The sequence below is a fragment of the Eleutherodactylus coqui genome, chromosome 2 (assembly GCF_035609145.1).
Source record: "Eleutherodactylus coqui strain aEleCoq1 chromosome 2, aEleCoq1.hap1, whole genome shotgun sequence".
Classification (NCBI taxonomy): Eukaryota; Metazoa; Chordata; class Amphibia; order Anura; family Eleutherodactylidae; genus Eleutherodactylus; species Eleutherodactylus coqui.
Window position 1 is genome coordinate 938,420 of NC_089838.1, and position 72,089 is coordinate 1,010,508.

Genomic DNA, 72,089 nt, shown 5'->3' on the forward strand with positions numbered 1-72,089 from the left:
TATAATACAGGATAAGTAATGTATGTACACAGTGACTCCACCAGCAGAATAGTGAGTGCAGCTCTGGAGTATAATACAGGATGTAACTCAGGATCAGTACAGGATAAGTAATGTATGTACACAGTGACTCCACCAGCAGAATAGTGAGTGCAGCTCTGGAGTATAATACAGGATGTAACTCAGGAGCAGTACAGGATAAGTAATGTATGTACACAGTGACTCCACCAGCAGAATAGTGAGTGCAGCTCTGGGGTATAATACAGGATGTAACTCAGGATCAGTACAGGATAAGTAATGTATGTACACAGTGACTCCACCAGCAGAATAGTGAGTGCAGCTCTGGGGTATAATACAGGATAAGTAATGTATGTACACAGTGACTCCACCAGCAGAATAGTGAGTGCAGCTCTGGGGTATAATACAGGATGTAACTCAGGGTCAGTACAGGATAAGGAATGTATGTACACAGTGACTCCACCAGCAGAATAGTGAGTGCAGCTCTGGGGTATAATACAGGATAAGTAATGTATGTACACAGTGACTCCACAAGCAGAATAGTGAGTGCAGCTCTGCAGTATAATACAGGATGTAACTCAGGAGCAGTACAGGATAAGTAATGTATGTACACAGTGACTCTACCAGCAGAATAGTGAGTGCAGCTCTGGGGTATAATACAGGATGTAACTCAGGATCAGTACAGGATAAGTAATGTATGTACACAGTGACCCCACCAGCAGAATAGTGAGTGCAGCTCTGGGGTATAATACAGGATGTAACTCAGGATCAGTACAGGATAAGTAATGTATGTACACAGTGACCCCACCAGCAGAATAGTGAGTGCAGCTCTGGAGTATAATACAGGATGTAACTCAGGAGCAGTACAGGATAAGTAATGTATGTACACAGTGACTCCACCAGCAGAATAGTGAGTGCAGCTCTGGAGTATAATACAGGATGTAACTCAGGATCAGTACAGGATAAGTAATGTATGTATACAGTGACTCCACCAGCAGAATAGTGAGTGCAGCTCTGGAGTATAATACAGGATGTAACTTAGGATCAGTACAGGATAAGGAATGTATGTACACAGTGACTCCACCAGCAGAATAGTGAGTGCAGCTCTGGGGTATAATACAGGATGTAACTCAGGGTCAGTACAGGATAAGTAATGTATGCACACAGTGACTCCACAAGCAGAATAGTGAGTGCAGCTCTGGGGTATAATACAGGATATGTAATGTATGTACACAGTGACTCCACAAGCAGAATAGTGAGTGCAGCTCTGCAGTATAATACAGGATGTAACTCAGGAGCAGTACAGGATAAGTAATGTATAAACACAGTGACTCCACAGCAGAATAGTGAGTGCAGCTCTGGGGTATAATACATCATGTAACTCAGGAGCAGTACAGGATAAGTAATGTATGTACACAGTGACTCCACCAGCAGAATAGTGAGTGCAGCTCTGCACTATAATACAGGATGTAACTCAGGGTCAGTACAGGATAAGGAATGTATGCACACAGTGACTCCACAAGCAGAATAGTAAGTGCAGCTCTGGAGTATAATACAGGATGTAACTTAGGAGCAGTACAGGATAAGTAATGTATGTACACAGTGACTCCACCAGCAGAATAGTGAGTGCAACTCTGGGGTATAATACAGGATAAGTAATGTATGTACACAGTGACTCCACCAGCAGAATAGTGAGTGCAGCTCTGGGGTATAATACAGGATAAGTAATGTATGTACACAGTGACTCCACCAGCAGAATAGTGAGTGCAGCTCTGGGGTATAATACAGGATGTAACTCAGGAGCAGTACAGGATAAGTAATGTATGTACACAGTGACTCCACCAGCAGAATAGTGAGTGCAGCTCTGGGGTATAATACAGGATGTAACTCAGGATCAGTATAGGATAAGTAATGTATGTATACAGTGACTACCAGCAGAATAGTGAGTGCAGCTCTGGAGTATAATACTGGATGTAACTCAGGATCAGTACAGGATAAGTAATGTATGTACACAGTGACTCCACCAGCAGAATAGTGAGTGCAGCTCTGGGGTATAATACAGAATGTAACTCAGGAGCAGTACAGGATAAGTAATGTATGTACACAGTGACTCTACCAGCAGAATAGTGAGTGCAGCTCTGCAGTATAATACAGGATGGAACTCAGGATCAGTACAGGCTAAGTAATGTATGTACAAAGTGACTCCACCAGCAGAATAGTGAGTGCAGCTCTGGAGTATAATACAGGATGTAACTCAGGGTCAGTACAGGATAAGTAATGTATGTACACAGTGACTCCACCAGCAGAATAGTGAGTGCAGCTCTGGGGTATAATACAGGATGTAACTCAGGATCAGTACAGGATAAGTCATGTATGTACACAGTGACTCCACCAGCAGAATAGTGAGTGCAGCTCTGGAGTATAATACAGGATAAGTAATGTATGTACACAGTGACTCCAATAGCAGAATAGTGAGTGCAGCTCTGGAGTATAATACAGGATAAGTAATGTATGTACACAGTGACTCCACCAGCAGAATAGTGAGTGCAGCTCTGGAGTATAATACAGGATAAGTAATGTATGTAGACAGTGACTCCACCAGCAGAATAGTGAGTGCAGCTCTGGAGTATAATACAGGATAAGTAATGTATGTACACAGTGACTCCACCAGCAGAATAGTGAGTACAGCTTCATGTTGTGACTTTGGCAACCTTGTGTTTTATAATATAAACGTTCTCGCCGTCGCCATAATTTCCTTTTCCTGGAAATGTTTATAACACGACAAATCCAGATCAAAAGCAGTTGAATTAAACCTTCAGCCGGTGGAGCCCTTCCGCCTGCATCCTTCAAGGTCAGCCAAAGTGGCTCTGATTGCATCTCATGTACAGAACGGGCAAATTGGAAGGTAGATAGTTGGCTCAACCCATAAATATCGGCGGCGTCCTGGTAGCGTTGCACCTGTCTGATCGCACAACCAGGAATGTCAGACGGATTCCTTGTAACAAACTTTGAGATGAGGGAAGAGATTTGTGCTTTTGATGTATTTCCTCATTGAGGATTGTCCGGACTGGATACATTTGTAACAAACCCTCAGCTGTACAAAGTGGTAGGGCTACATAGGTTTTCAGCCTTAATGCTTTATTGACTGTACTCATGGTAGGCCTTAACTATGTGTGACCCATGCCAGGGCTTGTAGTGGGCTCCAAACCAATGTAGGTTGTTGGCAGTCACCCCCTTTGCTCAACCTGGCTAGTTGATCTTCTTCTTCCATGCCGCAGCGCATTGTGGAGCTACATGATGCCCATCAGCACCTGCAACACTATCACCTAATTCTGCTAATGTATGTACTGAGCTTGAATCTGGTATCGTATCTATGTACTGAGGTTGGTTTTGGTGTTTATGTATGTTTTTTAGCTTGGTTCTCTTGCCGTATTTATGTTATGAGTTTGGCTATAGTGCTGTATTTATAGTTTGAGCTTTTAGCACAGTATTGAATCACTGAGATATTTCTTTGCTGTACTGTATTTATGTATTGAGCTTGGTTCTGGTGCTGTATTTGTGTTATTGAGCTTGGTTCTGGTGCTGTATTTGTGTATTGAGCTTGGTTCTGGTGCTGTATTTGTGTATTGAGCTTGGTTCTGGTGCTGTATTTGTGTTATTAGTTTGATTCATGTGCTATATTAAAGCTATGAGATCGGTTCTGGTACAGTATTTATTCACTGAGCAGTTCTGACTGTACTGTTCAGTGACAGGAAGCAGGGATATTGACAAAATAGGCAGCGTTTTGGTCAGACTGGAGACACTTTTAAAAAATGTTGTGCTTTTTCTTTTCGTACTTGACCGCTGTCGGGGTCGGACTGTGTTGGCAGCAGATTTAACGCTCAGTGCCGTGCTGCTGCCACATGGAACATTTCACTATCAGATATTGCTAGTGGACGCGATGTACACAGCGATGGCGGTGAAACCCTCGATGGAAGATGCAGGATAACAATGACAGATTTCTCCTTTAGGTTTCCCTCCAGGAATTCGTAGCGTTTGGAGGCGGAGCTCTCTGGGTATTGTTTAGCTCTGAACCATCAGATACATCCGTGAATCCGCCCAAAACACGGATTATTGTCTGCCGCATCTCTACCCTTTATTTCTCATGCCGATCAAACGTGGAAATGTTTGACATTTTAATCATGGCTTCCAGGTTGGCATTGCGTCTCGTAGACATTGCGGTAATCTGATTGCGTAGATGTTTTTTCATCCGCCATGAAAGCGAAGATATAAAAACGTCAAGGTCAGTGTGATGGAGACTTGAGGGGAGCGAGAAGTCCAATGTCAAGCCTTAAGACTTGACCAGCTGGCATCATTGGTGGCCACTAACAATGCCAGCTGGGTAAATAGTAAGACTTGTAGTGAGTGACACCCTCAGGACCAATGCTGCACCATAGGTCTCCAGAGGGGTGGAGCTTATCCAGACACGCATAAAAGGGGTGTATCTAGGTAGTGTTGGGGGTCCGTACAGGTGGCAGTCAATACCTACCAACTTTAAAAGCAGAACAATACCTGCGGTGCATGAACTTACCTACCATAGGCCAACCCTCTAACCCTAACTCCTATATCCCATCCCCCCCAGACAGCCCTGAAACCCATTTGCATCCTTGGTGCCCTCTTTGTGTGTTCCTTCACACTAATGATGCCTTACACAATATGATGGCCCCGAGTGCCCCGAATGATGTGCCTTATTACCCCCAAACACTACAAACCGCACCTCTAACCAATGCCAATTCCTCCCAGACAGCCATATTACTCAATTGGCGCCCATTGATTTACGTTCTAGAATCATGATGATCAGAATCTCATGAAGAGGTTCAAAAACACTAATTAAACTGCAAGGTCGGCCCAAGTCCCATTGTGAACTGTAAGCTGCCCCGCCACTTCTGGTCTCTGCTTCCACAGCATTGGGTCCTGATGCCATCACTTTGTATAACACACGCTATGCGCTATTTGATTTCAGAACCGAGTGCGGCTGTGGAAGACAGGGAGAAGATGAGTCTGACGTGACAATAGGACATACGCCACCCTTCTTGGGACAACGCCTGAATTCGGGGACTATCCCACGGGATCTGTTGGCTGCTGAAGATGGTGAAGTTGGCAGTGTTGACGCACAAGATCTCATGTTAGGTATGATACCTGGGGGAGCATCAGGGATTTGCCCATGTTCACTAGGCGCAGCCAAAATATATATGTATAGAAGTGTGAATATGTGTATCAAATGGGTGAAATCATCAGAAAACCTGGGACCACAGCGCTCCTGCTCCAGCTTCTCACGCAGGTATAAAGTAAAGGTCACACTGGAAGTTACCTGACTTGTAAACAAAACGGAAATGTTTTCAAGGTGTAGTGAATGACCACGTCGGGCCCTTCAGACAGCTAGGAGTGTTCTGCAAAGTGGAAAAACAGTTAAAAAGAAGATAACCCCCCCCCCCCCCCCCCCCCAACCTTCACACACGAGAAAGTGGATCAAAGGTGTTCAGCCAGAAATTATTGGCCTTGATAACGGTATTTGATAATCTCTAGACCCTTCACCCTGGTATGACACATTCTCCAGCCAAGCCGCACGTGATTGAGGATTATGTCCGGACACCTACAGATCTGCTACATCAGGATTAACCCCACAGAAACTGCAGCCATAACAGAGCTGAAAATTCAAAGGGAAGCCAGATGTTTTTCATGTCCCCATATAGAAGAAAATACCTTAATACCTTACCCTATGTACAAGAATATACCTACTATAATACTGCCCCCTATATACAAGAATATAACTACAATAATACTGCCACCTATGTACTAGAATATAACTACTATAATACTGCCCCCTATGTACAAGAATATAACTACTATAATACTGCATCCTATGTACAAGAATATAACTACTATAATACTGCCCCCTATGTACAAGAATATAACTACTATAATACTGCATCCTATGTACAAGAATATAACTACTATAATACTGCCCCCTATGTACAAGAATATAACTACTATAATACTGCCCCCTATGTACAAGAATATACCTACTATAATACTGTCCCCTATGTACAAGAATATACCTACTATAATACTGCCCCCTATGTACAAGAATATAACTACTATAATACTGCCCCCTATGTACAAGAATATAACTACTATAATACTGCCCCCTATGTACAAGAATATAACTACTATAATACTGCCCCCTATGTACAAGAATATAACTACTATAATACTGCCCCCTATGTACAAGAATATAACTACTATAATACTGCTCCTATGTACAAGAATATAACTACTATAATACTGCCCCCTGTGTACAAGAATATAACTACTATAATACTGCCCCCTATGTACAAGAATATAACTACTATAATACTGCCCCCTATGTACAAGAATATAACTACTATAATACTGCTCCTATGTACAAGAATATAACTACTATAATACTGCCCCCTATGTACAAGAATATAACTACTATAATACTGCCCCCTATGTACAAGAATATAACTACTATAATACTGCCCCCTATGTACAAGAATATAACTACTATAATACTGCCCCCTATGTACAAGAATATACCTACTATAATACTGCCCCCTATGTACAAGAATATAACTGCTATAATACTGCTCCTATGTACAAGAATATAACTACTATATTACTGCTCCCTATGTACAAGAATATAACTACTATAATACTGTTCCTATGTACAAGAATATAACTACTATAATACTGCCCCCTATGTACAAGAATATACCTACTATAATACTGCCCCCTATGTACAAGAATATAACTACTATAATACTGCCCCCTATGTACAAGAATATAACTACTATAATACTGTTCCTATGTACAAGAATATAACTACTATAATACTGCCCCCTGTGTACAAGAATATAACTACTATAATACTGCCCCCTATGTACACGAATATAACTACTATAATACTGCTCCCTATGTACAAGAATATAACTACTATAATACTGCCCCCTATGTACAAGAATATACCTACTATAATACTGCCCCTATGTACAAGAATATAACTACTATAATACTGCCCCCTATGTACAAGAATATAACTACTATAATACTGCCCCCTATGTACAAGAATATAACTACTATAATAGTGCCCCCTGTGTACAAGAATATAACTACTATAATAGTGCCCCCTATGTACAAGAATATAACTACTATAATAGTGCCCCCTATGTACAAGAATATAACTACTATAATACTGCCCCCTATGTACAAGAATATAACTACTATAATACTGCCCCCTATGTACAAGAATATAACTACTATAATACTGCCCCCTATGTACAAGAATATAACTACTATAATCCGGATCCCTATGTACAAGAATATAACTACTATAATACTGCCCCCTATGTACAAGAATATAACTACTATAATACTGCCTCCTATGTACAAGAATATAACTACTATAATACTGCCCCCTATGTACAAGAATATAACTACTATAATACTGCCCCCTATGTACAAGAATATAACTACTATAATACTGCCTCCTATGTACAAGAATATAACTACTATAATACTGCCCCCTATGTACAAGAATATAACTACTATAATACTGCCCCTATGTACAAGAATATAACTACTATAATACTGTCCTCTATGTACAAGATTATAACTAGTATAATACTGCCCCCTATGTACAAGAATATAACTACTATAATACTGCCCCCTATGTACAAGAATATAACTACTATAATACTGCCCCCTATGTACAAGAATATAACTACTATAATACTGCCTCCTATGTACAAGAATATAACTACTATAATACTGCCCCCTGTGTACAAGAATATAACTACTATAATACTGTCCTCTATGTACAAGATTATAACTAGTATAATACTGCCCCCTATGTACAAGAATATAACTACTATAATACTGCTCCCTATGTACAAGAATATAACTACTATAATACTGCCCCCTATGTACAAGAATATAACTACTATAATACTGCCTCCTATGTACAAGAATATAACTACTATAATACTGCCCCCTGTGTACAAGAATATAACTACTATAATAGTGCCCCCTATGTACAAGAATATAACTACTATAATACTGCCCCCTGTGTACAAGAATATAACTACTATAATAGTGCCCCCTATGTACAAGAATATAACTACTATAATACTGCCCCCTATGTACAAGAATATAACTACTATAATACTGCCTCCTATGTACAAGAATATAACTACTATAATACTGCCCCCTATGTACAAGAATATAACTACTATAATACTGCCCCCTATGTACAAGAATATAACTACTATAATACTGCTCCCTATGTACAAGATTATAACTAGTATAATACTGCCCCCTATGTACAAGAATATAACTACTATAATACTGCTCCCTGTGGACAAGAACATATACAGGACGTTGGATATAAGAATCACAGTAGATGATATATAATATATACTCTGTTATTGGTTTGTCTCCCAGGTATATAATGTATAGATTAGAACTTCTGGACTTTTTGTCTCTTCTTCCTCTATAATATATGAAGCCCCGTGTATGCGGGGCCCGCGCCCCGGGCGGCCTTGGCTATGACATCTTGAACATATGCAGATATAGTGTTACGGGCGCAGAGTCAGATTAAAGTCCCAGCTCTCGGTCTTTGCATATAGTCCTATTCTTGCTCTCACTCCTCTGTGCTGCTGTGGGGTTTTCGATGCTTGATTCCATCTCTTCCCGTTGCTGTCCTGGCACTGTCCAGTGCTGGCACTCGTGTCTCTTTAGTATGATTGTAAGTGAGGCCTGAGGTTCCCATCACTTCCAGTTGCCCAGTAGTCGAGAACGCTCGATATTTGGTTTTAGCCTTTGCAATTTTCTGATGTTTTTGTACTGATTTCTGCTGTTCTCCATTCACATCCAAAGCTGCACTCGGCACTCTTTTGGCTGCTACCAGAATTCTATATATGCTTAATGGAAATGATAAAACTGCCACTAAGTAGCTCATCAGAGTGCGCTCTGTACAGGCACTTGGACCAGCAAGGGGCAACAATGCTGGGAAATAGCAGATTTTTGAATGCAGCTTTGGTTGTGATTAGAGTATTAGACATAACACAATAGAAAAAGTAGAATCAGGCTGTACCATTTCTGGTCTGCTAATATTCCCTGTATAGAGCAGGCAGAATCCTTAATATATGGTTTTAAAATATATTCTCTTCTTATTAAAGGGGTTGTCCACTTTTGACAGTCAATTTGCTTAGAAGGTTCCTGCAAAATTAGGTAATTACAAGGTGTTACTCTACTGGCAGTGATCGCCTGTAAGCTCGGTAGCAAGTGTTCAATTTCTCTGCAGCGCCTCTGCAGGTGACATGAGGCATTACATCATTCCCATAGAAATCAATCGGCTGCCTTTGTAATGTCTGTACAATTTAGGTGCTGTTTATAGTCCTGGCTTATAGTGGCAGCTTCCATACGAGGGACCCCCTATAGTCACTCAAGAAGTCTTAAGAGAGTTTTTGGAAAAAAAACATGTCTAACAAGATAACTTCTTGAACTCCAAGCCCCGCCCTCTGCTGCCTGACAACTTCAGTCATCCTCTCCGGTTAGACTGAACATCACAATTCCTTTACTGGGGCGAGGTGGGTGACAGCCAATGTCTTCGTCACCCAGCTTTCCTGCAGTCATATTTGTAGATTAGGGCTGACAACCTGGAGGCGGTTATAACGGGGGCCATATTGGTTATCACTCAACTTTCTTAGGGCCACATATAGTGAAGAAATGGGAGAATTAACATATTTTTGACTACATTGTCAAAATGTTTTTGTTACTTTAGGGTTAAATGTCCAAAAACAAACTTTTTGTTGTAGGGAATAAGGACTACATTCATGACATCAGTATGCTGGACAGACCACTAGAGTGGAGTAAGGCATTTGGGGGTCCCGATGCAAATCTTGGGCCTAGAATGTGGGGTACAGTCAGGAACCCAGAGTACATCGGGGCCCCCCAGTGTATTGGGATCTACTCAGCATTGTGGTAAGTTCCACTTGGCCAGGTGACATCAGCTCCGTTCTCTCCACTAGACTTTCTGTTGGGGGGTCCCGTGGGCCGACGACCCTTGAAGCCACATGCCCACGTAGAAGACCTGGTAGCGGTGATTCCACATGACGAAGCAGGCCACCAGGCAGACCAGGGCGAGCAGGAGGTTCAGACTCATCTGCAGAAGCACAAACAGCTTGATGGTGGTGGTGACCGTGTCGCAGTCCGCTACGTGCTGGTAGAGGAAAGTGCGGCTCAGCGGGTCTGACGGATCCAGGGTGCATTGGCACGACTCGGCCTCCATCTTGCAGGTGTATTTGGTGATCTGGTTATAATGGTGAGCCGCGAAAGCTACGGCCAGGACACAGATGATCAAGCTGAGGGCGCTGAGCAGGAAATACAGCAGCTGAAAAAGACACAACACGCGGGTCATACAGGGGAGAGGGGCCCCACAGCGTCAATACCGATGGGGCCCCTTCCTGGTGTCACTACATCTTAATGATAGGACCTAAAACTGTAAGCTCCACCCCTTTCTCTCGCAGACACTGGACTTAAAGGGTTATTCCGGGACTTTCTAAACTTGATCGCACGCTTCCCAACTCGCCCAGATTCTGAGTGACAGTCCTGGATTTGGAATGTTGTCCTGCGGTCCAAGGCGGCAAGAGGCATATCCCTACTTCCCCCCAACAAGCATTTAACTCTTTTGTAGTTGAGGTCCGGTGGCAGCGGCCTCCACTGCTGTAATGAGTGCGACCCATGACCTTCTCCCTCAGTCTGCGGTCTGCACATAGGCACCCGGCGGAGGGGTCCAAGTTAAATACTTGTCAGGTGGCTGGAAGTCCACTGCGGGGGTTACTATTAAGACTCGGGCTACTGTATGGGCACTATTACCATTGGGGTTACTGTGAGGGCACTATTACAACTGGGGCCACAAATTGGGTAAATAGAACTACTAGGGCTATTATAGGGGCACAAAAACTACTGGGGTTCCTGTGGGGGTCACTATTACTACTGGGATCACTGAGGGAGTTACTATTACTACTGGGACCACTGATGGGGTCACTACTACTACTGAGGCTACTTTCAGTTTCAATAAAACTACTGAGGCCACTGATGGAGTCACTATTACTACTGGGACCACTGATGGAGTCACTATTACTACTGGGACCACTGATGGAGTCACTATTACTACTGGGACCACTGATGGAGTCACTATTACTACTGGGACCACTGATGGAGTCACTATTATTACTGGGACCACTGATGGAGTCACTATTATTACTGGGACCACTGATGGGGTCACGATTACTACTGGGACCACTGATGGGGTCACTATTACTACTGGGACAACTGATGGGGTCACTATTACTACTGGGACCACTGATGGAGTCACTATTACTACTGGGACCACTGATGGAGTCACTATTACTACTGGGACCACTGATGGAGTCACTATTACTACTGGGACCACTGATGGAGTCACTATTACTACTGGGACCACTGATGGAGTCACTATTATTACTGGGACCACTGATGGAGTCACTATTATTACTGGGACCACTGATGGGGTCACGATTACTACTGGGACCACTGATGGGGTCACTATTACTACTGGGACAACTTATGGGGTCACTATTACTACTGGGACCACTGATGGGGTCACTATTACTACTGGCACCACTGATGGAGTTAGTATTACTACTGGGACCACTGATGGAGTTAGTATTACTACTGGGACCACTGATGGAGTTAGTATTACTACTGGGACCACTGATGGAGTTAGTATTACTACTGGGACCACTGATGGAGTTACTATTACTACTGGCACCACTGATGGAGTTAGTATTACTACTGGGACCACTGATGAGTTAGTATTACTACTGGGACCACTGATGGAGTCACTATTACTACTGGCACCACTGATGGAGTCACTATTACTACTGGGACCACTGATGGAGTCACTATTACTACTGGGACCACTGATGGAGTCACTATTACTACTGGGACCACTGATGGAGTCACTATTATTACTGGGACCACAGATGGGGTCACTATTACTACTGAGGCTACTTTCAGGCTCAATAAAACTACTGGGACCACTGATGGAGTCACTATTACTACTGGGACCACTGATGGAGTCACTATTACTACTGGGACCACTGATGGAGTCCCTATTACTACTGAGGCCACTGATGGAGTTACTATTACTACTGAGGCCACTGATGGAGTTACTTTTACTACTGAGGCCACTGATGGAGTTACTATTACTACTGAGGCCACTATGGGGGTCACTATTACTACTGGGACCACTGATGGGGTCACGATTACTACTGGGAACACTGATGGGGTCACTATTACTACTGGGACCACTGATGGAGTCACTATTACTACTGAGGCCACTGATGGAGTCACTATTACTACTGAGGCCACTGATGGAGTTACTATTACTACTGAGGCCACTGATGGAGTTACTATTACTACTGAGGCCACTATGGGGGTCACTATTACTACTGGGACCACTGATGGAATCATATTACTACTGGGACCACTGATGGAGTCACTATTATTACTGGGACCACTGATGGGGTCACTATTACTACTGGGATCACTGAGGGAGTTACTATTACTACTGGGACCACTGATGGGGTCACTATTACTACTGAGGCTACTTTCAGTTTCAATAAAACTACTGAGGCCACTGATGGAGTTACTATTACTACTGAGGCCACTGATGGAGTTACTATTACTACTGAGGCCACTGATGGAGTTACTTTTACTACTGAGGCCACTGATGGAGTTACTATTACTACTGAGGCCACTATGGGGGTCACTATTACTACTGGGACCACTGATGGGGTCACGATTACTACTGGGAACACTGATGGGGGTCACTATTACTACTGGGACCACTGATGGAGTCACTATTACTACTGAGGCCACTGATGGAGTCACTATTACTACTGAGGCCACTGATGGAGTCACTATTACTACTGAGGCCACTGATGGAGTCACTATTACTACTGAGGCCACTGATGGAGTTACTATTACTACTGAGGCCACTGATGGAGTTACTATTACTACTGAGGCCACTATGGGGGTCACTATTACTACTGGGACCACTGATGGAATCATATTACTACTGGGACCACTGATGGAGTCACTATTATTACTGGGACCACTGATGGGGTCACTATTACTACTGGGATCACTGAGGGAGTTACTATTACTACTGGGACCACTGATGGGGTCACTATTACTACTGAGGCTACTTTCAGTTTCAATAAAACTACTGAGGCCACTGATGGAGTTACTATTACTACTGAGGCCACTGATGGAGTTACTATTACTACTGAGGCCACTGATGGAGTTACTTTTACTACTGGGACCACTGATGGAGTCACTATTATTACTGGGACCACTGATGGAGTCACTATTATTACTGGGACCACTGATGGAGTCACTATTACTACTGGGACCACTGATGGGGTCACTATTACTACTGGGACCACTGATGGGGTCACGATTACTACTGGGACCACTGATGGGGTCACGATTACTACTGGGACCACTGATGGGGTCACTATTACTACTGGGACCACTGATGGGGTCACGATTACTACTGGGACCACTGATGGGGTCACGATTACTACTGGGACCACTGATGGGGTCACTATTACTACTGGGACCACTGATGGGGTCACTATTACTACTGGGACCACTGATGGGGTCACTATTACTACTGGGACCACTGATGGGGTCACTATTACTACTGGGACCACTGATGGGGTCACGATTACTACTGGGACCACTGATGGGGTCACGATTACTACTGGGACCACTGATGGGGTCACTATTATTACTGGGACCACTGATGGAGTCACTATTACTACTGGGACCACTGATGGGGTCACTATTACTACTGGGACCACTGATGGGGTCACTATTACTACTGGGACCACTGATGGAGTTAGTATTTCTACTGGGACCACTGATGGAGTTAGTATTACTACTGGGACCACTGATGGAGTCACTATTACTACTGGGACCACTGATGGAGTCACTATTGCTACTGGGACCACTGATGGAGTCACTATTGCTACTGGGACCACTGATGGAGTCACTATTACTACTGGGACCACTGATGGAGTTACTATTATTACTGGGACCACTGATGGAGTTAGTATTACTACTGGGACCACTGATGGAGTTAGTATTACTACTGGGACCACTGATGGAGTTACTATTACTACTGGGACCACTGATGGGGTCACGATTACTACTGGGACCACTGATGGGGTCACGATTACTACTGGGACCACTGATGGGGTCACGATTACTACCTGGACCACTGATGGAGTTACTATTACTACTTGGACCACTGATGGAGTTACTATTACTACTGGGACCACTAATGGAGTTACTATTACTACTGGGACCAGTGATGGAGTCACTATTACTACTGGGACCAGTGATGGAGTCACTATTACTACTGGGACCAGTGATGGAGTCACTATTACTACTGGGACCAGTGATGGAGTCACTATTACTACTGGGACCAGTGATGGAGTCACTATTACTACTGGGACCACTGATGGAGTTAGTATTACTACTGAGGCCACTATGGGGGTCACTATTGCTACTGGGACCACTGATGGAGTCACTATTACTACTGGGACCACTGATGGGGTCACGATTACTACTGGGACCACTGATGGGGTCACGATTACTATTGGGACCACTGATGGGGTCACGATTACTACTGGGACCACTGATGGGGTCACTATTACTACTGGGACCACTGATGGGGTCACTATTACTACTGGGACCACTGATGGGGTCACTATTACTACTGGGACCACTGATGGGGTCACTATTACTACTGGGACCACTGATGGGGTCACTATTACTACTGGGACCACTGATGGAGTTAGTATTACTACTGGGACCACTGATGGAGTCACTATTACTACTGGGACCACTGATGGAGTCACTATTACTACTGGGACCACTGATGGAGTCACTATTACTACTGGGACCACTGATGGAGTCACTATTACTACTGGGACCACTGATGGAGTCACTATTACTACTGGGACCACTGATGGAGTCACTATTATTACTGGGACCACTATGTGCGTCACTATTACTACTGAGGACACTGATGAAGTTACTATTATTACTGGGACCACTGATGGGGTCACGATTACTACTGGGACCACTGATGGGGTCACGATTACTACTGGGACCACTGATGGGGTCACTATTACTACTGGGACCACTGATGGGGTCACTATTACTACTGGGACCACTGATGGGGTCACTATTACTACTGGGACCACTGATGGGGTCACTATTACTACTGGGACCACTGATGGAGTTAGTATTACTACTGGGACCACTGATGGAGTCACTATTACTACTGGGACCACTGATGGAGTCACTATTACTACTGGGACCACTGATGGAGTCACTATTACTACTGGGACCACTGATGGAGTCATTATTGCTACTGGGACCACTGATGGAGTCATTATTGCTACTGGGACCACTGATGGAGTCACTATTGCTACTGGGACCACTGATGGAGGCACTATTGCTACTGGGACCACTGATGGAGTCACTATTACTACTGGGACCACTGATGGAGTTACTATTACTACTGGGACCACTGATGGAGTCACTATTATTACTGGGACCACTATGTGCGTCACTATTACTACTGAGGACACTGATGAAGTTACTATTATTACTGGGACCACTGATGGGGTCACGATTACTACTGGGACCACTGATGGGGTCACGATTACTACTGGGACCACTGATGGGGTCACGATTACTACTGGGACCACTGATGGGGTCACGATTACTACTGGGACCACTGATGGGGTCACGATTACTACTGGGACCACTGATGGGGTCACGATTACTACTGGGACCACTGATGGAGTCACTATTACTACTGGGACCACTGATGGAGTCACTATTACTACTGGGACCACTGATGGAGTCACTATTACTACTGGGACCACTGATGGAGTTACTATTACTACTGGGACCACTGATGGAGTCACTATTACTACTGGGACCACTGATGGAGTCAGTATTACTACTGGGACCACTGATGGAGTCAGTATTACTACTGGGACCACTGATGGAGTCAGTATTACTACTGGGACCACTGATGGAGTCACTATTACTACTGGGACCACTGATGGAGTCACTATTACTACTGGGACCACTGATGGAGTCACTATTACTACTGGGACCACTGATGGAGTCACTATTACTACTGGGACCACTGATGGAGTCACTATTACTACTGGGACCACTGATGGAGTCACTATTACTACTGGGACCACTGATGGAGTCACTATTACTACTGGGACCACTGATGGAGTCACTATTACTACTGGGACCACTGATGGAGTCACTATTACTACTGGGACCACTGATGGAGTCACTATTACTACTGGGACCACTGATGGAGTCACTATTACTACTGGGACCACTGATGGAGTCACTATTACTACTGGGACCACTGATGGAGTCACTATTACTACTGGGACCACTGATGGAGTCAGTATTACTACTGGGACCACTGATGGAGTCAGTATTACTACTGGGACCACTGATGGAGTCAGTATTACTACTGGGACCATTGATGGAGTCAGTATTACTACTGGGACCACTGATGGAGTCAGTATTACTACTGGGACCACTGATGGAGTCAGTATTACTACTGGGACCACTGATGGAGTCACTATTACTACTGGGACCACTGATGGAGTCACTATTACTACTGGGACCACTGATGGAGTCACTATTACTACTGGGACCACTGATGGAGTCACTATTACTACTGGGACCACTGATGGAGTCACTATTATTACTGGGACCACTGATGGAGTCACTATTATTACTGGGACCACTGATGGGGTCACTATTATTACTGGGACCACTGATGGAGTCACTATTATTACTGGGACCACTGATGGAGTTACTATTACTACTGAGGCCACTGGGGGGGTCACTATTACTACTGGGGCCATTATTACTTTGAGTGCATCACTGGAGGGTACTAATATGGGATACGGAGGGCATGACATTTTTTGTGTGGCCTATCCTAAAAGTTCACCACAACCTGCTACAAACACCGCTAGCACCACTGCTTTTCATTGCACAAAAGTTGTGAGGTATGTGATCTACTCGGACCCGCCATTCGGATCCCCGCGATCAGCTGATTCTTCTTGTGGCTATCGTCAGTGAAGGAAGCAGAAATCACTGACCGTAATGCAGCGCCAACCTCGGGTTGGTATTACACTACAGTGCCTGTTGAAATACCAACCCAGGCCGCTGCGCTGTGGTCAGCGGGTTCAGCTCTCTGCGCTTACAATGGTACTGAGAATCAGCTGATAAGTGAGGATCATCTATTGACGACCTGTTGATCATAGCTAGTAAAAGTTAACAAAGTCCTGGAATACCCCTTTAGCTACATCTTAAGGGGGTGTTTATACTTTTGCAGTCCCTTAGTTTTATGGCTGTTATGCTCCAAAAATAAAGAAAATGAGCCACTTTGCATATAGTCTTAATTAAAAATTTACCGTTTTGCATCTACAGCTCCTAGGCACATCGATGTGTCTCCATGATAACAGACTACAATCAAAGCTTATGTAGTCTGATCCTGCAGTCATTCTTCCTCCCTTACGTTCTTGCTTATTTACATCAGTAAGTAGTAAGAGAAGACTAAGTGTGACGGGAGCGAGGCTGTGCGGGCAAGAGAGTCTGGCATCGTTTGCCTGACAGTCATCCCGTCTAAAAGGGCCATTCGTGCAGTTTTAGACTCTATAGATCTTCAAAAACAGTTCGTTGCAAAAGTCTGCACACCCTTCACAAAGGGAGCTTAGGTACGTTGCGTGACAAACACTGCGAAAGCTGTTATGGCAGCCATGTTGGTGGTCACTCAGCTTTTCAATTTTGCTGTGAATGTACCTTTTAACCCTGAATCTGCCACAGGCCACTTTAGACACAACGATGATCACTCCTCTTCCATCTTTAAGTGATAATGGTTGTGTGCATTCACAGGGCAAGGTGATCGCTCAAAATTCACTCAAACGGCGGCCTGAGTGACTGTTCTGAGCGTTGACTTTGGATAAGTGTTTAAATGAAGGCCCACACTGTATGCAGAAGACAAGCAGGACCGCCATCATCTGCTTACAGCTGCTGTCTTCTCGGAGCACTCAGCTGTTATACAGCTGAGCTCTCCGAGCGGGGTATGCAGAACACAGCTGGAGCGCAGTCTTCTGCATACTCTGGCTGTGTTCCCCGAGCGGGATACCAGCTGAAACAATAGTATCAGTATCCCGCTGTGAACTCAGCATGCGGCACTGATAAGGCTCATCGTTCTTTTTCAGCTTGCTGATAGAGAACGATGAACGACTCGTTAACAAAAACTGCACAATGTCCGTGTATTTAGACCCAACGATGCTCGCTAAAAGACGTCTTTGAGTGATTTACGAGCGAGAATCGTTGGGGATAAATGGGCCTTAACATGAAAAAAGCTGGTGATGCAAAAAATCAGATATAAGCACACCTCCCATGACGGAGCTCGGGGCGAGAACACACTGGGGGATATTCTCAGGTGCAAATTCCTTGTCAGCTTCAGGTCTCATGACTGATCAATAAAGAAGGGCAAGTGAGGACGGAGGAGAGATGAGCCCTAGATAGACACCGTCATATAACGCACCACGAGATTGTCGCCTGCACCCAGGGACGTAACTATAGCGGATGCAGGGGATGCGGTTGAACCCGGGCCCAGGTGCCTTAGGGGGCCCATAAGGCCTCTACTCTCCATATAGGGAGCCCAGTAGTATGGATAAAGCATTATAGTTGGGGGCCCTGTTACAGGTTTTGCATCGGAGCCCAGGAGCTTCAAGTTATGCCTCTGCCTGCACCTCTATATAGCATACAGGTGGCGGTGATAGGAGCAACCAAGAAATCAACTCACCTTCAAGGCAAACTGTCCAGATGTCTTCTCATAAGGCTGATAAGGGAGACAGAGCAAGATCAAGCCCAAGATAGCGACCACACTGACCTGGAAATACAAGGGACACCTAATGAAGACACCTCAGTCATATATAGGCGGCAGTATTATAGTAGTTATATTCTTGTACATAGGGGGCGGTATTATAGTAGTTATATTCTTGTACATAGGGGGCAGTATTATAGTAGTTATATTCTTGTACATAGGGGGCAGTATTATAGTAGTTATATTCTTGTACATAGGGGGCAGTATTATAGTAGTTATATTCTTGTACATAGGGGGCAGTATTATAGTAGTTATATTCTTGTACATAGGGGGCAGTATTATAGTAGTTATATTCTTGTACATAGGAGCAGTATTATAGTAGTTATATTCTTGTACATATTGGGTAGTATTATAGTAGTTATATTCTTGTACGTAGGGGGCAGTATTATAGTAGTTATATTCTTGTACATAGGGGGCAGTATTATAGTAGTTATATTCTTGTACATAGGGGGCAGTATTATAGTAGTTATATTCTTGTACATAGGGGGCAGTATTATAGTAGTTATATTCTTGTATATAGGATCAGTATTATAGTAGTTATATTCTTGTACATAGGGAGCAGTATTATAGTAGTTATATTCTTGTACATAGGGGGCAGTATTATAGTAGTTATATTCTTGTACATAGGGGGCAGTATTATAGTAGTTATATTCTTGTCCATAGGGGGCAGTATTATAGTAGTTATATTCTTGTACATATTGGGTAGTATTATAGTAGTTATATTCTTGTACGTAAGGAGCAGTATTATAGTAGTTATATTCTTGTACATAGGGGGCAGTATTATAGTAGTTATATTCTTGTACATATTGGGTAGAATTATAGTAGTTATATTCCTGTACATAGGGGGCAGTATTATAGTAGTTATATTCTTGTACATAGGGGGCAGTATTATAGTAGTTATATTCTTGTACATATTGGGTAGTATTATAGTAGTTATATTCTTGTACGTAAGGAGCAGTATTATAGTAGTTATATTCTTGTACATAGGGGGCAGTATTATAGTAGTTATATTCTTGTACATATTGGGTAGAATTATAGTAGTTATATTCCTGTACATAGGGGGCAGTATTATAGTAGTTATATTCTTGTACATAGGAGGCAGTATTATAGTAGTTATATTCTTGTACATAGGGGGCAGTATTATAGTAGTTATATTCTTGTACATAGGGGCAGTATTATAGTAGTTATATTCTTGTACATCGGGGGCAGTATTATAGTAGTTATATTCTTGTACATAGGGGGCAGTATTATAGTAGTTATATTCTTGTACATAGGGGCAGTATTATAGTAGTTATATTCTTGTACATAGGAGGCAGTATTATAGTAGTTATATTCTTGTACATAGGAAGCAGTATTATAGTAGTTATATTCTGGTACATAGGGGGCAGTATTATAGTAGTTATATTCTTGTACATAGGGGCAGTATTATAGTAGTTATATTCTTGTACATAGGAGGCAGTATTATAGTAGTTATATTTTTGTACATAGGAGGCAGTATTATAGGAGTTATATTCCTGTACATAGGGGGCAGTATTATAGTAGTTATATTCTTGTACATAGGAGGCAGTATTATAGTAGTTATATTCTTGTACATAGGGGGCAGTATTATAGTAGTTATATTCTTGTACATAGGGGCAGTATTATAGTAGTTATATTCTTGTACATAGGCTGCAGTATTATAGTAGGTATATTGTTGTACATAGGGGGCAGTATTATAGTAGTTATATTCTTGTACATAGGGGCAGTATTATAGTAGTTATATTCTTGTACATAGGAGGCAGTATTATAGTAGTTATATTCTTGTACATAGGGGGCAGTATTATAGAGTTGTATTCTAATATAAGGGGCAGTAGTATTATTGATGGGGTTTCTTCACTACGGATTGACTTTCTAATATTTTCAGTTGAGCTGCTGTTCTACTCTTTGAGTAAACAACCCATTATTCACTATATGACCCCGTGGGCTGGAATTATCTCCTTTGCTGTCTGTCAGCTGACAATCTTGTGACACTTAGATAATATGAATAATAACCGCAATTTTCTGACACAAAGGTGTTGAACAAACAAATAAATGACAGCCTCCGTTCTGTGCGCTCATGTGATGATGTTGTAAGGGCTGCAGGTCACAATCTGAAGAGGGTAGTAGAGGCCAGTGATCTCTACATTCATGCTATGCTGAGCCTTCTAAGTACATGAATAGAATCTTAGGCTTGCAGAAAGGAAAACCCTGTGTGTCAACAAGCCTATCACCGAGGGAATCACTAAAATATAACTTTTATTAGGTAAAGATAAAAATAAAAATGTATAAAAGGCGTGGACTCTTATTCCAGTTACACTCCTACTGGACAAGTAGATATTCTAACAGTAGTAAGTCCATATAAGTATATACCAGATGATGCGCTAAGTTCTAACTCCACAACCACAATGACCCCATCTATATTGTTGGTGCATGGGTCGAGATATATTATGGTTGTGTACAGCTCCACGTGTATAAATGGCCACAAGGGCTAACAAAGCACAATGTAGGTTATGTTTTTTGTATTTATACGTTGGAGCCGATAAATGGGTAAAGGCCAGAATAATAAATGTAACCCCCGTCTGGCAGAGTATTGAGGCATATATTAATGCCCAGGAAATATAGCATCAATCAGGTATATACTGTGTGGTATATCCCCTATTATGGTGGATTATACCCTGATGCGATAACCAGCTATAGTAAACACGGTCACTAATTTCATCTATATAGTGACTCGCTTGATTGACGTCATTTAGCGTGTTTATCTAGTTTATATAAAAGCTGGCAAATAGACTGCAGCGCTGAGTGGTCTGTAACTAGGAGTTAAATGGTGCAAGGACATATTACAGCACCAAACGTTCCTTTTATTTTACCACATTCCCATTAGGGACAGACACAGCGGAGAGTCTTAGACCAGGGTCATCAACTCATAAGACCCTGTCACATGGACTAAACACTGCTGAGTGCAGCTAATAAAAACAGCTGATCACTGCTTCACTAGAGATGAATGCCGCTGTTTGTGAGATTTTATAATCACCAGCAGCTACGAGCAGCTGAACTGAAGAGGGTTCAATAAGATATATAATGAACCCTCTTTGTCAGTAACTGCTGCATTCACTATCACCATTTAAGCATAGATAGCCCGATATACAATGATGTGGACATCTGTGGCATGTCAAGCACAACATTAATATATGCCTCAATACTCTGCCAGACGGGGGTTACATTTATTATTCTGGCCTTTACCCATTTATCGGCTCCAACGTATAAATACAAAAAACATAACCTACATTGTGCTTTGTTAGCCCTTGTGGCCATTTATACACGTGGAGCTGTACACAACCATAATATATCTCGACCCATGCACCAACAATATAGATGGGGTCATTGTGGTTGTGGAGTTAGAACTTAGCGCATCATCTGGTATATACTTATATGGACTTACTACTGTTAGAATATCTACTTGTCCAGTAGGAGTGTAACTGGAATAAGAGTCCACGCCTTTTATACATTTTTATTTTTATCTTTACCTAATAAAAGTTATATTTTAGTGATTCCCTCGGTGATAGGCTTGTTGACACACAGGGTTTTCCTTTCTGTCACGGTGACAATTGCAGTGCAGACTGACACGGAACAGCAGATGAGAAGGAAAACGAGGGATTGTGTCTCACAGCTCTGTAAGTCATTCAGGGTCCTTGTCCTGCACATTGATGGACCCTATTAATTTTGGCCGCTATACGTACGCTGTTATTAGAGCTTTTACCAGCAGGCACCGCTCTTCTTGCCGCTGGTCATGTATTCCTCATCAGCCCCGTGTCTGCTGGGTCTTGTGACAAGCACACGGCGCCCAATTTGTTCCCCTCAATGTTCATTATGTTGTTGACTTGAAGACTGCATGAAAGCAGCAACTGAAAAAACAGTCGATCGCCGAAAATGTGACCGTATGGAGGGACTGCTGGGGAGCGATGAGGTGGGCAAGAGTCCACACAAGGCCCTTCATCATTATCTGAGACCAAAGCCCCCTGTTATCCTTCTAGTACCCTCAGTACTGCAGCTACAGTGCCCCCATAATGCAAAGCTCAGTGTAATAATGACAGCTATGTGGACCCCACACCAATGCCAGAGTATATTGCCTCCATAATCCTCGCCGCAGTGCCCCCATAAGAGCAACATCTCCTGGACACCAAGTAACATTACTCATAGTAGACCTATAAAAACACACCCAGTGCCCCCATAACAATAGTCATAGTAGACCTATAGGAGTACACGTCAGTGCCCCCATAACAATAGTCATAGTAGACCTATAGGAATACACGCCAGTGCCCCCATAACAATAGTCATAGTAGACCTATAAAAACACACCCCAGTGCCCCCATAACAATAGTCATAGTAGACCTATAGGAATACACGCCAGTGCCCCCATAACAATAGTCATAGTAGACCTATAAAAACACACCCCAGTGCCCCCATAAGAATAGTCATAGTAGACCTATAAGAACACACCCCAGTGCCCCCATAAGAATAGTCATAGTAGACCTATAAGAACACACCCCAGTGCCCCCATAACAATAGTCATAGTAGACCTATAGGAATACACGCCAGTGCCCCCATAACAATAGTCATAGTAGACCTATAGGAATACACGCCAGTGCCCCCATAACAATAGTCATAGTAGACCTATAGGAGTACACGTCAGTGCCCCCATAACAATAGTCATAGTAGACCTATAGGAATACACACCAGTGCCCCCATAACAATAGTCATAGTAGACCTATAAAAACACACCCCAGTGCCCCCATAACAATAGTCATAGTAGACCTATAGGAGTACACGTCAGTGCCGCCATAACAATAGTCATAGTACACCTATAGGAATACACCCCAGTGCCCCCATAACAATAGTCATAGTAGACCTATAAAAACACACCCCAGTGCCCCCATAAGAATAGTCATAGTAGACCTATAAGAACACACCCCAGTGCCCCCATAACAATAGTCATAGTAGACCTATAGGAATACATGCCAGTGCCCCCATAACAATAGTCATAGTAGACCTATAAAAACACACCCCAGTGCCCCCATAACAATAGTCATAGTAGACCTATAGGAATACACCCCAGTGCCCCCATAAGAATAGTCATAGTAGACCTATAGGAATACACACCAGTGCCCCCATAACAATAGTCATAGTAGACCTATAAGAACACACCCCAGTGCCCCCATAACAATAGTCATAGTAGACCTATAGGAATACACGTCAGTGCCCCCATAACAATAGTCATAGTAGACCTATAGGAATACACGCCAGTGCCCCCATAACAATAGTCATAGTAGACCTATAGGAACACACCCCAGTGCCCCCATAACAATAGTCATAGTACACCTATAAAAACACACCCCAGTGCCCCCATAACAATAGTCATAGTACACCTATAAAAACACACGCCAGTGCCGCCATAACAATAGTCATAGTAAACCTATAAGAATACACCCCAGTGCCCCCATAACAATAGTCATAGTAGACCTATAGGAATACACGCCAGTGCCCCCATAACAATAGTCATAGTAGACCTATAGGAATACACGCCAGTGCCCCCATAACAATAGTCATAGTAGACCTATAAAAACACACCCCAGTGCCCCCATAACAATAGTCATAGTAGACCTATAGGAATACACCCCAGTGCCCCCATAACAATAGTCATAGTAGACCTATAGGAACACACCCCAGTGCCCCCATAACAATAGTCATAGTAGACCTATAAGAATACACGCCAGAGCCCCCATAACAATAGTCATAGTAGACCTATAAGAATACACGTCCGTGCCCCCATAACAATAGTCATAGTAGACCTATAGGAATACACGCCAGTGCCCCCATAACAATAGTCATAGTAGACCTATAGGAATACACGCCAGTGCCCCCATAACAATAGTCATAGTAGTCCTATAGGAATACACGCCAGTGCCCCATAACAATAGTCATAGTAGACCTATAGGAATACACGCCAGTGCCCCATAACAATAGTCATAGTAAACCTATAAGAATACACGCCAGAGCCCCCATAACAATAGTCATAGTAGACCTATAAGAATACACGCCAGTGCCGCCATAACAATAGTCATAGTAAACCTATAAGAATACACGCCAGTGCCCCCATAACAATAGTCATAGTAGACCTATAGGAATACACGCCAGTGCCCCCATAACAATAGTCATAGTAGACCTATAGGAATACACGCCAGTGCCCCCATAACAATAGTCATAGTAGACCTATAAAAACACACCCCAGTGCCCCCATAACAATAGTCATAGTAGACCTATAGGAATACACGCCAGTGCCCCCATAACAATAGTCATAGTAGACCTATAAAAACACACGCCAGTGCCGCCATAACAATAGTCATAGTAAACCTATAAGAATACACCCCAGTGCCCCCATAACAATAGTCATAGTAGACCTATAGGAATACACGCCAGTGCCCCCATAACAATAGTCATAGTAGACCTATAGGAATACACGCCAGTGCCCCCATAACAATAGTCATAGTAGACCTATAAAAACACACCCCAGTGCCCCCATAACAATAGTCATAGTAGACCTATAGGAATACACGCCAGTGCCCCCATAACAATAGTCATAGTAGACCTATAGGAATACACACCAGTGCCCCCATAACAATAGTCATAGTAGACCTATAAGAATACACGTCCGTGCCCCCATAACAATAGTCATAGTAGACCTATAGGAATACACGCCAGTGCCCCCATAACAATAGTCATAGTAGACCTATAGGAATACACGCCAGTGCCCCCATAACAATAGTCATAGTAGTCCTATAGGAATACACGCCAGTGCCCCATAACAATAGTCATAGTAGACCTATAGGAATACACGCCAGTGCCCCATAACAATAGTCATAGTAGACCTATAAGAATACACGCCAGTGCCGCCATAACAATAGTCATAGTAAACCTATAAGAATACACGCCAGTGCCCCCATAACAATAGTCATAGTAGACCTATAAGAATACACGCCAGTGCCCCCATAACAATAGTCATAGTAGACCTATAGGAATACACGCCAGTGCCCCCATAACAATAGTCATAGTAGACCTATAGGAATACACGCCAGTGCCCCCATAACAATAGTCATAGTAGACCTATAGGAATACACACCAGTGCCCCCATAACAATAGTCATAGTAGACCTATAAAAACACACCCCAGTGCCCCCATAACAATAGTCATAGTAGACCTATAGGAATACACCCCAGTGCCCCCATAACAATAGTCATAGTAGACCTATAGGAATACACCCCAGTGCCCCCATAACAATAGTCATAGTAGACCTATAAGAATACACACCAGTGCCGCCATAACAATAGTCATAGTAGACCTATAGGAATACACACCAGTGCCCCCATAACAATAGTCATAGTAGACCTATAAGAATACACGTCCGTGCCCCCATAACAATAGTCATAGTAGACCTATAAGAATACACGCCAGTGCCCCATAACAATAGTCATAGTAGACCTATAGGAATACACCCCAGTGCCCCCATAACAATAGTCATAGTAGACCTATAGGAATACACACCAGTGCCCCCATAACAATAGTCATAGTAGACCTATAAGAATACACGTCCGTGCCCCCATAACAATAGTCATAGTAGACCTATAGGAATACACGCCAGTGCCCCCATAACAATAGTCATAGTAGACCTATAGGAATACACGCCAGTGCCCCCATAACAATAGTCATAGTAGTCCTATAAGAATACACGCCAGTGCCCCCATAACAATAGTCATAGTAGACGAATAGGAATACACGCTAGTGCCCCCATAACAATAGTCATAGTAGACGTATAGGAATACACGCCAGTGCCCCCATAACAATAGTCATAGTAGACCTATAGGAATACACGCCAGTGCCCCCATAACAATAGTCATAGTAGACCTATAAGAACACACCCCAGTGCCCCCATAACAATAGTCATAGTAGACCTATAGGAATACACGCCAGTGCCCCCATAACAATAGTCATAGTAGACCTATAAGAACACACCCCAGTGCCCCCATAACAATAGTCATAGTAGACCTATAGGAATACACACCAGTGCCCCCATAACAATAGTCATAGTAGACCTATAAAAGCACACCCCAGTGCCCCCATAACAATAGTCATAGTAGACCTATAGGAACACACCCCAGTGCCCCCATAACAATAGTCATAGTAGACCTATAGGAATACATGCCAGTGCCCCCATAACAATAGTCATAGTAGACCTATAAGAACACACCCCAGTGCCCCCATAACAATAGTCATAGTAGTCCTATAAGAATACACGTCCGTGCCCCCATAACAATAGTCATAGTAGTCCTATAAGAATACACGCCAGTGCCCCCATAACAATAGTCATAGTAGTCCTATAAGAATACACGCCAGTGCCCCCATAACAATAGTCATAGTAGACCTATAGGAATACACGCCAGTGCCCCCATAACAATAGTCATAGTAGACCTATAGGAATACACGCCAGTGCCCCCATAACAATAGTCATAGTAGACCTATAGGAATACACGCCAGTGCCCCCATAACAATAGTCATAGTAGACCTATAGGAATACACACCAGTGCCCCCATAACAATAGTCATAGTAGACTTATAGGAATACACCCCAGTGCCCCCATAACAATAGTCATAGTAGACCTATAGGAATACACGCCAGTGCCCCCATAACCATAGTCATAGTAGACCTATAAGAACACACCCCAGTGCCCCCATAACAATAGTCATAGTAGACCTATAGGAATACACACCAGTGCCCCATAACAATAGTCATAGTAGACCTATAGGAATACACGCCAGTGCCCCATAACAATAGTCATAGTAGACCTATAAGAATACACGTCAGTGCCCCATAACAATAGTCATAGTAGACCTATAAGAATACACGCCAGTGCCCCCATAACAATAGTCATAGTAGACCTATAAGAATACACGCCAGTGCCCCATAACAATAGTCATAGTAGACCTATAAGAATACACGCCAGTGCCCCCATAACAATAGTCCTAGTAGACCTATAGGAATACACGCCAGTGCTGCCATAACAATAGTCATAGTAAACCTATAAGAATACACGCCAGTGCCCCCATAACAATAGTCATAGTAGACCTATAGGAATACACGCCAGTGCTGCCATAACAATAGTCATAGTAGACCTATAAGAATACACGCCAGTGCCCCCATAACAATAGTCCTAGTAGACCTATAGGAATACACGCCAGTGCTGCCATAACAATAGTCATAGTAGACCTATAAGAATACACGCCAGTGCCCCATAACAATAGTCATAGTAGACCTATAAGAATACACGCCAGTGCCCCCATAACAATAGTCCTAGTAGACCTATAGGAATACACGCCAGTGCTGCCATAACAATAGTCATAGTAAACCTATAAGAATACACGCCAGTGCCCCATAACAATAGTCATAGTAGACCTATAAGAATACACGCCAGTGCCCCCATAACAATAGTCATAGTAGACCTATAGGAATACACGCCAGTGCCCCATAACAATAGTCATAGTAGACCTATAGGAATACACGCCAGTGCCCCCATAACAATAGTCATAGTAGACCTATAGGAATACACGCCAGTGCCCCCATAACAATAGTCATAGTAGACCTATAGGAATACACGTCAGTGCCCCCATAACAATAGTCATAGTAGACCTATAAGAATACACGTCCGTGCCCCCATAACAATAGTCATAGTAGACCTATAAGAATACACGTCCGTGCCCCCATAACAATAGTCATAGTAGACCTATAGGAACACACCCCAGTGCCCCCATAACAATAGTCATAGTAGACCTATAGGAATACATGCCAGTGCCCCATAACAATAGTCATAGTAAACCTATAAGAATACACGTCAGTGCCCCCATAACAATAGTCATAGTAGACCTATAAGAATACACGTCCGTGCCCCCATAACAATAGTCATAGTAGACCTATAGGAACACACCCCAGTGCCCCCATAACAATAGTCATAGTAGACCTATAGGAATACATGCCAGTGCCCCCATAACAATAGTCATAGTAGACCTATAAGAATACACGTCAGTGCCCCCATAACAATAGTCATAGTAGACCTATAGGAACACACCCCAGTGCCCCCATAACAATAGTCATAGTAGACCTATAGGAATACACGCCAGTGCCCCCATAACAATAGTCATAGTAGACCTATAGGAGTACACGCCAGTGCCCCCATAACAATAGTCATAGTAGACCTATAGGAATACACACCAGTGCCCCCATAACAATAGTCATAGTAGACCTATAAAAACACACCCCAGTGCCCCCATAACAATAGTCATAGTAGACCTATAGGAATACACCCCAGTGCCCCCATAACAATAGTCATAGTAGACCTATAGGAATACACCCCAGTGCCCCCATAACAATAGTCATAGTAGACCTATAAGAATACACACCAGTGCCGCCATAACAATAGTCATAGTAGACCTATAGGAATACACACCAGTGCCCCCATAACAATAGTCATAGTAGACCTATAAGAATACACGTCCGTGCCCCCATAACAATAGTCATAGTAGACCTATAGGAATACACGCCAGTGCCCCCATAACAATAGTCATAGTAGACCTATAGGAATACACGCCAGTGCCCCTATAACAATAGTCATAGTAGACCTATAAGAATACACGTCAGTGCCCCCATAACAATAGTCATAGTAGACCTATAAGAATACACGTCCGTGCCCCCATAACAATAGTCATAGTAGACCTATAGGAATACACGCCAGTGCCCCCATAACAATAGTCATAGTAGACCTATAGGAATACACGCCAGTGCCTCTATAACAGTACCATCAATATGTATAGTGGCACCATAATCGTAGCCACAGTGCCCCCATAAGAGTGGCAGCTGCAGTGCCTACTTCTACAGTGCCAGCCAAAGAATAATCACATTACCATCCATGCCACAGTGCCCCATAACCGTAGCCTGACTAATATCCAAAGTATCCACAGTTACCAGAGTTCTCCTGTAAGGCAAAGGTCCTCATCTGTGCCACCCAGGTGCCACCCAAGTGCCCCCAAACCATCAACCATTATATACTTGTTACAGTGCCCTCGTAATAGTGAAGAGAGCTCATAACGGGGCTTTCATAGATGCGACAGTCACCATAGTGCCCCCATACCACTATCGCTATTAGAGTGCCCGCATACTGATCGGAGAGCCCCCAGTGCTGATCACTCAGAAGCTCCACTAACCCCTTCACGACCGGCCGGTTCCAAGTGCTTTACATCGTCGCATCGTAAGAGCCATAACTCGCTGACGGCCATATGAGGGCTGGTGTGCCTGTGGGAGGGGTTGTATATATGACCGCCCGCCTTGCGAGGTCCATGTAACGCGTTGAAGAACTTTTATTACATTGTTTTTTGGGGGGTGGGGGTGAACATCCAGAAATTTCGCCATTGTTTTCGGGTTTGTCTTTACGGCATTCGGTAAAAATAGTGTAATAGCTTTCTTGTCTGATTGGCACAATTACTGCGGCTCCAAGTTTAAAGAGATCTTTTTTTATTTTTTTTACATTTTAGCACGAAAAAAGCAGGTTTTTAACCCCTTAGAAAGTAAAGTGCCCATCTTTTACCTTTCTGCCAAACAAGGATTTTATGTTCAGCATAAAATCCATCGTTCGGCAGAGGAGCTGATGGCAGGGACATCACACTGTGTTGTCCGTGGGGAGCGCTGATTACATTGTCTCATCTGCCAGCCCCACGGCAGAACAAAGGAATGTATTTAGAGAACAGACCACCCGCTGTTCTCTGCATACAGCTCCCTGTGGCTCACACCCATTAATAAGCTACTAATGGACATTAGTACCAATTAGTAGTTTAAGCGATCATCTTTGTGTGTAAAAGGGCCTTTAGACCCAGAACAGTTATATCCCCCTGGCAGCGGGGCTCTGTGGGGACTTGCCTTTTTGTGGGAAGAGTTGTAGTTCTTACTGGCACCAGTTTGAGGTAGATGTGACTTTTGGATTTTTTTTTCACACTTTTTTTCAAATGTGAAAAAAAAAGCAATTTTGAGTTACTTTTTAAAATTATTTTCATGTTTTCACCGTGTGCAATAAATCACAAAATATGTTTATTGTCTGGGTGATGCCGGTCATGTGCCAGGTTTTTTTTAAACTTTTTTTTTGGTATTTTTTTTGTATTTTTAGACATTCGTGAACTTTTTTTGACACTATTTTAGACCCTGAAGAGGACTTGATGATGTGATCTTTCTATAACTAGGATGGTACACTGCATTACTTAGGTAGTGCATTCTACTCATCCTATGGTAGCAGTTCATTGCACTCTGCCGGAGGGGGGGGGGGGGTGTAATAGGCTGAGTTACATGGTACTCCAACAACACATAAGTGCCTGCAGCACTACAGCAAACCCTTATCCAAGGGGAGGCTCTCTCTGCACAGCCGTTAACCAGGAAGTGGATCCAAGTTTTCCAAAATCACAAAACTTTATCCAAAAATGGCAGCAGTTACATGGTAGACATGGGGAGGTTTGTCAGGCTTCCAGTGCCATGGGAACCCATTGGTACCTGGCGATTGCATTGCAGGGTGCCGATGGGTGGCAGAAGCAGCCCCCTCCCCCTGTCATCTGCAGTTGCTATTGATTGAGGCATGTAAGGGGTTAAACTGCCAGATTTCTGTATTCCTGGCGGTTAGAGCAGGAGCCCCGCTGTCACTAGTTGACCAATCTACCGCCTTAAAAAGATGAATGTAGAGGCTTGAAGCCCGCTAGAGAGGTCAGTAATAAGGGGTATTGGGCGTCCCTAAGGGGTGCATTGAAGCATCGCGGTCCTGGAAAAAGCAGCCGGGCGCATCTGCTTCTAGATCAGCCGGTATCCTAGTTCTATGTAGACGCTGAGCGCTGCTGCGTGTGTATATATATATATATATATGTGTGTGTGTGTGTGTGTGTGTGTGTGTGTGTGTGTGTGTGTGTGTGTGTGTGTGTGTGTATATATATATAATCACAGATGGAGATGTCCTTAAGACAGAGCTACATGCAGACAGCGCACCCACAATGCCGCCCTCCGGACTGTCGGTGAGCGGTCGGTTTGGCAGCACGTGGCGGGCGCAGCCCATGTGACGGCACGCTGATGGGTGCAGCTCAGTAACATTGAGGATTTCATGCCCACTTGGTCATGTGCGCCGCTGTCACAAGTTGTGCCTGGCGCAGCCGATTCTGTGTGAAGAGTATTATTCCCCTCCGTGCTGTAAAACAAGTCTTCTAGGAGCGCGGGGGTTTACGCCCCCTGGAGGGCGATGTGCGCGGTGTAAACAGCCGAGTACATGTGTGAGAGTATTCCCAGCCATACACATAATGGTCGCACGCTCCTGTCTCCATCGCCTCGGTTACCACGTGGTAACTCACTTTTTTCTTGCTTTCATGCATCCAAAATAGAAAATGAAGCAAGTTTGCAAATAGTCTTCCTTCGTTTTGTGTATACGGCGACTATGAAGCTCTATGTGTCTCCATGGTAACAGATTCCTGCACAGTCTGATCCTGCAGTCCTACTAACATACATAAGCTATATGGGGTAGGTTGAGGGGAAATACTGCGTGACCGTCAGCTCTGACTACACAGGCTTTGTTTGTAGTCTGTAGCCGTGGAAACGCATCGGAGTTGTACACGGAAAACAGTAGGACACTTTTTGATGAAGACTATTTTTAAAGTTCTTCATTTTCTATTGTAGTGGTATAGAGCAGGGGCCCGACTCCAGTCCTCAGGGACCCCAGCAGGTCGTGGTTTCAGGATATCCTATGGTAAGAATGCCGGTGGCAATGTCCGAGGCCCGACAATAATGACATCACCTGTGCGATATGAGGGAATCCTGAACACATGACCTGTTGGGGGCGCTGAGGACTGGAGGTGGGGCGCAGTAAAAAGAAGCCGTTGCAATCGTCTACACGCCCTCTAAGTGACTGTCCGTTTTTTCCTTTATGGGCACCTTATTGATTGACGCCAGCTACCAGATACCAATAAATTAGATAAACTGCGATGGTTTTTCATGTTTGGGCTTTTTAACGCAACTTTTCAAAGGGGAAGTCCAGGAAATACTGAGGGGATCACATTGGGGGAATCTGTGGACTGAAGGAACTCAACTGCACTCTAAGCTGAGCACCATTCCGCCAAAGGTGTGGGCGCTGGTCTGGGTCTCTGTGGTCACTTTTAGGTGGATTTCCTCTTTTAATGTCTTTTTGTCGGTGGCAGGGGCGTAACTATAGAGGATGCAGCGATGCGGTGGCCCCCGGGCCCAGGAGCCTTAGGGGGCCCATAAGGCCTCTCCTCTCCATATAGGGAGCCCAGTACTATGAATAAAGCATTATAGTTGGGGGCCCGGTTACAGGTTTTGCATCGGGGCCCGGGAGCTTCAAGTTGTGCCTCTGGTGGGTGTCAGTGACCATCAGAGTGACTTCCTCTCATGGACAGACCCCCTCCTCCAGTCTCGCCGTGTGATCCCCGGCCGCACGTCTCTTTCTAGTTGACCACAGATATTACAGGGAAGCTCCCACATGGACAAAAATAATATTGTCTGGAAACCATCAGCAATTTGCCGCTCCCTGATCTTTTAGTTGTGTCTGTCTGGATTTAGTACTTTGTGTGCAACAGGGATGATCTGCTGTAAAGAGGAAGCGTTGGGGGGCTCGATAACATCCTAGTATCCCCCGTGTGCTGTAGATATGTTTTATTATTTGGAAACCATCAGCAAGCAGACTCCCATGACCTTATCTCCCAGTGGAGTGATTTATTAGTGAGTCCCCTATACTCTGTCATATCATGGCTGGCCCTAGTTATGTGCAATCTCTGCAGTCGCATGGTGCCCGGGCCACCGGCTTGGATGGGGAGCACCAAGAGGATGGCGGTTGGGGGCGATCACCCCCTTAGGTTAGCTCGGTCAGATGATTTGTGGACCTGCATCCTCCTCCTCTCGGCTCTGCTATCTCCTCTGATGTTCTGAGGTGGCGCTGTCTGCCCTTTGTGGCTTCCACAACACAGTCACTTAGATCTCATGTCAGCGAGCCGGTCGGATTCTGCATGCGAGAGCCCGCCGCGGCCGAGGACCGTGTTCACCCGTCCAGGTCCTCACTGCGGCTGTGGGCGGAGCGCTGGCACAATGCACATGCGCACTAGAGATTTATTTTTTTAAATCTCCTGCTTTGTCCGTGGAATCCGCGGTCCATCCGCAAGTGAATTGCAGACAGGCTGCGGATTGGACGGCTTCCATTAACTTCAGTGGAAACAGTCCGTGCAAAATAGAGCATGCTGGGATTTGTTTTCTGGAGCAGAAGGTCCGCAAAACAAATCTGCATGCCTTCTTAAAGCTGCGGATGCCCGTGCCTATGGGTGGCTTGAATTGCGGATTCCACAATTCAATTTTGCCTGTGGGCATTGGGCCTTAGTTCTGCTACTGTATTTATGTTATGAGTTTGGTTCTGCAGCTCTATTATTGTTATCAGCTTGGTCCTGCTGCAGTATTTATGTTATCAGCTTAGTTGTGGGGTATATGTATATACCGAGGTTGGTTCTGGTGCTGTATTTATCATTTGAGCTTGGTTCTGGTGCTGTACTATGTATTGAGGCTGGTTCTGGTGCTGTATCTATGTACTTAGCTTATTTCTGGTGCAGTACTTATGTATTGAGCTTGCTTCTGGTGCTGTATGTATGTTATGAGCTTGCTTCTGGGGTTGTATTTATATTAGGAGCTTGGTTCTGGTATTGTTTTTATGTTTTGAGGTTGGTTATAACCATTTTCCTGCTGCCCATCATTCAGCTCCTTCCATAAAGTATCCCATGATGCCGGACATTAGATCTGTGACATCAGGCGTTACCTAATATGTGTGTTAGACTCAGAGCCGACACCGCAGAGAGCGCTGCGGGATAGCAACCTGTTATTTTTAGTGCATGACCCAGCAGGAAGCTCTGCTCCCTCCCCAACACTCTGCCTATGTTGTATAGATGGGATTGATCACGCATTTCTCCTTTGTCGGTGAAGGGGTTAATATATTCTTCTGTTTCGGCACATATGTATTTAAAGGGGCTTTCCTATATATTTTCCTAGCTCTACCATCACAAGAGTCAATGAAGAATGAAAAGTTCTTCCACTTTCCGACAGACTTTGTGGGGGTGGGGGAAGTGGTGAACCTGGGGAACAATGATTCCCCTTGTGGAGAGCAGCACATGTAAGGAGTCTCATGGGCCATGCAGTGCTTCCTGGGAAAACATATGTAAATGAGCGATAGAATAATCCTCCACACTTAGGTGGCGCTGTGGGGGGTTGTTCCATCGCACATTTGGTACCTTCCAATGGGGGAATATATTGAGGGTCCATTCACATCCGGATCCTGGAGACAATCCTGGCCGAAATAGCTCAGCATGCTGCATTATTTCACGTGGACGATGCCAGAAGGCGGACCGACCCCATTATAGTCAATGTAGCGCCATTCAGCCCCAGCATTGCCGGACTCAGCGGACTCGCTATTTTCATTGTTTGGCCCCAGGGATGGAGGCATGACCCGATGCAGATGAGAATGGGGTCTTTTACACTTGCGCCAGAATTCTGACAGCAAAAAGACACATTTTTGGTGTAATTGGTGTTTTGTGTGGAATTTGCGGCTTTTAGTCATTTTCTGAAAGCTCAACCAGCTATATAAAAAAACTGGCCAGGGCTTAAGAGGAGGCGTGGCCACCAGCAGCCAATCACATTTACTATAAGTTGGCGGAGCTTCTAAATGAGATGCACAGGTGGCATACATTGTTGGAAGTACATAAGCCCCTCCGGTTGCAATTTCTCACCTTTTCCAATATCTCTGCTTGCTGTCAGTGATTGAAGACTGTCTTGTGTATTGGTGTGGCAGACGAATTGTCCTGAACTAACGTCTCTTACATCTGAGGTTTTGTTACAGTTGTCTCCCGTCTACACAATCCCCTGAACTCCAAACTGATACATTGTAGCAAACTATCAGAAGAGTTGAGAACTGCAGATGTGAGGCTTGTTTAGACTGGATACAATTGTAACAAACCTTCAACTGTGACTAGCATCAGGTCTGACATTCTCATTCACTGACAACAAGCAGAAATCTTGAAAATAGTGAGAAATTATAACCCGACTCGTTGCAGAATTGTTCATTATACAATTAATGAACTTAACCTGGAAACCCCCAGTTGAGGTCGGGGGTCCTCAGTGCCCCCCTGGGTGACAACTGGCATAGCAGCCATGGTAGCTTCATCAACAGTTGTCAGTCCCTCCCCTGGAACGGGGTGTCACTTCTCACAGGGGCAGATCCACTTTTCAGAAAATCAGTTTCTTAGCTTCCTCTTCTCCTGGGAAAGTTGAGTGACAACCAATATGGCCGACATTGCAGCTTTTACAGAAGTTGGCATCCCGTATTAAATGGATAAACTAGAGAAGGGGGCATATGACTTCTCAAAGTGACAGATCACCTTTTTGAAGGCATTTTCTGTTTCTGGGAAAGTTGGGTGACAACCAATATAGCAGCCACTGCAGCTTTTCCCGTAGTTGTCAGCCTGCCCCCTGGATAAGGAGGCGTGTCACTTCTTAAAGTGACAGATTCCCATTATAATAGCGTTTTCTTAGCTTTCTCTGTTTCCGGGGAGTTTGGGCAACTATCAATCTGGCGGCCACAATAGTTGCCACTCAGCTTTCCCAGACTCCTGAATGGGAGATCAGCTGTCCCGATTAATAAGCCTGCATGTGTCATGCAAAGGGTTACTGCATGCAGCAAAAACCAAGCCCAGACCGCCAATGCTTACAATGATGCCGGCCCAGATTGGGGTGTCTCTGACTAGTAGCGAGGAGCAGTATGCCGCCATAATGATTGCCAGCACTGTGATCGACACGCCGAGGGTCAGCTGGAGCAGGGCCACCAAGAGCGGGAAGCGACAGCCGCAGCAAGTCTGCAATTCGTCCGTTTGGCCGGGCTCCTCGTCCTTTTGTTTCTTCTTTTTGGCTTTGGCCTTGCTCTCCTGGGGTCCCTGCTGCTGCTGCGCCCCCGATGCCCCCTTATCCTGCTCCCTGGGGCTCGGCTTGTGCTTCTCCTCCGCTCCCATGGCTGCTGCTGCTGCCTGCGTGATCAATCCGGGCGGCTCCTCTATGCTTGGCGCTGGGCGATAGCCGGCGAATGGCAGGACTCTACTAATATGGAAGGCATTTGGAACAGATTCTCGAAAGCCTTCGAATGCCACTTATAGGCCGCAATCAAGGGGGGAATTGAGGGAAACCCGGACTGCCAACGGCCAGGGCACGATGGACTCGGATGAGGAGGGTGAGGGGTGAATACTCTCACTTTAAGCCGCGCGGCAGCGACCTGATGTACGTGACAAGCGGGACTTAAATATTTTAGTAGGCCCAGGGAACAATTCCCATGAAGCTTTGCCCCCCCCAGGCTCTTTCTTGCTTTGGGGGTCAGTCGAGTACTCGGCGCTCACAACTGTAATCACGCAGCGAGGAGAGTGACAGCCGCGGCCGCCCGACTCTCACATAATAATGAACTAGCGGCTGACGATGAGGATCGGGCGCGTCTCTCCATGAGCAAACAGTAACAAGACGGGATGAACATAGCGATCCGAGGCTTCTTCATTCTCTATGGAGGGATTACTGATCAGCGGGGTATATATATATATAGGGGGCAGGAAAACCAGCAGCAAACTGATGGTGAAACGCGTTATTTTTTCCTGTTCCTTCTAAAAAAAAACGTGCTTAAAAAAATAAAAGGAAGATTATTTTTTATGTTCTTAAGGAGAAACAGCAAGATGGGGCAATTCACAGGAAAAAAAGGAAAACTGGGGGGCGCCGCAGCCTCCACTGAACTGCTTGTTCAGTCTCTGTACATTAAGGGGTTTAATGACTTGCACTCAGGATAGGGCACTTCAGTCCACACAGCGCTGTACATTGTATGGTGGCTGTGCCTGGTATTGCAGCTCACTCCCATTTACTTGAATGGGGCATGGCTGCTCTTAGGCCATAGGACCAATTTCGATGACATCACAGACCTGAGAAGAGACCACATTCCATATCTGAGGGAGTGCCACTTCCTTTTCAATCAGCTGACCAGCAGGGATCCAAAGGGAAAGACCCCACCGACCAACTACGGATGACCTACCCTGAGGAAAGGTCATAGAAACCCCCTTTAAGGGTTCGTTCACATGTAGCGGATTTGCTGTGGATTTCACCCCTTTAAGTAACCATTCACACAAGCATACCGCAGGACTCCTCGCCTCCGTGCCATGTATGTGCGCTATGAATGAGGATGTTTGGCGTGCGCAGCGGCACATATTAGTGTACTTTTTGTACACGCAGAGCACGGTTTCTTTGCGCACCAGACACGACCTGGCCCCATTTACTGGCTGTTTAGCCTAATACGGTCCACATGTGTGCTTTTTTCCCCTGTATTGCACAGTATATTGCGTATTTGCACACCTCCCATAGACTTCTATGGGCACCTAGGAGATTGGCGAGGGTTAAAGGGGTTCTGACATGAGAAAAACACAATGTACTTACCTTGCCTGGCCAGGACCGATCATCAGGCATCCTCTTCTGTGGCTTCTAGAAGCCGAGCTGGAGAGGTCAAAATGACCGCTTCTTGCTCTGCTCCATCCGTGAGCCACTTCCGGGGCGCCACGTCACAAGCACTGCTTGCTGTGGGCGGCCCGTCCGTCCTGGCTGAACTGCAGGATCTGCGCGTGCGCAGTGGAGAGGCGGCCCGCCCTGACTCCTGTTAGAGGGCGCCTGTCTACTGCGCATGCGCGCAATCCCAGAGGGGGCGGCCCGTCCTGGCTGGTCTGCGGAGATGACCCCGCTGCACAGCAACAGAAGTATCAGGTTTTTATGCGTTCACAAGCCATAAATCGTGGGTCCCTGCGTCCATCAGGCAGACCACGGAACAATGGCTGTTAAAGCTTAAACACATTGTTTGTGTCAGACCCCTTTAATGCCCGGCCCTCTTGTCTATCAGCTGTTTGCTGGGCTGCTGTACATGTGTACTGAACTGAATTCTGTAAGCGTGGCGTCATTAAAATGCTAATGACCACTTGTACATGAGCGAGTGCTTCACATGCTCCACCCCTCATCACATGACTGTGATGTCATGCAGAGCCTGACAGCAGCCGTGTGCTCACAGGCCCTGTGATGATGTCACCGTCATGTGATCAGTCCCCGGATCTTAGCTCTGCCCCTCATCACAGATCCTAAACCAGCACTGGTTGACGAAAAATGTATGTAACATAGCTGTGTGTGTGACATGCATGTAGCAGAGCTGTGTGTATCTGTAACGCGCACAATGTAGCAGAGCTGTGTGTGGTGTGAGTGACACGCACGTAGCAGTGCTGTGTGTGTGTGAAGCGCATGTAGCAGAGCTGTATGTGACTGTGACGTGCATGTAGTAGAGCTGTGTGTGTCTGTGACACATGCATGTAGTAGAGTTGTGTGTGTCTGTGACACGTGCATGTAGTAGAGTTGTGTGTCTGTGACACATGCATGTAGTAGAGATGTGTGTGTCTGTGTCACATGCATATAGCAGAGCTGCATGTGTCTGTGACACACGCATTCAGCAGTGCTGTGTGTGATGCGCAAATGTAGCATAGCTGTGTGTCTGTGTCACGCACATGCAGCAGAGCTTTGTGTGGTGTTTGTGATGGGTGCATGTAGCATGGCTGTGTGTGGTGTCTGACATACACATGTAGCAAAGCTGTGTGTGTGATGCGCACATGTAGTAGAGCTGTGTGTGTGACATGCGCATGTAGCACAGCTGTGTGTGACATGCGCATGTAGCAGAACTGTGTGTGTCTCTGACACACATATAGCAGAGCTGTCAGTGTATTGACACATGCATGTAGCAGAGCTGTGAGTAGTGTCAGTGACATGCACATGTAGCAGAGCTGTGTGTCGGTTTGTGTGATGCGCATGTAGCAGAGCTGTGTGTGGTGTGTGTGTGACACGCATGTAGTGGAGCTGTGTGTGGTATGTGTGACGCACATGTAGCAGATCTGTATATGGTGTTTGTGACACAGAGATGTAGCAGAGCTGTGTGTCTGTAAAATGCACATGTAGCAAAGCTCTGCATGGTATGTGTGAAATGCATGTAGCAGGGCTGTGCGTTTGATGTGCATATAGCAGAGCCGTGTATGTCGGTGACACGTACATGTAGAAGAGCTGTGTGTGGTGTCTGTGACACGCATGTAGCAGATCTTTGTCTGTGACATGTTCATGTAATAGAGCTATGTGTATCTGTGACACATGCATGTAGCAGAGCTGTGTTTGGTGTGTGAGGCACGCATGTAGTAGAGTTCTGTGTGTCTGTGACATGCACATGTAGAAAAGCTGTGTGTGTGTGACACCCATATAGCAGAGGTGCATGTGGTGTGTGTGACATAGGCATGTAGTGGAGCTTTGTGTATCTGTGATGCGCATGTAGCAGAGTTGTGTGTGGTGTCTGTGATACATGCATGTAGTGGAGCTTTGTGTATCTGTGACGTGCATGTAGCAGAGCTGTGTGTGGTGTCTGTGAAATGTGCATTTAGCAGAGCTGTGTGTGGTATGTGTGACATGCATTAGCAGAGCTGTGTGTGGTGTCTGTGTCACGCGCATGTAGCAGAGCTGTGTGTCGTATGTGTGACCCGCATAAGCAGAGCTGTGTGTGTCTGTGACACGTGCATGTAGCAGAGCTGTGTGTGTCTGTGACGCGCATGTAGCAGAGCTGTGTGGTGTGTGCGACATGCATGTAGTAGAGCTGTGTGTTTGATGTGCATGTACCACATCTGTGTGTGTGTGATGTGCATGTAGCAGAGCTGTGTGTGTGATGCGTGGGGTGTAGCAGAGCTATGTGGCACATTGCGCCACCAGAAACACTGGTACTATAATGTCCTAATAATTACTAGTATATATAAAGGGAGGCGCTGCGCCACAGCTGCAGGAGATCCAGAGCAGCATTGTGGTGCAACCATTTAGAGAGGCTTCAGTTTGGGCAGTTATCCTGTGCTGGGGGGCTGCCCAGAGCTGCATCACCAGCAAGTACTGAAGACATGGGGGCAAAGTTGTTGGATTATCCAAGCCCCTGGGGTGAGGCCCCCACAGCAAACAGGAGGAGAGGGAGAGTCTCGCAATGCCGGACACCGTGGCGGCGCTGCAGATGATGATGATGATGTGGCGATCTCTGGAGATTAGCATCATCATAAGTGGGGGGCTTCGGCCAGTATAATGATGTATGCAGCGGTTATGCCACATTAATGAGAAGTGATGAGAACGTCATGTGCCTGGCTACTGCCAGGAGGAACTAAGAGGGGGCCAGAGACATAGGAATGTTGGTGTCAGACACCGAATGATAAGAGTGCATACTTTGAGTCGCAGTGGATATTTTCAGTTCCATCTAAATCGAGTACTGTCGCTTTAAGATGCCAGTTATTGCGTTACGTTAAAAATAACCGACCCGACTAGAGAGCACAAGTCTGTTTATTAGGCAAAAGTGCAGAAAAATATATTTTTATAGAAAAAGAATGTGCCGCCTCGTTTGTGATCGCCGCGCTATCCTGTCGCATCACCACCTCCCGCGGGCAGAAAGAAGCTGTTAGAAAGTTCTGCAACTTTCCACCAGACTTTATGTATCGCGTTCTGATTGTGGACAAGATCTCTGCTTACAGTCAGTGAACCGCTACATGCCTTGTTTTACCCATCCTGCTCTTGTCCTGCTTGCAGAGCTGTCCTCTGTTACAATGTATCTTTGGCAGGGGGCGTGGCTTTTGGCTTCGGATTGCCGCATTTTCAAAACTTTTTCTTACAAAAGAAGTGGGAAATATTTTACTGAAAACGCTACATAATAATCACGAATGCGATCAATGGCGAAAAAAATGGGAAAAACCCTCCAGACTTAAAGAAATACGGCACCTCGAAAAACTCTGACTGTGGCAGCAAACCCCCCCCCCCTCCCCCCGCTCCAATAAAAGCTTGCCCCGGGAGGGGGTGTATAATCGGGCGGAGGCGGCTGCCAGCCGCACGCAGAGCTCTCTAATGTCACTCAGCGCGTTGCTTCACCTCCTCGTGTGAAGTGGAGGACACGAAGGGGTTACTGCGGGCGGCGGGCGCCACGGCCGCAGCAGACCTGCGATTATCAGTATGAAATGATCAGAAATGACTTCACGCTAAATCCCCTCCGAGGGAGAATGTTGGTGCGTGGCACACGGGGAATGACGCTGGTAAGGGGGCGGGAAGCGCCAACAGGATTCCAGAACATCTTGGCGTCTCGCTGCCCCCCTCCACATAATTGGGTGTCGGGCGAGGAGTATAAATAGACGTCTTATTCAGAGGCAATGAATCCCATCTGCATGTTGGGGAGATCACATCCAGAAATCCTCTGTGCTGCTGTGAGGCCCGGCGCTCCCGCTCTGCGGCGCTGCCTGTCACTGCCAATGTATGCATTATTAGGGCCTCATTTATCAAAATGACTCAGAGTCCCCAGAGCAACCAATCAGAGTGCAGCTTTCACTTCTGAAGCTGCGGTGTCTCTTATAGACAGCACTGGTAAATGAGGCCCATCGCTATCATCAACCATCAAGAGGAATGTGCTCCACGGCAAATTTTTATGAGGCCACGCCCCTTGCATGCAAAGCCACGCCCACTGCATCCCATAATAATGTTCTTTAGTGACCCCCCCATAGCAATAGTGACCACCTTAATGACCCCAGTACTAATAGTGACCCTGTTAGTGGACCGACGAGTAATAGTCATCCCATTAGTGGCCCAAGTATTAAGTGACCTCCTTAATGACCCCAGTAGTAAAAGTCACCCTATTAGTGGCCGCAGTAGTAATAGTGACACTGTTGGCATCCCCAGTAGTAACTGTTACCCCCCCCCTATAGTGGTTCCAATTGTAATAATGACCCCCATAGTGGCCCCAGTAGTAATAGTGACCCCTTTAGTGGCCCCAGTAGTAATAGTAATACCATTAGTGGCTCCTACAGTAATACTGACCCTCCTAATGGCCCAAGAAGTAATAGTGATCCCCATAGTGGCACCAGTAGTAAACGTGGCCCTCTTAATGGCCCCAGTAGTGATATTGATCCCCATAGTGCACCAGCAGTGATAGTGCCTGGTAGTGGCCGCAATAGGAGCACTGACCCCACTAGTGGCCTCAGTACTAGCAGTGATTCCAGTTGTAATAATGACCCCCATAGTGGTGCCAGAAGTAATATTGATCCCCCTTAATGACCCCAGTAGTCATAGTGTCACACTTAGTGGCCCCAGTAGTAATAGCGACTATGTTAGTGGACCTAGTAGTAATAATGACCCTGTTAGTGGCCCCAGTAGTAATAGTGGTCCTCTTAGTGGCCTCATATAATAGTGACTCCATTCGTGGTCCAGTATTCTTAGTGATCCTCTTAATAAGCCTGGTAGTGATAGCAATCCCTAGAGCACCCCAGTAGTAATTGTGACCCCCCCCCCCTGTAGTGATCCCAATTGTGATAATTACCCCCATAGTGGCCCCAGTAGTTATAGTGACCCTCTTAATGGCCCAAGAAGTAATAGTGATCCTCATAGTGGCCCCAGTAGTAATAGTGATCCTCATAGTGGCCCCAGTAGTAATAGTGGTCCTCTTAGTGGCCTCAGTATAATAGTGACTCCATTCGTGGTCCAGTATTCTTAGTGATCCTCTAAATAAGCCTGGTAGTGATAGCAATCCCTAGAGCACCCCAGTAGTAATAGTGCCTCTGTTAGTGGCCTCAGTAGTAATTGTGACCCCCCCCCCCCCCTGTAGTGGTCCCAATTGGGATAATTACCCCCATAGTGGCACCAGTAGTTATAGTGACCCTCTTAATGGCCCAAGAAGTAAAAGTGATCCTCATAGTGGCCCCAGTAGTACTAGTGACTGCGTTAGTGGCCCCAGTAGTAATAGTGCCACTATAATGGCCACAGTATTAACAGTGACCCCCTTAATTCCCACAGTAGTAATAGTGACTGTTAGTGGTCCCAGTAAAAACAGTAACCCCCTTAATAGCCTTAGTAATAGTGATCCCCATAGTGCCCCCTATAGTAACAGTGCCCCCACTGGTGGCTTCAGAAATAATAGTAACCCCTCATAGCAGTCCCAGTAGTAGTAGCCACCCCCATCAGTAGCCTCAGTAGTAATAGTGACCCCTATTAATAACCCCAGTCTTAATAGTGCCCCCCATAGTGGACCTCCAGCCACCCGACAAGTATTTAGCTCACTTGTAGTCTTGCAGACGTCCTGGGAGAGGTCGGGAGTCGCACTGATTACAGTGGTGGCTGCTGTCACCGAACGAGGACTACAAGTGTCAGCGGGACTGCAGAATAGCATCCCAAATCCAGGACTGTCCTACTGAACCCTGCAGGGTTGGAAGGTATGTGTAATTAGTGATATTATCCGCATGACTCACATGGCATCGGGATAGCTGACCCTAACACCCTAGTGCCAACCTACACGGCTCTCTGCTAGTAGCATGCTGGCGCCATGACGTTGGGCTTAGTGATAAATAAAGGGTAGCCGTTGGGGCGCTGATCCTAGAGGCGAGAAGAAAGATCACTTCCCAGCATTTGGATATCCACTCACAAGAACACTTTTAAGCCCGTCCACAAAATGTCCTGGAACGCCCACTTTATGCTAATTTGCGTAACTCCATGCACTTTGTGGGACGGTTGGGAGTATAAGAGACGCCCTTGTTGCTGAGGATAGCTGAGACTTCCACCAGTGGGGCACCCCAGAGAGCGAGATGTCTTGAAGACAAGCGGCTTTGGGTGTCTTCCTCCCATTCATCTCCATTGCCTCCACTTGCTTGGTTGCTTCGCGGATGGGCAGTATTATTTCGATACTTGTGTACCCCTGGGCGGCTCGATATGGTTTGAACCTTTTCTTTAATGGGTGGTCTGAGACGAGTCCGGCTGCGGTTGTGGAGGTTGTTGGATCTGGTGGAGGGTTCGTTCAATGTCCGAGGTGTCCCTCTGGCAGATGCAATCCATTCTAAGTCTCTTGTGGCCAGACGGAGTTCATTTAACCCCTTGAGTGTCGGGTTTCCTACCACCCTGTTGTGCCCACCAGGGCAGGTTTTTTAAAATGGTCTAATCATTGAATTTCAACTAGTTTTGCAGTTGCGTCTCAAGAGCCATAACTTTTTCATTTTTCCATTGACATGGCCATATGAGGGCTCGTTTTTTGCAGGACAAGTTGTGATTTTTTTTAAACAGGGGGGAGGAAAAAAAGAAATGGGGAAAAAAGAAAAACAGGGGCCATGTCATTAAGGGGTTAAATAATGTATTATCTTCCTTCTCTGGGTCATTACGACGCACACGGATACCACATGTGTGATTGTATTTTTGATTTTTTACAAAGTAAAGGGAGACAAGTGTTTTTATAATTTTTTTTATAATTTTTAACCTTTTTAAAAATTTATTTATTTATTTATTTATTTATTTTGTCCCTTTAGGGGACTTCCACAGGGACCCATAAGGACCCCCTGATCACATTCCGGGGGTCCGATGGTGACAGCCTTTTACATGCTGCAGTGACAGCCCTTTACATGCTGCAGTCACATAGACTGCAGCATGTAAAGGGTTAACACAGCAGAGATCAGAGGTTTTCTCTGATCTCTGCTGTAAGAGCAGGTACCTAGCTGTCCTCTGACAGCTAACAACCAGCTCTCCCTGCCACAGAGACCATCGGCTTGCTTCTGACAAGCCGATGGTCTCTATGGCAACCTGTAAACAATGCAGGAGATTGCCGGCATATCGGCAATATCTTCTGCTGGTTTTTCAAAGCCCTTGCTTTGTTCTCTGTGGGTCTGTGCAGGCAGAGCACAATGTCACAGCTTGTGGCATTGTGCTCTGCAGCTCCCATAGTGATACATAGCCCGGAAATCTTCCTATATCGCTATGAGCAGTGGAGCTCGTCCCGGAAAATTTCCGGGCGTGCCACTCAAAGGGTTAAATGGCATGGACATATTGTCCGACCTCCAAGATGGCATTGAGCAAGTTTTATGTTTGCTGGGTGGGTACAACGTGCCATGGCCTCCTCCGTTGTGGTCTTTACTGGTAATCGGTGAAATAGTAGCTTGGGAGGTGAACGTGCCCAGGGAATAGCCGATGGTCAGCATTTTGCTTCCAAACAAAAGGTAGGTTGTTAATGGGAGAGAGGAGAAAGCATGGAGCCTCAGGTGCCATGGGGCGGGGAGAGGCACAGTGAGGTGCCTGGTTTAAGTCCCCATTCCCCTGCCAGATGGGGGGGGGGGGGGGATTGTAGGCTAGGCCTGGCCCCCTCACTAGGCCCAGGAGAAAGTTCTGGACACCTATTATAAGAGTGCAGCAGTGATGCAGCAGAGCAGGAAGAGACCACAGCAACCGGACGTAATGCGGCGGCAGCCATTGAAATGAAGCAGTCTGTAACACCATGCTGGTGATCAGCCACGAACAAGAGAAACCACCAAAAGGGCCCTGAGGATCTGGGGGCCGAAGAAGTGGTGCATGATGGAAGACAGACCGGACCCTAAGGGTGAAGTGCCTTGCAGCATGTGGAAAAGAGGGTATCTGCCCCCTCCCTTTGCCTGATACTGTGGCAGCGGTGCAGAAGAGTATGCACAACGGATGCTTTGAAAGTGACCTGCCAAGTGTGATTTTTTTTTTTTTTTGAGTCGCAGTTGCTATATAGCGTACTGTCCCTTTAAGAAAGTTTATAACTAGTTATTATGCCACATCTGTTTGGCCATAAAAACCCAAATCCAGTAACCTTCCAGACACAGGGATGGAATTCTACAAGCAGAGATGTGTGATTCTTACTCCCCGGGGTCCCTCACCCAATGCGGATTCCTGGGTTCATGTCCAGCCCTGTATGGAAGCCCGGATATCTAGACGACGTTCGCGGACCGGCACATTATAAGTGAGGAGACTTTCTCTTTCACTGATGAAAATGCTGAATTAATCTGATTAAACTGGAATGTGACTGACGCCCCTCATACTACCAAGTAGAACCCTCGGAGGATCGTATCAGCCCCCCCCCCCCCCCCCCCCCGGGGGGCACAAATCAAGTCCCTGGTTTGATTAATTCAGCAATTCCTTTTTTTTAAGCTGTTGGAAGAAGCCGGAAACAGAGATGCGTGACGCGTCTGTCACTGAGACGATGCCAGAAAGACACAAGAGAAGCTTCCAAGCATCAGCATCCTGGGACTTTAACTGATTTGGAGTCATCTACTCTAGTTACCTCCAAAGCTGCTTTCAATTTCAAAACTGCATGCTGTTGTGAGACAGGAGAGCAAACAGAGATGGAACGATCGTCTGAGCACCCATAGACGGCTGCAGTGCCTCCTTTTCTCCCATGACTGCAGGGGTGCAGATATATTTGCAACCGGCCCCTGGAGGTCCTTCTGCCCATATGAGGAGACCCTCACTATAAATTGACGCCTCTTGTTGGAGATTTTGCATTGTGGACTGGAAACAGGTTATCAGGGGCGCACCAAGCCTGTATGCTGCCTGAGGCGAAGCGTGATATTGATATGCATCCCACCCTCCCTACTTATTTTACAGGCACTGAAAGCACCAAAACACAAGCTAGCCAACACATATTAACCATTGAAAGGTGGCTGAAGTGACAGAGTAATAGTGCCCTCAGTAGTGGCCCTCTTAATGGCCCTGAGTAGTAATAGTGCCCTCAGTAGTGGCCCTCTTAATGGCCCTGAGTAGTAATAGTGCCCTCAGTAGTGGCCCTCTTAATGGCCCTGAGTAGTAATAGTGCCCTCACTAGTGGCCCTCTTAATGGCCCTGAGTAGTAATAGTGCCCTCAGTAGTGGCCCTCTTAATGGCCCTGAGTAGTAATAGTGCCCTCAATAGTGGCCCTCTTAATGGCCCTGAGTAGTAATAGTGCCCTCAGTAGTGGCCCTCCTAATGGCCCTGAGTAGTAATAGTGCCCTCAGTAGTGGCCCTCTTAATGGCCCTGAGTAGTAATAGTGCCCTCAGTAGTGGCCCTCTTAATGGCCCTGAGTAGTAATAGTGCCCTCAGTAGTGGCCCTCTTAATGGCCCTGAGTAGTAATACTGCCCTCACTAGTGGCCCTCTTAATGGCCCTGAGTAGTAATAGTGCCCTCACTAGTGGCCCTCTTAATGGCCCTGAGTAGTAATACTGCCCTCACTAGTGGCCCTCTTAATGGCCCTGAGTAGTAATAGTGCCCTCACTAGTGGCCCTCTTAATGGCCCTGAGTAGTAATAGTGCCCTCAGTAGTGGCCCTCTTAATGGCCCTGAGTAGTAATAGTGCCCTCACTAGTGGCCCTCTTAATGGCCCTGAGTAGTAATAGTGCCCTCACTAGTGGCCCTCTTAATGGCCCTGAGTAGTAATAGTGCCCTCTTAATGGCCCTGAGTAGTAATAGTGCCCTCACTAGTGGCCCTCTTAATGGCCCTGAGTAGTAATAGTGCCCTCAGTAGTGGCCCTCTTAATGGCCCTGAGTAGTAATAGTGCCCTCAGTAGTGGCCCTCTTAATGGCCCTGAGTAGTAATAGTGCCCTCACTAGTGGCCCTCTTAATGGCCCTGAGTAGTAATAGTGCCCTCAGTAGTGGCCCTCTTAATGGCCCTGAGTAGTAATAGTGCCCTCAGTAGTGGCCCTCTTAATGGCCCTGAGTAGTAATAGTGCCCTCAGTAGTGGCCCTCTTAATGGCCCTGAGTAGTAATAGTGCCCTCAGTAGTGGCCCTCTTAATGGCCCTGAGTAGTAATAGTGCCCTCAGTAGTGGCCCTCTTAATGGCCCTGAGTAGTAATAGTGCCCTCAGTAGCGGCCCTCTTAATGGCCCTGAGTAGTAATAGTGCCCTCAGTAGTGGCCCTCTTAATGGCCCTGAGTAGTAATAGTGCCCTCAGTAGTGGCCCTCTTAATGGCCCTGAGTAGTAATAGTGCCCTCAGTAGTGGCCCTCCTAATGGCCCTGAGTAGTAATAGTGCCCTCAGTAGTGGCCCTCTTAATGGCCCTGAGTAGTAATAGTGCCCTCAGTAGTGGCCCTCTTAATGGCCCTGAGTAGTAATAGTGCCCTCAGTAGTGGCCCTCTTAATGGCCCTGAGTAGTAATAGTGCCCTCAGTAGTGGCCCTCTTAATGGCCCTGAGTAGTAATAGTGCCCTCAGTAGTGGCCCTCTTAATGGCCCTGAGTAGTAATAGTGCCCTCAGTAGTGGCCCTCTTAATGGCCCTGAGTAGTAATAGTGCCCTCACTAGTGGCCCTCTTAATGGCCCTGAGTAGTAATAGTGCCCTCTTAATGGCCCTGAATAGTAATAGTGCCCTCACTAGCGGCCCTCTTAATGGCCCTGAGTAGTAATAGTGCCCTCAGTAGCGGCCCTCTTAATGGCCCTGAGTAGTAATAGTGCCCTCAGTAGCGGCCCTCTTAATGGCCCTGAGTAGTAATAGTGCCCTCAGTAGCGGCCCTCTTAATGGCCCTGAGTAGTAATAGTGCCCTCAGTAGCGGCCCTCTTAATGGCCCTGAGTAGTAATAGTGCCCTCAGTAGCGGCCCTCTTAATGGCCCTGAGTAGTAATAGTGCCCTCAGTAGCGGCCCTCTTAATGGCCCTGAGTAGTAATAGTGCCCTCAGTAGCGGCCCTCTTAATGGCCCTGAGTAGTAATAGTGCCCTCAGTAGTGGCCCTCCTAATGGCCCTGAGTAGTAATAGTGCCCTCAGTAGTGGCCCTCCTAATGGCCCTGAGTAGTAATAGTGCCCTCAGTAGTGGCCCTCCTAATGGCCCTGAGTAGTAATAGTGCCCTCAGTAGTGGCCCTCTTAATGGCCCTGAGTAGTAATAGTGCCCTCACTAGTGGCCCTCTTAATGGCCCTGAGTAGTAATAGTGCCCTCACTAGTGGCCCTCTTAATGGCCCTGAGTAGTAATAGTGCCCTCAGTAGTGGCCCTCTTAATGGCCCTGAGTAGTAATAGTGCCCTCAGTAGTGGCCCTCTTAATGGCCCTGAGTAGTAATAGTGCCCTCAGTAGTGGCCCTCTTAATGGCCCTGAGTAGTAATAGTGCCCTCACTAGTGGCCCTCTTAATGGCCCTGAGTAGTAATAGTGCCCTCACTAGTGGCCCTCTTAATGGCCCTGAGTAGTAATAGTGCCCTCACTAGTGGCCCTCTTAATGGCCCTGAGTAGTAATAGTGCCCTCACTAGTGGCCCTCTTAATGGCCCTGAGTAGTAATAGTGCCCTCACTAGTGGCCCTCTTAATGGCCCTGAGTAGTAATAGTGCCCTCACTAGTGGCCCTCTTAATGGCCCTGAGTAGTAATAGTGCCCTCACTAGTGGCCCTCTTAATGGCCCTGAGTAGTAATAGTGCCCTCAGTAGTGGCCCTCTTAATGGCCCTGAGTAGTAATAGTGCCCTCAGTAGTGGCCCTCTTAATGGCCCTGAGTAGTAATAGTGCCCTCAGTAGCGGCCCTCTTAATGGCCCTGAGTAGTAATAGTGCCCTCAGTAGCGGCCCTCTTAATGGCCCTGAGTAGTAATAGTGCCCTCAGTAGTGGCCCTCTTAATGGCCCTGAGTAGTAATAGTGCCCTCAGTAGTGGCCCTCTTAATGGCCCTGAGTAGTAATAGTGCCCTCAGTAGTGGCCCTCTTAATGGCCCTGAGTAGTAATAGTGCCCTCAGTAGTGGCCCTCTTAATGGCCCTGAGTAGTAATAGTGCCCTCAGTAGTGGCCCTCTTAATGGCCCTGAGTAGTAATAGTGCCCTCAGTAGTGGCCCTCTTAATGGCCCTGAGTAGTAATAGTGCCCTCAGTAGTGGCCCTCTTAATGGCCCTGAGTAGTAATAGTGCCCTCAGTAGTGGCCCTCCTAATGGCCCTGAGTAGTAATAGTGCCCTCAGTAGTGGCCCTCTTAATGGCCCTGAGTAGTAATAGTGCCCTCAGTAGTGGCCCTCTTAATGGCCCTGAGTAGTAATAGTGCCCTCAGTAGTGGCCCTCTTAATGGCCCTGAGTAGTAATAGTGCCCTCAGTAGTGGCCCTCTTAATGGCCCTGAGTAGTAATAGTGCCCTCAGTAGTGGCCCTCTTAATGGCCCTGAGTAGTAATAGTGCCCTCACTAGTGGCCCTCTTAATGGCCCTGAGTAGTAATAGTGCCCTCTTAATGGCCCTGAGTAGTAATAGTGCCCTCTTAATGGCCCTGAGTAGTAATAGTGCCCTCACTAGCGGCCCTCTTAATGGCCCTGAGTAGTAATAGTGCCCTCACTAGCGGCCCTCTTAATGGCCCTGAGTAGTAATAGTGCCCTCACTAGTGGCCCTCTTAATGGCCCTGAGTAGTAATAGTGCCCTCACTAGTGGCCCTCTTAATGGCCCTGAGTAGTAATAGTGCCCTCACTAGTGGCCCTCTTAATGGCCCTGAGTAGTAATAGTGCCCTCAGTAGTGGCCCTCTTAATGGCCCTGAGTAGTAATAGTGCCCTCAGTAGTGGCCCTCTTAATGGCCCTGAGTAGTAATAGTGCCCTCACTAGTGGCCCTCTTAATGGCCCTGAGTAGTAATAGTGCCCTCAGTAGTGGCCCTCTTAATGGCCCTGAGTAGTAATAGTGCCCTCAGTAGTGGCCCTCTTAATGGCCCTGAGTAGTAATAGTGCCCTCACTAGTGGCCCTCTTAATGGCCCTGAGTAGTAATAGTGCCCTCACTAGTGGCCCTCTTAATGGCCCTGAGTAGTAATAGTGCCCTCAGTAGTGGCCCTCTTAATGGCCCTGAGTAGTAATAGTGCCCTCACTAGTGGCCCTCTTAATGGCCCTGAGTAGTAATAGTGCCCTCACTAGTGGCCCTCTTAATGGCCCTGAGTAGTAATAGTGCCCCAGTAATGTCCCGGGAGAGACGCTACATATAGCAGTGTCGAGGAGGAATGAACACCGTGGGTATGGCCAGAGGCCTAGTCCTTGTCATGGTGTAACTGAGATGTAACACAGGGGGAATGCTTATGACAGTGTGTATGTGTGTGTGTGTGTGTGTGTGTGTGTGTATATATATATATATATATATCCCGTCGTGACGCCACTGTTCCCACACCGTTATTCTATGCGGCGGAGTAATAAACACTGGACAGGTGTATGGTACCTCGGGTCCTCAGGAACGGTTGGGGCCCGGTAAAACTTTACTTGGATAAACTTTGCAAACAGGTAATTCCAGGTAGACTCACGGCAGCAGTTACAGGCAGAAGCTCAGATGTTGGGAGGAAACAGGAACAATACGGCCCTATAGTCCACGTTATCTCTAGGTCACCGGTCCAGGACATTATATATATATATACTCCGGAGGAGCCAAAAAGACAAGACAAGATCCTCTCCACATACCCTCTGGTAAGAAATCACTTAGAAGGCTTAGCCTAGATACATCCTGCACATTCTCCGTGTGGGGGTCACAATCATGTACCTCTGTGTGGTGATCCTAATGGCAGACGGCCACAGGAAAAATAATGCCAGTCGTGTGAACGGGTACCTGGTACGGGGGGTGGCTCTATACAGAATTACTTGGGAAGGATTGCTCTCACTCTGGGGGATTTAGTAACTCACTCCTTCTCCCATGCGCTTCACATGCGGTAGGGATGTCTCTCCTTCTCCTCCATATTAGACACAAGGAAACCAGAGATGTCTCCCTGCAGTTTCTCCAGCGGATCGGGGAAGAGGGAAGATCCTCATAGGGAGCCTCTCCTTCTCTATTTACAATGCAGGGAAGCTAAAGGTGCTTCCCTGCATCACTGTGGGGCCTCCAACAGCATGGGCAGATGGAAGATCACCAACAACCACCCCCGCTCTCAGACCCTCACTTTTATCACCTCACTTGTAGCACATGACACAGTAAGATAGATACATTCAGCAGCACACAGAGCTGACAGGCAATGATTTTATGGGAGTTAACCCTTTAGACGCTGCAGCTGTGCAACATAAATACAGAAAGTGACATGACAGATTTGCACAGTGCATCTACATAAGACAGACATGTATGACAATTATGGAGGGGACCAGGATGTTGTTCTGGGACACTACACCCCCAGTAGTGGCCCTCTTAATGGCCTTCAGTAGTAATAGTGGCGCCAGTAGTAAGTGCCCCCCTTAGTGGCACCAATAGTAATAGTGAGCTCCTTAATGACCCCCATAATGTCCCCAGTGTTAGTAGTAATCCCCACAGTGGCCATTGTAGTAATAGTGACCTCCCCAGTATCAATAGTGGTCTCTGTAGTAGACCTCCCAGCCAGGGAGTGCTGTGATCCATCCATGTCCCCTGACCCCTCTCCCCTGCACTGTGTAGGAATGCAGACACCAGGGAAAAGGGATCACAGATTGCTTCTGGGGTGGCTGTCTGGCCACCTCACAGCTGGCAAATATTTTTTACCAACCATAAAATGCAGTCGAGGGTACTGGTACGCCTTGCCTCCACCGGAATTCGGAGTGGTGACATGGGTTGTCCTGGCTCAGTGATAGGGAAGGGTAGGTAGCACCCCCAGCTGTGGATTGGCTGCTCCCTGCAGAGAGCATGTCAGGTCCCAGCTATTATTCGCCGCAGGCTGTAGGCAAGCCGCTGCTCTGGCCGAACAGCAGCTGTCAGTCCTCAGCAGAGCTGGCCACCAGCGGCGCCATGGACAGTGAGAGCGGGGTTGATGGTGGTGGCAGCACCAGTGCCAGTGGTGTACGGGAGCGGAGGGCAGCGTGGAGGGTGACACGGGGCCGGCTGCTGTGGCCGCGGGGGGACAGGAGCTGGGAGCAGATAAGGCAGTCCAGGGGGCAGCTCTGTAAGTGCAGCGCCGGGGGGACCCGAGATGCATTTATGAATGGGTACTCACCAGTACCACAGTACTGCCTCTGATTGGCTGAGCACAGGGACCAATCAGAGACAGCTCTCAGCTGTCATTCAATAGCTAAGAGCTGTCTCTGATTGGTCACAGCGCTCAGTCAATCAGAGGCAACCCATTCAGCAGGCGCGGATTTTAAATCCTTGCCATGGCTCTATTGAAGGCAATGCACAGACTGGCATTCACGCGTGTGTTTGCACGTACATGGGTGCGCACTTATGTACGCACAAAAACACGCTCGTGTGAAGCCACCCTAACCCAGAACTCCTAACCCATGTCTCCACTCTTACATCCGGTGGAGACATAATGCACCAGTACCGCAGTCGGGTGACAACCCTAGCGCCGCCTCTCTGAGGCCCAAAGCCTGCCACCGTAGGCTCAGGCCGCTCATAAGAGCCCCCTGTTTTTTCTACAGACAGAATGCTGTGCGGGTGGAGACTATTAATTTCCACCTTATAAGTTCATTATCTAGTCAACCCCCCAATGCAAATATATGAGGGGTTGAATACTTGTGCCGCTCCCTCTTATATCCTTGTACGCCACCAATTGGGAATCCACACTTTTTACACAATGGCAAACACTGATATCTGCTCTTTCTCCCCAATTTTAAGGCTTTTGGGCTGATGTTCTGCACGTCCGACCGTGTGGACCCCCCCCCCGGAGATTTCCGCACCCAAACGGCTAAAAATAAAACGTGATTCATGGTTTGTTTATTTCCATAAAACCCCAAATAGTTCCTGAATACGAGCGCCGTCCTTCTAGCGGACTAACCCGCCGCCCAGAAGTAAGGGGGCAATGAAGTCTCACTACCCATTTTGAGTCAAAACATGGAAGTGATGCGCCTGTGTAGGAGGGTGACCATGAGGGCGTGTGACGGCCGTGCCCGCGGCAGTGACTGACACATGACACGAAGCACTTCTTGGTGGTGCGGACCGTCACGGCTCTCCCATATGTGAATGATTCCGACCTAATTGTCTCAGTTCCTCAAGAAGTTGTGCAAGTAAAGAAAGTCAAGTTAACCCTTTCATCTCCAACCCTTGTAAACATTAGATAGATTTATTAATGCCTACTCCCTGCCCGGCCTGCGGGCATCCATACAATCTGATTTGACCAGAGGCGCTTAAACTTTTGCATATGACTCTGTTTATATCTATTGCATTAAAAATAAGAATTAGAACCTAAGCTGTGAGATCAATATGGCCGGGGGCGCCGATACTTCTGCAAACACCTAATATCGTATGGGCTGAACATATCATGGAGCCGGGCGACCAGTGACTGTAATATAATGTGCCGTCTCATATAATAGTTCTCCCTCTAGACTCAGTAATACATGTGATATGAAGAGGCGCTGATACTTCTGCAAGCAACTACATGTTCACTAGAAAAATGCTTGGAGAGATCAGCGGCAGAAGAAGACCCGGCGCCAAAGAACAGGATGGCGGATACTGTCTACATGGCGGGAGCTCGCCGTTAGGGTCGCCTAACAACAACATTTTGTGTAGATATTACATATCAGCTCATCCAATAACAGCTGGACTTATTTTTGCTATACACAATTATGTAATATATTAGGGGTGCTAAGAGTTTTGCAATCAGCTCTAATATAACAGTATATTTCATGTATTTGCCCAATAATACACATCTGGTAATAACATATATAACATGAGTGGGGGTGCTGATACGGGTTGTATATGCGTGGCCCCGCCCACATCCTGCCTGGGGCTCCTGCATATTTCTCCATTGTTCGGCTCTGTTTTCGCAGTTGAACACCAAAAATGCTGGAAACGCCGAATTTAGCTGAACGCCACCAAACGGACCCCAATGAGCATAATGCGGACCCCCCACCCTTCTGGTGGAGCCATTAGACCTGCTTGACCGGTACGCTACGTAGACCGGCGCATCATAGCCCAGTCTAAATAAAGCGCGCTCCGGCATCCCAGACGCAAACCTACGGCGGATACGAGCTTCTGCTAAAATGTAACCAGATTCCAAGTACGTTTAAGAAATGGCGATGCGCCTCGCACAGCACCGCACTTACCCCTAGGCCACACCCAATCTTGGAAAAACGCCCTGTCCCAGCGTAAACCCGCCAAAAATTGTGCCACAATTGCGGCTTTTGTGCGCCAGTTCTGTTCCTTAACATTGTGCATCTACGATATAATGGCTGAACATTAAAACCTATGAGGAAGGGGTTAATGCATCTCGATGCGCCGCGTTCGTTTGCATTTAAACAGATGATCTAATTATGAGATGCCGCGGTTCCGCCCTCATTCTGTGTGCATGCGGGGGGTTATAATAGATCATGAGTGCTAGACTGTTCTACACGTCGGACAGAATGGCGCGGCCCATGTCCCTTCTTCACCGCGACCATTAACGTACGGGAGAGCAGGGGCGCTAATACTTTTGCAAGCCATTTTTTCCTGTTTTTTGAAACGTGATCTTGCAGACTCCTTCCCCATCTCGCTATATGAATGGCTGCCATCTATTTGCCCACACGCCTGTGACCCTGTCGGTGGCGGGCGCGGCACTCAGAACGGGGACACAAAGCTCTATTGAGATGAAACGTTGCGAGCGGCTCTGATACTCTATTTACTACAAGGACTTTATGCAAACTCAGCGGGGCGGATTTGTTTCCTTTTCAATTTCTCTAAACACTCCCTCCCGCCTGCATCTGAAAGGCGCTGGAAGACGGCCTGAATCCATCGCGGCGCGCAGCTGGAGGCCGGACAGAAGATAGGCCGAGATAATGAGCCAAAGCCGCTCTAATGTGCCATCCGCATTCACCAGCAACATGTCACTTGCCCTGCGCCTTCAGTCAGCTGGAATATAGGACGCCACAGCCAGCATGTGGAGGGGCAGATTAATATTAATGGTTGCCATCCGAAAACCTGATGTGACAACGGAAACTTTGGCTGCTGCAGAAACTCTTGGGGAAACTATCAGACAGTTTACCAAAGTTTTGTCATTTCATATACTACGTTTCTCACCCAACTTTCCGCAAGTTCTGAATGGCGGCTAAAGCTGCATTATCAATGAGGGTTATAGTCATCTAGCTGCCTTGCAGTGTAAAAGTGTCGGTCTGCACTGTTATTTTCGCGTTCTGTTCCTGAACCCGAAAGAAGGGTCATACAGTGAGCATCACTGTAGGACCCTTCTAAATCAACGAGGGCTGCGGTGTAGAGGGCTGATAGAACATGGAATTTAGAGAACCAGAAGCAAGTAGATCTCCTGATCTAGGGGGTGAACATTGTTTTTCTCTGATTTGGGGTCTAATATTAATCTATTTAGAGGGTCTAGTCTGGGGCTTGAAACTAATTTAGCAGTGTTAGGCTGTGCTGCTGGGACCTGTAGTATAATGGTTTCTAGCAGCACAACCCCACAGGTGTGGAATGATTGAGCTGGCTGGGTGTGGTTATCTCCTGCTAGCCAATCCCCGGGGTTTTTGCTCACTTATATACCCAGCTCCTGTCAGTGACTATCTGGTGAGCGGGCATATGTCCTGTGTTGCAGCTTGCTGTGTAACTTCTGTCCTTTTACTTCTGTGTTGCAGCTTGCTGTGTGACTTGTGTCCTGTTATCTGTGCTGTATAGCTTGCTGTGTGAACTGTGTCCAGTACTGCTGAATCATGTGTCTCGTTAGAGTAGGGACCGCGGGACACGAGGACCCTTGATCGCTTGGCTCGCAGCTTAAGTGACTTGGCCAATTCACGAACTAATCCCTCGTACTTATATTTCAGCTATTCCATCTGCTTTAGCGAGCGAGGTTGAGTGGTGGGTTTATCATCTGTCAGTTTCCTGTTTGTGCTTTTGGATTGTCCGTACTTGTGCTAGTTCCGTGTACCACCTATTCTGGAAGTGCCAGGGCCTAGGTTCCAGTATGGGGTCGCCTTTATCGAGGTGATTGCTCCTCTTGTAGGTAGGGCCTCGCCATCTTCCCTTTAGCATGGGGTCAGTTTCTCTATCCTGGGTCCCTCTGGTTTTGGGTCACGTTTGTGTGGGCCTGGTGTTTAGTTGTCCACATGAGCGTAACATAATGCCCCCAGTGTCAAAAGGACTGCATTATGTTGGTTGTGTGTGAACAGTGACAGGTCCGGTGTCTGTGCAGGTGGCCAGACATCAGGTGTGGATAGTCGTGTTCTGAGGATGTTGTGTATGTGAACAGTGACAGGTCCAGTGTCTGTGCAGGTGGCCAGACATCAGGTGTGGATAGTCCTGTGCTGAGGATGTAGTATGTGAACAGGTACAGGTCCAGTGTCTGTACAGGTGGCCAGACATCAGGTGTGGATAGTCCTGTTCTGAGGATGTTGTGTGTGAACAGTGACAGGTCCAGTGTCTGTGCAGGTGGCCAGACATCAGGTGTGGATAGTCCTGTTCTGAGGATGTGTGTGAACAGTGACAGGTCCAGTGTCTGTGCAGGTGGCCAGACATCAGGTGTGGATAGTCCTGTTCTGAGGATGTATGTGAACAGTGACAGGTCCAGTGTCTGTACAGGTGGCCAGACATCAGGTGTGGATAGTCCTGTTCTGAGGATGTTGTGTGTGAACAGTGACAGGTCCGGTGTCTGTGCAGGTCGCCAGACATCAGGTGTGGATAGTCCTGTTCTGAGGATGTTGTGTATGTGAACAGGTACAGGTCCAGTGTCTGTGCAGGTGGCCAGACATCAGGTGTGGATAGTCCTGTTCTGAGGATGTTGTGTGAACAGTGACAGGTCCAGTGTCTGTACAGGTGGCCGGACATCAGGTGTGGATAGTCCTGTACAGAGGATGTAGTATGTGAACAGTGACAGGTCCAGTGTCTGTACAGGTGGCCAGACATCAGGTGTGGATAGTCCTGTTCTGAGGATGTAGTATGTGAACAGTGACAGGTCCAGTGTCTGTGCAGGTGGCCAGATATCAGGTGTGGATAGTCCTGTTCTGGGGATGTGTGTGAACAGTGACAGGTCCAGTGTCTGTACAGGTGGCCAGACATCAGGTGTGGATAGTCCTGTTCTGAGGATGTTGTGTGTGAACAGTGACAGGTCCAGTGTCTGTGCAGGTGGCCAGACATCAGGTGTGGATAGTCCTGTTCTGAGGATGTATGTGAACAGTGACAGGTCCAGTGTCTGTGCAGGTGGCCAGACATCAGGTGTGGATAGTCCTGTTCTGAGGATGTAGTATGTGAACAGTGACAGGTCCGGTGTCTGTGCAGGTCGCCAGACATCAGGTGTGGATAGTCCTGTTCTGAGGATGTTGTGTATGTGAACAGGTACAGGTCCAGTGTCTGTGCAGGTGGCCAGACATCAGGTGTGGATAGTCCTGTTCTGAGGATGTTGTGTGAACAGTGACAGGTCCAGTGTCTGTACAGGTGGCCGGACATAAGTGTGGATAGTCCTGTACAGAGGATGTAGTATGTGAACAGTGACAGGTCCAGTGTCTGTACAGGTGGCCAGACATCAGGTGTGGATAGTCCTGTTCTGAGGATGTAGTATATGAACAGTGACAGGTCCAGTGTCTGTGCAGGTGGCCAGATATCAGGTGTGGATAGTCCTGTTCTGGGGATGTGTGTGAACAGTGACAGGTCCAGTGTCTGTACAGGTGGCCAGACATCAGGTGTGGATAGTCCTGTTCTCAGGATGTTGTGTGTGTGAACAGTGAGAGGTCCAGTGTCTGTGCAGGTGACCAGACATTAGGTGTGGATAGTCCTGTTCTGAGGATGTTGTGTGTGTGAACAGTGAGAGGTCCAGTGTCTGTACAGGTGGCCAGACATCAGGTGTGGATAGTCCTGTTCTGAGGATGTAGTATGTGAACAGTGACAGGTCCAGTGTCTGTACAGGTGGCCAGACATCAGGTGTGGATAGTCCTGTTCTGAGGATGTAGTATGTGAACAGTGACAGGTCCAGTGTCTGTACAGGTGGCCAGACATCAGGTGTGGATAGTCCTGTTCTGAGGATGTGTGTGAACAGTGACAGGTCCAGTGTCTGTACAGGTGGCCAGACATCAGGTGTAGATAGTCCTGTTCTGAGGATGTGTGTAAACAGTGACAGGTCCAGTGTCTGTACAGGTGGCCAGACATCAGGTGTGGATAGTCCTGTTCTGAGGATGTGTGTGAACAGTGACAGGTCCGGTGTCTGTGCAGGTGGCCAGACATCAGGTGTGGATAGTCCTGTTCTGAGGATGTGTGTGAACAGTGACAGGTCCGGTGTCTGTGCAGGTGGCCAGACATCAGGTGTGGATAGTCCTGTTCTGAGGATGTTGTGTGTGTGAACAGTGACAGGTCCAGGTGGCCAGACATTAGGTGTGGATAGTCCTGTTCTGAGGATGTAGTATGTGAACAGTGACAGGTCCAGTGTCTGTACAGGTGGCCAGACATCAGGTGTGGATAGTCCTGTTCTGAGGATGTTGTGTATGTGAACAGTGACAGGTCCAGTGTCTGTGCAGGTGGCCAGATATCAGGTGTGGATAGTCCTGTTCTGAGGATGTATGTGAACAGTGACAGGTCCGGTGTCTGTGCAGGTGGCCAGACATCAGGTGTGGATAGTCCTGTTCTGAGGATGTTGTGTGTGTGAACAGTGACAGGTCCAGGTGGCCAGACATCAGGTGTGGATAGTCCTGTTCTGAGGATGTAGTATGTGAACAGTGACAGGTCCAGTGTCTGTACAGGTGGCCAGACATCAGGTGTGGATAGTCCTGTTCTGAGGATGTAGTATGTGAACAGTGACAGGTCTGGTGTCTGTACAGGTGGCCAGACATCAGGTGTGGATAGTCCTGTTCTCAGGATGTTGTGTGTGTGAACAGTGACAGGTCCAGTGTCTGTACAGGTGGCCAGACATCAGGTGTGGATAGTCCTGTTCGGAGGATGTGTGTGAACAGTGACAGGTCCGGTGTCTGTGCAGGTGGCCAGACATCAGGTGTGGATAGTCCTGTTCTGAGGATGTTGTGTGTATGAACAGTGACAGGTCCAGTGTCTGGGCAGGTGGCCAGACATCAGGTGTGGATAGTCCTGTTCTGAGGATGTTGTGTGTATGAACAGTGACAGGTCCAGTGTCTGGGCAGGTGGCCAGACATCAGGTGTGGATAGTCCTGTTCTGAGGATGTGTGTGAACAGTGACAGGTCCGGTGTCTGTACAGGTGGCCAGACATCAGGTGTGGATAGTCCTGTTCTGAGGATGTTGTGTGTGAACAGTGACAGGTCCAGTGTCTGTACAGGTGGCCAGACATCAGGTGTGGATAGTTCTGTTCTGAGGATGTTGTATGTGATTAGTGACAGGTCCAGTGTCTGTACAGGTGGCCAGACATCAGGTGTGGATAGTCCTGTTCTGAGGATGTGTGTGAACAGTGACAGGTCCAATGTCTGTGCAGGTGGCCAGACATCAGGTGTGGATAGTCCTGTTCTGAGGATGTGTGTGAACAGTGACAGGTCCAATGTCTGTGCAGGTGGCCAGACATCAGGTGTGGATAGTCCTGTTCTGAGGATGGTGTGTGTGAACAGTGACAGGTCTAGTATCTGTGCAGGTGGCCAGACATCAGGTGTGGATAGTCCTGTTCTGAGGATGTGTGTCTGAACAGTGACAGGTCCAGTGTCTGTACAGGTGGCCAGACATCAGGTGTGGATAGTCCTGTTCTGAGGATGTAGTATGTGAACAGTGACAGGTCCAATGTCTGTGCAGGTGGCCAGACATCAGGTGTGGATAGTCCTGTTCTGAGGATGTAGTATATGAACAGTGACAGGTCCGGTGTCTGTACAGGTGGCCAGACATCAGGTGTGGATAGTCCTGTTCTGGGGATGTTGTGTGTGAACAGTGACAGGTCCAGTGTCTGTGCAGGTGGCCAGACATCAGGTGTGGATAGTCCTGTTCTGAGGATGTTGTATGTGAACAGTGACAGGTCCAGTGTCTGTGCAGGTGGCCAGACATCAGGTGTGGATAGTCCTGTTCTGAGGATGTTGTGTGTGAACAGTGACAGGTCCAGTGTCTGTGCAGGTGGCCAGACATCAGCTGTGGATAGTCCTGTTCTGAGGATGTAGTATGTGAACAGTGACACGTCCAGTGTCTGTACAGGTGGCCAGACATCAGGTGTGGATAGTCCTGTTCTGAGGATGTTGTGTGTGAACAGTGACAGGTCCAGTGTCTGTACGGGTGGCCAGACATCAGGTGTGGATAGTCCTGTTCTGAGGATGTTGTGTGAACAGTGACAGGTCCGGTGTCTGTACAGGTGGCCAGACATCAGGTGTGGATAGTCCTGTTCTGAGGATGTAGTATGTGAACAGTGACAGGTCCAGTGTCTGTACAGGTGACCAAAGATCAGGTGTGGATAGTCCTGTTCTGAGGATGTTGTATGTGAACAGTGACAGGTCCGGTGTCTGTACAGGTGGCCAGACATCAGGTGTGGATAGTCCTGTTCTGAGGATGTTGTATGTGAACAGTGACAGGTCCAGTGTGTGTACAGGTGGCCAGACATCAGGTGTGGATAGTCCTGTTCTGAGGATGTTGTATGTGAACAGTGACAGGTCCAGTGTGTGTACAGGTGGCCAGACATCAGGTGTGGATAGTCCTGTTCTGAGGATGTTGTATGTGAACAGTGACAGGTCCAGTGTGTGTACAGGTGGCCAGACATCAGGTGTGGATAGTCCTGTTCTGAGGATGTTGTATGTGAACAGTGACAGGTCCAGTGTGTGTACAGGTGGCCAGACATCAGGTGTGGATAGTCCTGTTCTGAGGATGTTGCTATGTTGTTATGAATTATGCTGGCATTATTATGTTGTGTCAGTCATGGTTTATGTCTGTTTTCCATCTGTCTGATCCACCCGTCCACTGGTGTTCGGACGCCTGGTTCCTGTCTCTGTATGTCTACCCGTCCAGTGGTGGGCAGACGCCCAATGCATATCCTGTCCCCTTGTCCGTTGGTAGGCGGATATTAGGGCTTTGTTTAATTTTTTGCGCAAATCTGCTCATGTGAACAAGCTCTTACTTTATACTTATACTCTTTGAAGACCGCTACGAGGCCGGTGTGGCCCTTGGTGAAAGTCAGTTTGACATCCCTGCTATTTAGGGTCTGATATTAATATAGGGGCCTGGTATTACAATATAGGGTCTGGTCTGGGGTCATATTTTATTATGGGGTCTGGTCTGGTAACTGGTATTAGTATAGGAGGTTTGGTATTAAAGAGACTGTTAGCTGATAGGCTCAAGTCACTGACATGGGGGAGTAAGTTTTAGGCCCTATTCACACAGACTACAAGAGCGCATGTGTATGAAGCCCGGGGTGTCCAACGGGATCTTCCAGGCTATAAAACATAGCGATGATTTTGTAGCCCATGTAAAGAAGGCCTTATACTTACCCCTTGCGTTGTTCGCTCATTGTCTGCGTTCGTGAATGCATGGAGTGGGCTACATACATACATACATACACACACGTAGTCCTTCCATGTGACTGTGTAGTCCATGCAATGCATTCAGCAGCGTGTCTGAGCGCCGGCAATGAGGGAATGGCAGGGAAGGTAGGTATAACAGCTATGTCCCCGGACTCTACAAGCTTCACTTACGGGGGTCCCAGTAGCTGGCCAATACCCCTTAATATTTGGGTTTGTTATTGATATAGATGATATGAATATATTTAGCCACGCGGTCTTATATAAGTCTCACCCTTAAAAGAACGCTCCCGTTTTGGCCCTTCTGCTGGAGTATCGCCCCCTGTAGGGCTCTCCCAGGTTGACATAACACTGATAGACCTCGGGCCGGGGCGCTGGTGTACAAGGTTACTCGACAATGGGGAGGGGGCGAGAACTGTGCATTAGCCCCAATTGGATGACCACAGCGTTCTCCTCGCCGCCACAGCTGCGCCGCTGGACGACACCGAAGGCACAAAGCAAATACAGAACGGCGACTATTAAATAAATGTTTCTGTTTGCTAAACTACGCGGCACATGGCGGCAGCGGCGGCGGCCGGTCGCATCACATCGGCGGACCTGTGCGGCTGTGTCTGCTTTAAACAGGGATTAGAGGGGGTTAAGGTGACGGGCGCAGAAAATGTGTACCAGGAGCGCCGGGTGCATTCATTATCAGACACCAAGCAGAAGCACGCTCCGCTCAGACGAGGGGGGCATTACAGGAGGGGGCTGATTAATGGCAGATACCTACCCGGGCCCACCACACCAGAGGAGTGCTGATCATTACAGCAGAGTCTGGGGAGACGGCGGGAGCGCACACATCACTCCGCAGGACCCCGCGGCCCGCAGCCTTTACGGGCGGGTATTTATAACCGCCATGATGATTCCAGGCGCAGATCCCTGTCATTATTGACACGGCAGGAGAAGGGATACGGGGGCTCTGGATTCTGGGGAATCTCTGATAGGAGTCTCCATAGAGGTTGCAGTCATACGCGGGCCCTAATGTCTATGGGGGGCCCCTGTGGCTCCTATGCTACGTAAGGGGTCCTGTATTGTTACAGAACAGAGGATGTTCCTCTGAATATTGGCCTCCTCTCTGAGGAGACGACCCCTTCCCAGAAGACCGGTTCTCACTGTAGTTTTGGGTGGTCGCCTCAGGTTTTCGCTGTAGTTACCACGCTGATTAAAAAAGTCAAAAAATAAAAAAAAAAATGTACAAACAATTATGCGTCCGCAGCGCTACAATAATTCATGAAAAGTGAAGAATAACCAACGCAGGAACATGCGGGAGCAAAAGGGTTAACTTATCTGAGAACTAGTGCTGCAGTGCCTGTTTGTATTTATCTCATTTGTCTATTTATTATCTGTCTCCTATCTAATATCTATCTATCTATCTCCATCTATCTATCTATCTATCTATCTATCTCCTATCTATCTATCTATCTATCTCCTATCTATCTGTCTATCTCCTATCTATCTATCTATCTATCTATCTATCTATCTATCTCCTATCTATCTCCTATCTATCTATCTCCTATCTATCTATCTCTCTCCTATCTATCTCCTATCTATCTATCTCCTATCTATCTATCTATCTATCTATCTCCTATCTATCTCCTATCTATCTCCTATCTATCTATCTCCTATCTATCTATCTCCTATCTATCTGTCTATCTCCTATCTATCTATCTATCTCTCTCCTATCTATCTCCTATCTATCTATCTCCTATCTATCTATCTATCTCCTATCTATCTCCTATCTATCTATCCCATATCTATCTATCTATCTATCTATCTATCTATCTATCTATCTATCTATCTATCTATCTATCTATCTATCTATCTATCTATCTCTCTCCTATCTATCTCCTATCTATCTATCTCCTATCTATCTCCTATCTATCTCCTATCTATCTATCTATCTATCTCCTATCTATCTATCTCCTATCTATCTATCTATCTCCTATCTATCTATCTATCTATCTCCTATCTATCTATCTATCTATCTCCTATCTATCTATCTCCTATCTATCTATCTCCTATCTATCTATCATCTATCTATCTCATTATCTATCTATCTATCTCCTATCTATCTATCTCCTATCTATCTATCATCTATCTATCTCATTATCTCCTATCTATCTATCTATCTCCTATCTATCTATCTCCTATCTATCTCATTATCTATCTATCTATCTATCTCCTATCTATCTCCTATCTCCTATCAATCTATCTATCTCTCTCCTATCTATCTCTCTCCTATCTATCTATCTATCTCTCTCCTATCTATCTATCTATCTATCTCCTATCTATCTATCTCCTATCTATCTATCTATCTCCTATCTATCTATCTATCTCCTATCTATCTATCTCTCTCCTATCTATCTCTCTCCTATCTATCTCTCTCCTATCTATCTCTCTCCTATCTATCTCTCTCCTATCTATCTCCTATCTATCTATCTATCTCTCTCCTATCTATCTATCTATCTATCTATCTCCTATCTATCTATCTATCTATCTATCTATCTATCTCCTATCTATCTCTCTCTCCTATCTATCTCTCTCTCCTATCTATCTATCTCCTATCTATCTATCTATCTATCTATCTATCTATCTATCTATCTATCTGTCTCCTATCTATCTCCTATCTATCTGTCTCCTATCTATCTGTCTCCTATCTATCTGTCTCCTATCTATCTATCTCCTATCTATCTATCTCCTATCTATCTATCTGTCTCCTATCTATCTCTCTCCTATCTATCTCTCTCCTATCTATCTCTCTCCTATCTATCTCTCTCCTATCTATCTCCTATCTATCTATCTATCTATCGTCTATCTATCTCTCTCCTATCTATCTCTCTCTCCTATCTATCTATCTCCTATCTATCTATCTATCTATCTATCTATCTGTCTCCTATCTATCTCCTATCTATCTGTCTCCTATCTATCTATCTATCTATCTCTCTCCTATCTATCTATCTCCTATCTATCTATCTATCTATCTATCTGTCTCATATCTATCTATCTCCTATCTATCTATCTCCTATCTATCTATCTCCTATCTATCGATCTCCTATCTATCGATCTCCTATCTATCGATCTCCTATCTATCGATCTCCTATCTATCGATCTCCTATCTATCTATCTCCTATCTATCTATCTCCTATCTATCTATCTCCTATCTATCTATCTCCTATCTATCTATCTCCTATCTATCTATCTCCTATCTATCTATCTCCTATCTATCTATCTCCTATCTATCTGTCTCCTATCTATCTATCTATCTCCTATCTATCTATCTCCTATCTATCTCTCTCCTATCTATCTCTCTCCTATCTATCTATCTATCTATCTATCTATCTATCTATCTATCTATCTCCTATCTATCTATCTCCTATCTATCTGTCTCCTATCTATCTATCTATCTATCTATCTCCTATCTATCTATCTCCTATCTATCTCTCTCCTATCTATCTCTCTCCTATCTATCTATCTATCTCCTATCTATCTATCTCCTATCTATCTATCTCCTATCTATCTGTCTCCTATCTATCTATCTATCTATCTATCTATCTCCTATCTATCTATCTCCTATCTATCTCTCTCCTATCTATCTCTCTCCTATCTATCTATCTATCTCCTATCTATCTATCTATCTCCTATCTATCTGTCTCCTATCTATCTATCTATCTATCTATCTATCTATCTATCTATCTATCTCCTATCTATCTATCTATCTATCTCCTATCTATCTATCTCCTATCTATCTCCTATCTATCTCCTATCTATCTGTCTCCTATCTATCTGTCTATCTCCTATCTATCTATCTATCTCTCTCCTATCTATCTATCTATCTCCTATCTATCTATCTCCTATCTATCTATCTATCTATCTCCTATCTATCTATCTCCTATCTATCTATCTCCTATCTATCTATCTCCTATCTATCTCCTATCTATCTCCTATCTATCTCCTATCTATCTATCTCCTATCTATCTCCTATCTATCTATCTATCTATCTATCTATCTATCTATCTATCTCCTATCTATCTCCTATCTATCTATCTCCTATCTATCTATCTCTCTCCTATCTATCTCCTATCTATCTATCTCCTATCTATCTATCTATCTATCTATCTCCTATCTATCTCCTATCTATCTCCTATCTATCTATCTCCTATCTATCTATCTCCTATCTATCTGTCTATCTCCTATCTATCTATCTATCTCTCTCCTATCTATCTCCTATCTATCTATCTCCTATCTATCTATCTATCTCCTATCTATCTCCTATCTATCTATCCCATATCTATCTATCTATCTATCTATCTATCTATCTATCTATCTATCTATCTCTCTCCTATCTATCTCCTATCTATCTATCTCCTATCTATCTCCTATCTATCTCCTATCTATCTATCTATCTATCTCCTATCTATCTATCTCCTATCTATCTATCTATCTATCTCCTATCTATCTATCTATCTATCTCCTATCTATCTATCTCCTATCTATCTATCTCCTATCTATCTATCATCTATCTATCTCATTATCTATCTATCTATCTATCTCCTATCTATCTATCTCCTATCTATCTATCATCTATCTATCTCATTATCTCCTATCTATCTATCTATCTCCTATCTATCTATCTCCTATCTATCTATCTCCTATCTATCTCATTATCTATCTATCTATCTATCTCCTATCTATCTCCTATCTCCTATCAATCTATCTATCTCTCTCCTATCTATCTCTCTCCTATCTATCTATCTATCTCTCTCCTATCTATCTATCTATCTATCTCCTATCTATCTATCTCCTATCTATCTATCTATCTCCTATCTATCTATCTCTCTCCTATCTATCTCTCTCCTATCTATCTCTCTCCTATCTATCTCTCTCCTATCTATCTCCTATCTATCTATCTATCTCTCTCCTATCTATCTATCTATCTATCTATCTCCTATCTATCTATCTATCTATCTCCTATCTATCTCTCTCTCCTATCTATCTCTCTCTCCTATCTATCTATCTCCTATCTATCTATCTATCTATCTATCTATCTATCTATCTATCTATCTATCTATCTATCTGTCTCCTATCTATCTCCTATCTATCTGTCTCCTATCTATCTGTCTCCTATCTATCTGTCTCCTATCTATCTATCTCCTATCTATCTATCTCCTATCTATCTATCTGTCTCCTATCTATCTCTCTCCTATCTATCTCTCTCCTATCTATCTCTCTCCTATCTATCTCTCTCCTATCTATCTCCTATCTATCTATCTATCGTCTATCTATCTCTCTCCTATCTATCTCTCTCTCCTATCTATCTATCTCCTATCTATCTATCTATCTATCTATCTGTCTCCTATCTATCTCCTATCTATCTGTCTCCTATCTATCTATCTATCTATCTCTCTCCTATCTATCTATCTCCTATCTATCTATCTATCTATCTATCTATCTGTCTCATATCTATCTATCTCCTATCTATCGATCTCCTATCTATCGATCTCCTATCTATCGATCTCCTATCTATCGATCTCCTATCTATCTATCTCCTATCTATCTATCTCCTATCTATCTATCTCCTATCTATCTATCTCCTATCTATCTATCTCCTATCTATCTATCTCCTATCTATCTATCTCCTATCTATCTATCTCCTATCTATCTGTCTCCTATCTATCTATCTATCTCCTATCTATCTCTCTCCTATCTATCTCTCTCCTATCTATCTATCTATCTATCTATCTCCTATCTATCTATCTCCTATCTATCTGTCTCCTATCTATCTATCTATCTATCTATCTATCTCCTATCTATCTATCTCCTATCTATCTCTCTCCTATCTATCTCTCTCCTATCTATCTATCTATCTCCTATCTATCTATCTCCTATCTATCTATCTCCTATCTATCTGTCTCCTATCTATCTATCTATCTATCTATCTATCTATCTATCTCCTATCTATCTATCTCCTATCTATCTCTCTCCTATCTATCTCTCTCCTATCTATCTATCTATCTCCTATCTATCTATCTCCTATCTATCTGTCTCCTATCTATCTATCTATCTATCTATCTATCTATCTATCTATCTATCTATCTATCTATCTATCTCCTATCTATCTATCTATCTATCTCCTATCTATCTATCTCCTATCTATCTCCTATCTATCTGTCTCCTATCTATCTCCTATCTATCTGTCTCCTATCTATCTGTCTATCTCCTATCTATCTATCTATCTCTCTCCTATCTATCTATCTATCTCCTATCTATCTATCTCCTATCTATCTATCTATCTATCTATCTCCTATCTATCTATCTCCTATCTATCTATCTCCTATCTATCTATCTCCTATCTATCTCCTATCTATCTCCTATCTATCTCCTATCTATCTATCTCCTATCTATCTATCTATCTATCTATCTATCTCCTATCTATCTATCTCCTATCTATCTATCTCCTATCTATCTATCTATCTATCTATCTATCTCCTATCTATCTATCTATCTATCTCCTATCTATCTATCTATCTATCTCCTATCTATCTATCTATCTCCTATCTATCTATCTATCTATCTATCTCCTATCTATCTATCTATCTATCTATCTCCTATCTATCTATCTCCTATCTATCTATCATCTATCTATCTCATTATCTATCTATCTATCTATCTATCTATCTATGTATCTATCTCCTATCTATCTCCTATCTATCTATCTATCTATCTCCTATCTATCTCCTATCTATCTATCTCCTATCTATCTATCTATCTATCTATCTATCTATCTATCTATCTATCTATCTATCTATCTCCTATCTCTCTCCTATCTATCTCTCTCCTATCTATCTATCTCCTATCTATCTATCTATCTCCTATCTATCTATCTCTCTCCTATCTATCTATCTATCTATCTATCTATCTCCTATCTATCTCTCTCCTATCTATCTCTCTCCTATCTATCTCTCTCCTATCTATCTCTCTCCTATCTATCTCTCTCCTATCTATCTCCTATCTATCTATCTATCTATCTATCTATCTATCTATCTATCTATCTATATCTATCTATCTATCTCTCTCCTATCTATCTATCTATCTATCTATCTATCTCCTATCTATCTCTCTCTCCTATCTATCTCTCTCTCCTATCTATCTCTCTCTCCTATCTATCTCTCTCTCCTATCTATCTATCTCCTATCTATCTATCTATCTATCTGTCTCCTATCTATCTCCTGTCTATCTGTCTCCTATCTATCTGTCTCCTATCTATCTGTCTCCTATCTATCTGTCTCCTATCTATCTGTCTCCTATCTATCTATCTCCTATCTATCTATCTGTCTCCTATCTATCTATCTATCTATCTATCTATCTATCTATCTATCTCCTATCTATCTATCTCCTATCTATCTCCTATCTATCTCCTATCTATCTCTCTCCTATCTATCTATCTATCTATCTATCTGTCTCATATCTATCTATCTCCTATCTATCTCCTATCTATCTCCTATCTATCTATCTATCTATCTATCTATCTCCTATCTATCTATCTCCTATCTATCTATCTCCTATCTATCTATCTCCTATCTATCTATCTTCTATCTATCTCCTATCTATCTCCTATCTATCTATCTATCTATCTATCTCCTATCTATCTATCTCCTATCTATCTATCTCCTATCTATCTATCTCCTATCTATCTATCTCCTATCTATCTATCTCCTATCTATCTATCTCCTATCTATCTATCTCCTATCTATCTATCTGTCTCCTATCTATCTATCTGTCTCATATCTATCTATCTGTCTCATATCTATCTATCTATCTCATATCTATCTATCTATCTCATATCTATCTATCTATCTCCTATCTATCTATCTATCTATCTCCTATCTATCTATCTATCTATCTCCTATCTATCTGTCTATCTATCTGTCTATCTATCTATCTATCTTTTCTTTTCACTCTGCATATGACTGAAGACATGATGCCAATTAGTAACATATTTGCAGAGTTACTCTACATGAGATATAGATGATATCTGGATGCCCCCTCATCTATATGCGGCCCGGTGCTCGGCTCTGCTCATATATCATGCCCGACGCTGTCTTGTGTCGATGCGGTATATATATGACAGACTCCTACTTTCCTTCCATTTCTGTAGTACCCTACTGCGAGCGACCGCTGGCTGTGATCTTTAAATGACCCCTCTCTGATCTATTCTGAAACACGGCCCCCTCCAGAAACGTGCGAGTCCATGCTGTGCGGCGCGTCTCCGCTCGCCGGGCACCGGGATGAGGCTGAACCAGCTCATTTACAGCACACATGCTATCGCCTGCTGTTAAATGTGAGGAATCAACTAAGGTTTTCGTTAGTCTAAGACCATCTGACATCTAGACAAATGTATTTTTCAGCGACTTATATTGTGTCATTTTCCCGCACCACGAGGTGTGAAAACCGTCCTAAGTGAAATAAGAGATAAAGAACACACGGCCATGTACACCGCCATACTAGTTAAGAGATCTAGATGGAGAGATACTTCCATTTAAAGGACGACTCTATATTTTCTGTGTAAAATGTGCTCACGTTTCATCGGCCGACCACACCGCTGCAGCTCATTTGGAGAGGAGTTCCTAATTGTCCTCTTAATATATTCCTTGCTTCTGCAGTGTGTA

General features: G+C 45.5%; 1 protein-coding gene across 1 annotated transcript; it reads right to left on the reverse strand.

The window, feature by feature from the left end:
• Nucleotides 1-8,482: 8,482 nt before the first annotated feature.
• Nucleotides 8,483-37,556, reverse strand: SSPN (sarcospan). The gene is made up of 3 exons (XM_066590142.1): nt 37,042-37,556; nt 19,067-19,153; nt 8,483-10,468 (listed from the first exon to the last, which is right to left on the reverse strand). Exons 1-3 carry the CDS (start codon nt 37,336-37,338, stop codon nt 10,103-10,105), a joined length of 750 nt encoding a protein of 249 aa, XP_066446239.1. The 5' UTR covers nt 37,339-37,556; the 3' UTR covers nt 8,483-10,102.
• Nucleotides 37,557-72,089: the final 34,533 nt, after the last annotated feature.

Excerpts from the sequence above, each read along its gene's own strand:
- SSPN (XM_066590142.1), bottom strand. The coding sequence starts at position 37,338 with ATGGGAGCGGAGGAGAAGCACAAGCCGAGCCCCAGGGAGCAGGATAAG. Across the intron at positions 19,154-37,041 it reads CAATCTGGGCCGGCATCATT|GTCAGTGTGGTCGCTATCTT; the intron begins GTAAGCATTGGC and ends TTGTATTTCCAG. Across the intron at positions 10,469-19,066 it reads CTGGACAGTTTGCCTTGAAG|CTGCTGTATTTCCTGCTCAG; the intron begins GTGAGTTGATTT and ends TGTCTTTTTCAG.